Here is a 69,950-nt window from a genome sequence, read left to right as displayed (position 1 = left end):
CTATGGACTGATCTTCCAATGGGACACTCAACTTCGTGACCCTTTACTAATACTGGAATGGATCTTTACAAATAACCAACCCACAAAGACAATTACCACCTTCCAAGAAATTATGGCACATTTAAAAAAAAAGCTACAATTTGCCTCCGCTCCCCTGCAGGGTGTGAGTTCACATGCATATATTTGCCAGTGACCACTGGGGACGTGGAACATTTGCTCCAGACCAATGAAAATCTCCAGTATGCCTTAGACAGCTATACAGGCCAAATTTCAGTACATATCCCAAAACATAAGCTTTTTAATAGTGATGTAACATTTCATCTGACCCCAAAATTAATCCAAAGTAGAACACCTCTCAAAGCTCTAACCATCTTTACAGATGGCTCAGGGTCATCCCACAAGTCAGTAATGACATGGAAAGACCCTAAGACCCAAAACTGGGAATCTGACACGGAAATAGTGGAGCGATCTCCACAGATTGCAGAATTAGCAGCTGTTATCAGAGCCTTTGAGAAATTCAAAAACGAACCTTTTAATCTGGTCACAGATTCAGCTTATGTTGCTGGCATAGCTATGAGAGCAGAACATGCTCTTCTCAAAGAGGTTTCCAATCCAAAGTTATACCAATTGATTTCTACATTAACACGCTTAATTTCCCACAGAAAACAACCTTACCATATAATGCACATGAGGTCACACACTGACCTCCCAGGTTTCATTGCAGAAGGGAACAGGAAAGCAGACACCTTAGCCATGGCAATAGAGACTGCTAATGTCCCTAACATCTGTGCCCAGGCAAAGTTGTCACATGCGTTTTTTCATCAAAATGTGCCTGCCCTTATGAGAATGTTCAAGCATTCAAAAGATCAAGCAGGAGCTATTGTTGCCATGTGCCCGAACTGTAAAAACTACCAGATACCATCTATGGGGACGGGAGTCAATCCCAGAGGTTTAAACAGCTGCCAGCTGTGGCAGACAGATGTAACCCACTTTGCACCTTTTGGAAAGTCAAAATACTTGCATGTATCGGTCGATACATTTTCAGGAGCAGTACTTGGATCAACACAACCAGGAAAAACTGCGCAGCACACCATAAAACATTTTTTCCTGGCCTTTGCTACCCTGGGAGTACCAAAGGAGATCAAAACAGACAATGGACCTGCCTATACCTCTCACAAGTTGAAAGAGTTCTTCAGTGAGTGGGGAATAGAACATAAGACAAGTATACCTGCAAACCCCACAAGACAATCCATCATAGAAAGGACGCATCAAACCCTCAAAAGAGTCCTCAATCAGCAATAGAGAGAAACAAAAATCATTTCTCCAGTTGAAAGACTTTGCAAGGCTCTCTATGTCATCAGCTTCTTGAACTGTACAACATCAGAGCCTGATCCACCAATAACTGACCACTTTGCACATACCACCCCAGCAAAGCTCACTGAGAAACCACCTGTGCTCCTGAGTGGGAGGCAGAGCTGAGGGAGTGCCTTGGAGGGCACCAGTCACCCAGGTGCCCTCACTGCCACTCAGGCCTGAATGAGAAATTGAATCACTTTCCATTAAGGTCCTCCTAGATGGAAGAACCAAGACACAGGAGATGGAAGAACCAAGACACAGGAGACAGCAAGTCTCTGGAGGCAGCCAAATCTCTGCACAAGATGCTGAGTGATCTGGAGAGGTGCCATGGTGAGTGCATTTCCCTCATGCTTCCCCTGGGACTCAGCAGCTGGGGGCTTTGGCTGCACATCTGGACACGCCGTGCCCGGCACAGCGGGAAGGGATCCATGGCAGCCTCGCTGCCCCGCTGCTGCTTTCACGCCCTGCAGGGCTGTTTGCCAGCCTGGCCTGGCTGCAGCTTCTGCCCAGCCTCTGCAGGAAGGCATTTGGCATCTGCCACCAGGGAGCCCTAACTGCACCATGGGCTATGCCCACCCTGAGATCCCCTGCAATTTCCCAGTCTCCAGGCAGATCACGAGAGGTGGTGGTTTGGAGAAGGGAGGGGCCTGTCCAATCCCAAAAGCTCATCTGTGCAGCGGCTACGACTGGCCTCTGGGTCCCCGGCTGCTGTGGGCAGTGCCGCCGGCAGTACCGAAGCGGGAAGGGCACTCTCCCGCGGAAAGATTTCCTGGGGAGAGCGCTTAAGGCGAAAAGCCTTTAGGAGCGCGAGAATTCCCGGAGCTGTCTGCAGTGTAGTCAGTCTGCGTCTCGCAGGAGAAAGACAGGACCGCGCGGACAGGGAAAAGGGAGATGTTTATTGAAGAAGCGTCGGGCGCGGACAAAAAAGCTTGCTCGGCAAGGTCTTATAACCTTAGGTTTTGATTCTGTTCTATAATTGGTGTAAAAGATTTTTCGTAGCGGTCGCGGGAAGGGAAAAATTGAACACACAAATTTGCTGACGCGGAGCCGAGCAATTTAAATTCGGTGGGGTCAGATTTGGATATATTCAATTTGGACATTAGCCTCCTCCAGATTGGATTGGGATTGGGACTAGAGGGACTGAAAACTTTATTTTGGGAAAGGGGTTCAAGGAAGGAGTAAAGGGGCTCGGGAAACTCTTTTGAAGGAAGCGGGATCCCCACAAGGCAGGTCGACAAGGGGTCTGCTGCCGAGGTGGCGGAGAGACACAAATGATCTCTGCCGAGGGCGCCAGCGAGCATCTTCCAAATGTTTTGCTTGGGTTGAGGGACAATCCATGAGTTCGCGATGGCAAAAAAGTTCCAGAAAATGATCAGCTCGATGTGGGTTATGGGGACGGACATTCTCGGGCTTTCTGAAAAGAACAAGACAAAAAGTCATACAGGTAAAACATTAGGAATGGTTCTGCTCCGGGAGGTCTAAACCTCCTTCAGAAGGCCTCTTTTTTCTCCTCCAGCAGGCCTCTTCGACCTGTGCCACTTTCTTAGTTGGAACTTTACTGGAGGCGGTGTATGGCTTGACCCATTTTGAAGGGACCCATTTTGGACCCGAGGGAGTGGAAACGCAGGCGTATCCCCTCCCCCAGGTGACAAGGTCAAAAGGTCCCTCTGTCCTCCAGGTCTCGGGGTCCTTTACGAGAACTGGAGGCTTCTCTTTCGGCTGCAGTTGTTGGTGTTGCCTAAAGTGCCGAACAATGGGTGGATTTAGATTTTCGAAAGAGCAGTTTAAAAAATTGATTGTAAAAAGGGCCCTGGCAAGGCGGACCTGGGGGGACTCCATCTTCATTGCCTCACGTTGTTGTTGGAGGACCCTTTTGAGGCTCTGATGGGTCCGCTCCACTACAGCTTGACCTGTTGGGGAATAGGGGATGCCGGTCTTATGTTCTATTCCCCATTGCTGCAGGAAGTTGCGCAGTTCCCTGGATTTGTATGCTGGGCCGTTGTCAGTTTTTAATACTTTTGGAACGCCCAGCGTGGAGAAGGCTAGAAGTAGGTGTTTCTTTGTGTCATTTGCCTTCTCCCCTGTGTGGGCGGAGGCAAAAACCGCGCCGGAAAAGGTATCTACTGACACGTGAACGAACTTCAGTTTTCCAAACTCAGAGACGTGTGTAACATCGGACTGCCACACCTCGCAACTCGCCAATCCTCGAGGGTTAGCCCCCGTGTTAACAGTTGGAAGCTGGAAGGACTGACAGTGGGGGCATGTGGCCACAATGGCCTTGGCCTGGTCACGGCTAAGTTGGAACTGCCTGACCAGACCCGGCGCATTCTGATGGTAGAGCTGGTGGCTGATCTTAGCCTGGCGGAACACGTCTGGGAGCGGGGCCACCTGCACAGGGGCAGCGAGGGCGTCCGCCCTCCTGTTCCCCTCGGCAACGAACCCTGGCAGGTTAGTGTGGGACCGCACATGCATCACATAAAAAGGATGTTCTCGGTGAGAGACTAATCTTACTAATTTGGTGAGCAACTGATAGAGGGCTATGTTGGACACCTCCTGCAGAATCGCTTGTTCTGAACGGGCAACTACTCCTGCTACATAAGCGGAATCAGTGACTAGATTGAATGGTCCAGGGAACTTCTCGAAAGCTCTGACAACAGCATCTAACTCAGCTACTTGAGGTGATCCTTCCACCTCTTTGATGTCAGCTTCCCACTGCTGAGTCTGCGGATCCCTCCAAGTCAAGACTGACTTGTGGGATGCGCCGGATGCATCAGTGAAAACAGTCAGAGCCTTCAAAGGAGTCCTACTCTGAACCTGCTGAAGAGATAATTTAAACTGGACTTCCGAATTAAAAATTTTGTGAGCCGGCCGATGAATAGAAATCTGACCAGTGTAGCTGTCCAAAGCGAACTGCAGGGCCTCATTCTCTTGGAGAAGGTGTTCCAACATAGCTTTTGTAAAGTGGGCCGAATCTAATTTGAGTGGTATGTGAATACATGTGAAATCCACACCTGCCAACTCCCTGATCCGAAGGCGAGCCTTACGGATCAGTTCCGCCACCAGCTCCTGTGGCTTCGTCATTCTTTTGGACCTTTGGTGACTAAGGAACACCCACTCTATAATCAAGAGAGGGTCCCTAGCCCCTTGGTCTTTTTTGGTGTTCTTGATGTCCCCCCACTGGAAGATCATTCCATGGAGGTGTGGCAATTTCCCAAGAATAATGAATTTGAAGGGCAGACCCGGCTGATAACGATGGGCTTGCCTCTCCGAGATGGACTTTTGGATCTTTTCCAACGCAGCTCGCGCCTCTTGGGTGAGCGACCTGGGAGAACTAAGCTCCTCTCCCCCTTTCAATAAATTGAAAAGGGGGGCCAGGTCTTCGGTGGGAATGCCTAGCCAAGGCCTTACCCAATTCAGAGACCCACACAGCTGCTGGGCATCAGCAAGCGTTCGAATGGAATTTCGAATTGTAATTTTTTGTGGTGTGATAGTTGTTTTGCTAATTGTAAGACCTAAATATTTCCAGGGTGGCATTCTTTGAATTTTGTCCTGCTGCAACTCGAACCCTGCAGCAACCAATGCATTGATTGTTAGGTCAAGACTGTGAGCAAGTTCGTCATCAGTTGGAGCACATACGAGAATGTCATCCATGTAATGGAAAATTGTAGCGTTGGTTGCCTTTGCCCTGACTGATGAGAGCAAGGAAGAGACATACCACTGGCAAATTACTGGACTGTTTTTCATGCCTTGGGGCAAAACTGTCCAGTGGTAGCGCCTCCTAGGGGCCTCTCGGTTAATGGTAGGAACCGAGAAAGCAAAACGCGGCGCATCGTCCGGGTGTAGGGGAATTTGGAAAAAGCAGTCTTTGATGTCAATTACGGCTAAATTCCAATTTTGGGGGAGCATTGTTGGGGAGGGCATCCCTGGTTGGAGGGGACCCATGTCTTCAATGACGTTGTTAATTTGTCTAAGGTCGTGAAGGAGCCGCCACTTCTCTTTATTAGGTTTCTTTATGACAAACACTGGGGAGTTCCACGGAGACGTGGTCTCCACCAGGTGACCTCGCTGCAGCTGTTCCTCCACGAGCTCCTCGAGCGCCTTTAATTTCTGTTTAGAAAGCGGCCACTGTTCTACCCAGACAGGTGTGTCAGTCAGCCAATTCAGTTTCTGGGTAGGGCGCTCCTCAGTGACCGCTGCCCCAAAAACCTGGGGAGCCGCTGGTAAGTCAATACGGGCTCCCCACTGGGCGAGCAGGTCCCTCCCCCACAGGGGCTCCGTGTAATCTAAAACAAATGGACGTACAGATGCTAATTGTCCATCCGGCCCCATAATTTGCACAATGCTCTTAGATTGTTTCGCCAATTGGATCCCTCCTACACCTCGGATTCGTTCTACTGCGTCTTGCAACTCCCAATGCGACAGCCAATCCCGTGAGGGAATGACCGTAACATCTGCTCCAGTGTCCAGAAGCCCGTGAACGAGCTTCTGGTCTCCACCTTTCTGTAGGCTGCAGGTGATTCTTGGTTTTTCTTTGCCTAGGGCCTGAGCCCAAGCCACCGATGGGAGGTTTGAGGATGTGGATGTTTTGGGTGGCTTGGAGTCCCAGAGCTCCTCAGGGATAGGAATGGCTTGCGCCACAATTTGACCCCGAGGCAGAAAGGTGGGAGGGCTGGCACAATAAATGGCTACTTCGAATGTTTTCGGGTCTGATGATATGAGACCCGGGATGATGTGAATGTCTTGTGGTGTAAATTTGGAATCTCCAACTGTGACGAACCTACCCTTGGTCCGATGCCAGGTACCTGGGCACTCCGGGCTGACGGAGACGAGTTGGATATTTGAGTCAATAAGATGGAGCGGCTCCGTCAACTGCAACCGAAAGGGGGTCGTCCTGGAGGTAGTTGTTAGGACTGGCCGAGGTACCGCCTGAAAAAGATCAGAAATAGGTTCGTGAGAAGTTAAGTCTGGTAAAGTTTTAGAGTCTGTGGCAACCGGCAGGTCCTGCTGGAGGTCCCCCTCCCTTCCCTTTTCCCCGCGTGGTGGAATGGTGACACCTGCCCTATTTTTATCGTGGCGCGGGGAGGAGGCGCGCTTGCAATTTAGTTTTTTGGTTGGTGTTGTGGGGTCCCCTGGGGCCGATGTTTCTTTTTAAATTCGTAAAACTCCCGCCTCAGGGGACAGTCTGGCATCCAATGCCCGGATTGGTTGCACAGGTGACACGGTGCATCCGTCCGGGGTTGCAGCTTTGGTGTGTTGGGCTGTCGGGACGGGGCAGCAGCAGCAGCTGTGGTGACTTCCTCCAGGTCGGTGGCAGCTACCCTTCGAGCTGGAGCCCTGGGTTGCTGGTCGGGTTCCCCCGCGATGATAGCGAGTTTGCGGTCACAGACGTCTAGCATCTGATCCAGCGTGGGGGGAGGATCTAGCGGCAAGCTGAGGATAGCGGCCTTGCAAGCTGGATTTGCATTCGTCGCTGCCACCTCAGTGAGGATTCCCCTCTTAATCGACTCATCATGGACCTGCGTCTCGATCGCCCTGCGGAGGCGCTCAACAAAGCTTAAAAAGGGCTCGTTAGATTCTTGAATGATTTTCATATATGATGTTAAGGGGGCAACAAGAGACCGTAAGGTGAAGAAAGCCCGCTCGGCTGCTTTGGCTCCCTCTTTTAAAGCCTCCACTGGAACATACCACGCTTGAGCCTGCCCATCCTGCCATGCCCCTGTCCCACACAAGTGGTCGGTTGTTAACACACCCCCCTGCAGATCTGTGGCTGTCACTTGGTTCTCCCGCAGCGAGGGCAAGATTTTACCAATTTCTCTCTGCCAATGTTTTTCCCAAACCAGGAATTCTGTGGGGTTCAAAAGACAGGAGAACAGCCGCCTTAAATCTGCAGGGGTGACCACGGTGTCAGAGAGTGTGGCTCTCAGAATTCCCCGGAAGTATTCACTCTCCCGGGAGAAGTCTTTTTGGGCTTTGCACAGCTCCTTTATCGAGTGATGTGGGAACGGGCTCCACTGGGGCTGGTTCCCCCCCCCCATCCCGGGCTGGTAAGTGACCGGTGCCGCTGAAAGGACTGGCGGCTCTGGAATCTGGCCTTCAGCCCCCCCCGCCGCGGCTCCGGACGGAGCGTGGGAACCGGAGCTGAGAGGGGAAGAAGGAGGGGGAGAGATAAGAATGGGGGCGGAGACGGCTGACGACTTTGTCCCCGCCTGGGAGACGTGGTATGGGGGAGGGAGAGGAGCCGACGCCGGAGTGGGAGTGCCGCGGGGCGTGGAATCGGGAGGAGGGAGGGGAGGGGCGGGAGGGGATACCAGAAAAGGGAAAGAGTCGTAACGAGAAAGAAGTGTTTTTTGGGAAGAAGGAATGCCGGAGGGAGGCGCCACGCGGTGTCCGCCATTTCGGGCTCCCTGTGAGCTATCCTGTAAAAGTGGGGCAGATGGCGGGGAAGGAGGAGGAGAGGGGGGGGGAATATTAAAACGAACTGGACTTTCGCAGCTGCGAGTGTTCTTAACCGAGTCAGAATGAGGACGGGGAGGATTCCGAAAGAGGTCGGAGCAGTGACTTCGTTTCTGTGCGGTGCCATCGTAGGCTGCCGCTTTCAGGTTTCCGCGCTCGGGGGCAGCGGGGGAAGGAACAGAACAGAGGGAACAGGGTGAGCTGGGAACAAAACGCACGTCAGACGGCTTTCTGCTCAGTTTCCTCTGGGACTTCAGAACTTTCCTAATTTGGGAAGCCCAGAAAGCAGTCCGCGAAAGCGAAGAGCTCCCCGATTTAGCCAATTCTCCTAATTTAGTGCAAACTTGTCCCCAAAAACGCCAATCGTGAATTTGTTCAGGGGAAACTTCTGGGAACTGAGCAGACAGCCAAATGATTAGTTGTTTAATTTCCCTTTTTTCGAATTTTTCAAAACCCCCCTGAGAAAGGATAGCAGAAACAAAGTTAAAGTGTCTTTTTTGAGCTTTGGTAAAACGAGCACCCATAATGAGATGGTAAAAAGCTCAAACCACCAACCCTGGAAAATCGTGAGAGAAAGGACCTTTGGAGTACCCCCCACCGCCGGGCAGTGCCGGCAAAAGTTACGAGAAAGCCGTACGAAAACGGCGTGAGTTACGAAAAAGCCGTACGAAAACGGCGTGAGTTACGAAAAAGCCGTACGAAAACGGCGTAAGTTAAGAAAGTGGGGGGGGGAGAAAGAAAGGAAGGGAAAACTCACGTTCTAGGGAAGGCGGCTCCTGCGAATGGATCGACTCCGGAGTGCACGGAGCTACCGACCCAGTCCCCGGTGGAGCGATACCCATGAAAATGGGTCCGCTATCCCACGGGGTAGGTTAACGTCTCATGAGAAACTTTCCGGTGTTTCAACGAGCCGAGCCCGCTGGCTCCGGGATTTCTCTGTCGTAGGGTCCACGGTGGTGTCGGATAGCCCCACGTTGGGCGCCAACCTGCAGCGGCTACGACTGGCCTCTGGGTCCCCGGCTGCTGTGGGCAGTGCCGCCGGCAGTACCGAAGCGGGAAGGGCACTCTCCCGCGGAAAGATTTCCTGGGGAGAGCGCTTAAGGCGAAAAGCCTTTAGGAGCGCGAGAATTCCCGGAGCTGTCTGCAGTGTAGTCAGTCTGCGTCTCGCAGGAGAAAGACAGGACCGCGCGGACAGGGAAAAGGGAGATGTTTATTGAAGAAGCGTCGGGCGCGGACAAAAAAGCTTGCTCGGCAAGGTCTTATAACTAGAACACAGCGACCAATCTAAAATTTTGAGAGGAGGGAATAACGCATAACAAACAGCTCAGATGTCCAGTGTAAATAAATTAGGGGTTGAATCCTGACCTCTAAACCAATCATTCAATGTCCAGGCCAGAATGTTCTGGATGAGTGGGCAAGGACCCTGAATAACAGACAGGCAGTTAGGGAGGAATTTAGGAAAGATAAAGTGTAGCTGACGGGACAATTCAGAAGAGGGAGAGAGAGAAAGCCCGGGCAGAACCATAAACAGAATGGGGGGTACAGGAATAAACCAACTTAAAACTAATGCACCCCTACACATCTGATTTCCTCATCCTTGTCCATTACTTTCACCAGTGTTAGCTTCTGAAGACGACACCTCCCCATGGGGAACTGTCCCATCTGATCCATCTGTCCCTTTTCTTTCTCCAGCGATGACCCAAAAGCTGGCAGAGAAGGTGGCTGTTCCAGGATGAAGCAGCGGCTCAGTGGCAGCCTCTTCTGCAGGAGAACAGGCAGTTCCAGGCACTGGCACAGCAGGTGATTGCTCCAGTGTCTCCTGACAGGGCCTGAGCCTGTCCCCTGGGGCTGGGGGAGCTGTCATGGGGCAGGGAGGGCCAGGGGTGGCAGTGGCTGCTCAGGGATGGCTTTGGCCCGTGTCCCTGGCAGCAGCCACTGCCCAAGCAGCTGCGCTGCCCCCGGGCTCTCCTCCCGGCCTGCTGGGCTTTGTTGGCTGGCACAGCCTGTGCCAAGGGCCAGCAAGGTGCCTGCAGGCCCCAGCTCTGGGGGAAACAGAGAACGTCCTGCCCGTATCCACCGTGCTGCCAGCTCAGCAGTGCAGCACAGCACAGGCTCACACTCCCCATTGCTCCCACAGATGCAGCCGGCACCACAACACGTGTTCCCAATGCCCAGAAGGGCCTCGGAAGGTGTTGCTATTTTTGGAACCCTCTGTTTGCATGTGATAAGGGCAAGTTTGGCTATCTGTTTCTGCCAGGAAATTATTTGAAGAGCTCATCCCAGCCTTTACTCAGAGCTTCTCCATTGCAGTTCATGTTGTAATAAATAGGTGTGATTCCTGCTGATAAAATTGTAAAGTAATTAATATTGATATAATAATTAATATTTGGAAACAGTAGAACAGTTAGAAGGTGTAATGCCAAAGAAGAAAGGGAGAGGAGGGGCTCCCCCCCTTCTCCTGCAGATATTCAGAACAGAAAGAAGAAAGAGATAAGTATTACTGAATTTAGTTGGAAGAGAGGAAAGTTTGGTTGGACATCCAGGAAAATGTTAATTCTAGGAGATTTATTGCTTTGATGCTAGAACATAGTATTGGCTTGTATGATATTAGCTTTGACTTACATTATACCAGCTTGTTGCACATGTGTAATCCAAAAGGTGAATCAAAGGACATCGAGGAAGAGGAGAGGCCTTCATCAGAGATGACCCCAAAGAACAGTGCAACCACCTAAAAAACGGTGGAGCATGCGTGGTAAAAGTGATAATGAAGGTGGAGATACAAGTGTGACAAATTGAAAATGGGAGGAGATGGTGATGATGTACAGTGTAAAAAGGAGAATTTTAGGCTTGGCAATTTGTATGTGAGGGGACAGGGGTCAAGCCCTGCCCTCCGTACCCCCCGTGTACCCCGCACGGTTATTTTTCCTTATGCGCTATTATAAGAACCAAATTATCCCTTATCATAACCAAATTATATTGTCAATATTTTGACTGGATTCAATTTCATATACTTTTCAGCTACTTCATTAAAATTGCTGCAACATTTAATTTGCTTGGTTTTCTTTCATGATACAGTAATTGGAGAAATATAACAAAATTTTTGACTGTAATTCAGTCCTAGCAGTCAGTTTTATACCCCTCCCCTTATTTTCTATTGTTATAGCATATTTTATTAGCAATGGGTTGCTCCTTTCCCCCCTGTGATGTTGGTTTTGCCCCGCTTGTCCATCTCCCCAAAGACCTGCCCTTTTGTTCACTGTTCCTCCTCCCATTGCATGTCAGTCCCTCTCCAAGCCTGCCCCTTGCTCTAAAAACTTCCCTATCAATTTTGTATCCTTCGGAATCCCATTGGTTTGTTTAAGTTCTTCCCCTCCCCTGTAATCCCCAATTGGTTTAAACCTTGTATTCCCCGCCTGGTGTTCCACCCTCAGTTTCTCCCAATTGGCTAAAGATTGGATCCTGCCCTGGGACCCTGCCAAGTTTGTAAGTTGGTGTATGCCTTTAATGCAGTGTTGGTCTGCCCCTGATGGTCTGTAGAGTAATCACCTTAGGAAAACATAGAGCAGACCTCACCCTGTTCCTTGTCCCTACCCTCAGGGCAGTCCTACCCCCAAGGCAGTCCAGCTGTGCTGTAGAGCAGCTGTGCCCTGCAGCCACAGCCCAGATTCGACAGTTTTCTGGGGGCGGCCCAGTCCCACTGTGGGTGTGGGCAGCTAGTGGGGCTGAAGAAATGGGGCAGCACAGCACTTCCCAAATCAGCTCTTCTGTTGCAGTAGAGAGATGCAGCTGTGACCAGATTGTCCTGGTGGTAGCACCAGCAAAGCCCACCCGGCAGCAGCAGTGGCTGAGCTCCGTGCCCAGGGGCAGCCGTGGATGGCCACGGTGCGGGCAGGCAGGAGCCAGGCAGGGGCTGCTGTGCCCAGCGGCGGGGCCCCGAGGGGATGGGGGAGCCCATGCTGAGCATCCCTGGGCTGAGGGCACATTTCCTTCCGGGGGATCATCTGGGCCTGGACCTGAAGAGGCACAAAGGGATATTTTTGGGGTCCCTGATGAGGGTCCCAGGAGTCCCGCATGTTTTAAATAATTAGCTTTTTTTGATTAATAAGGAGAATTTATTTCATAATTAAAATACAGTCTTAGAATGTCTAGAAGCAAATATCAGATTGGCCCTGAAGCAGGCTGACAGCGTCAGGTGAGACAGGTGGGGCATTTCTCTCCCCTGTGCATCACGAAGGGACAGCTTTCACAAAGTTTTTTTGTACATTTCCAAGCTCCAAGGGTTGTTGGGGGCAGCCGTTTTTCTGCTTTCTTATGGTTGATCTTATCCTTTTTGCATTTTCATGTAGTTTTTCCTTTCTTGCTGCAGCTCTTGCTGAGAGTTTCCCAAAAACTGGTAAATAATTCACATTGTTAGAAGAAAATCTCCTGGAATATGCGTTCTAGGAGGCACACATTTATCTTATAGATGATGCATGTCGAATGCATATTGCTGAGATTTGGTCAGACAAATAATCTTCTGGAATCAGCATTTCTGGGGATGAATATTCAGGCTAGGATTTTGGTGCATATTGATTGCCCTGAACCCTCTTTTGTTATGCTAGGATTTTCATTAGGCGAGATTACTGTAGTCTCAGCATGAACTTGTACATACAATCTATCAGAATCCCTCCCTTTCTCTATTAATTTATTAATTTTGTACTTTTAGGATACACTTTGACAAAGCTTACTTATTTTCTAATTTTATGTTTAGTATTTATAAAACTTAACAACTACACTTTTATACTACTAGTCAGGGTATAAAATTAACAGCTCTTCTCATAAGGTAGATTATTCTAAATCTTTAATTTCTTTTCTTTGGATTGTCAATTATATTTTTTTATATCAATGCATGTGCTTATTGTACTTTAGATATATTTTGACTCCATAGTCGTTTAAGGCTGGTAATATTTGTAAAATAAATTTTTCATGTTTTCTTATGTTGCCTGCTAAAATGTGTCTTTATAACTGTTTCATGTTCTTGTTTTCTAATTCTTGAGCAATTTGCTTTATTCTACTCTCAGGATTTATTTCTTCTCTATCTCTTCCAGAACAAAAAGTTTTAATATATTGCTTACAAATTTTGCCATTTTATTCTTTTTGCTGTATTTCACATTTTCTTTATTGCAGTCTTTTACTACTTATAGTGCACCTTCTGAATTTGTTAAAATTATAGCGTACTACACTAACTTGGTAGTGTGCATATGGCTCATTCTTTTTGGGCTTGGATAACTAATACAGTGACAATAATCCTCTGCAGTTTTAACACTCTAGCTCTCTCAAAGCCCCTTTGGGTTGCAGCCAAAGGGCCAAGATGTGTATCTTCTTGGTAGCAGAGCTTACACCTTGGGATCTAGTCACTGGTGTCATTCGTCTCATTCTCAGTATTTACTTCATAAGATTTATAAGAGCCTTTTAAATTGTTTTTCAGGATTTAGGATAGCACCTGCTTATTTCTAATTGTTATAGTTTTGTTTCTTTGACATTTTAGCTCTAAAGTTGTAATTAGTCTGTACACTTCTCTTTCTTTCAGCTATACTTGGCTTTTTTCCTTTATTTTAATTTGATCCTTATTAAATATCTAACGGCTTTTGTTATATCCTATCTGATTTAATGTTACTTTTAGTGTTTCTTGTAACTTAAATCTGGTTTGTATCTTATATACTTAATTTTTTTCCGATTTTTCACGAATCATATTATTGTTCTAATATATTCTTTACAGTGTTTCATTAGCTTTTACTTCTATTTCTTTTGTCTGTTATAACAAAAGCACTAAAATATTTTATTTTTTGAAATAAATTTGCATATCACACCTTAAATATTCAGTTCACTTAAAACAACCTCATGAATAATACAGTTTAAAATAAAATATTTTACTTCTCATAACAATGGGTTTTACAGCTTACAAGCTTAGGTATTAACATGCATCAGTCTATTTTACTTCAAGAAGTAGTGGTGACTTTTTAGTGAGGTTTGGCTGGTGTTTCTGTTGGTGGATTTACAGGTCTTCTGTCCTGCCTTTCTTTGCAGCTGAACCTGCTGGTGAAGGTGGTGCAGCTTCCCAAGCCACGTCCAGGACTGAGGCTCTGGGAGATGCTGAGGGTAGGTCAAGGCCTTTCCCCTGGGAGAGCTGCCAGCTCAGAGGCCAAAGCTGGGCCAGTGAGGCAGCACTGCAGGTACCAGCACAGAACGATGCACGTGTGTGCCCTCGCCCTGTGTGATTCCCTCACCCCTCCTGCGGCTCAGTGGTGCCCGTGCAGATCAGCAGAGATGGCAGAAGCTTCTGTGGCTGTTGTGTTACAGGTGTGTCTGCAGGGAGGACTTCTCCAGCTCCTTTGCTGATTCCTACACAGAAGCCTGGCAACCATCGCAGAGGTGAGTAGTGTGTCCCTGCTGACCCCACAGGCTGAGCCCTGCTTTTGTGGGATCTGTTCCTGGGAAATGGAATTCTGTTGCTCTAAGGTCCTCCGAGGGGGAAGGACCAAGCCACAGGACACCAGAAACCCCATGATCGATCCGAAAACATGAGGCAAATGCTGAAGGAAATGCAGCAGGCAGGAGAACGTGGGTGCATTTCCCTCATGCTTCCCCTGGGTCTCAGCATCTGGGGGCTTTGGCTGCACATCTGGACACGCCGTGCCTGGCACAGTGGGAAGGGATCCATGGCAGCCTCGCTGCCCCGCTGCTGCTTTGACGTCTTGCAGGGCTGTTTCCCAGCCTGGCCTGGCTGCAGCTTCTGCCCAGCCCCTGCAGGAAGGCATTTAGCATCAGCTGACAGGCCGCCCAATTGCACCACAGGCCTGAGATCCCCTGAAATTTTCCAGTCGCCGGGTAGAACAGAAAGGGCAGCAGTTTGGGGAAGGGAGGGCCCTGGCCTTCCCAAAATGTTTATAGGGATTTCCTGATTCTTAGCCATGTCTTTGACAATCATTCCCTCCTGAAGGCCTCACCTCCCCAGTAGGGGAACAGCCCCACCTGATCCAGCTGTCCCTCTTCCTTTCTCCAGAAGTGGATGCAGAGGCTGGGCATAAGGCGGCATTTCCCAGAGGAAGCAGTGGTTCCATGCCAGCCTCTGCTGCAGGAAGAGAGGCGATGCCAGGCACAGGCACAGGAGGTAATTGCTGTGCCTCTGGGCCTGAGCCCTGCTGAGGCTTGAGCTGCCCTCTCTGCTGCCTGGCAGTGCAGGGACAGCTTGGACAAGTCAGGCACAGCCCAGAGGTATTATCGCAAGCAGGCTCAGGGCACTCAGGTACTGAGCAGTCCTGCTGGGGTCCCTGCATGGGAGACATGTCCTGAAACCTGACAGCGACTGCACGGGGTGCCCACGGTGGGGAAAGGATAGAGGGGGAGAGCAAGGCTCCAGTGTGTCCTGAGAGGGCCTGGCTGTTTGCCCTTGGGATCTGGGAGCTGTCCCAGCATAAGGAGGGCAGGAGGGACAGAGGGAGGGATGGATACCTACGTCACTGCCTGCTGCAGTTTTCCCCGGGGTTTTAGAGAGGATTTCCTCTGTGTCTGAGGAAGAGAAACCGGAGGCCCTGCGCTGCTCCAGACACCCCTCCCAGGGATGTTGCTGAGGGCAGGGAAAGAGTGTGGAGAGTGACCAGGAGCCAGCCCAGAGCTCCCCAGGCCCCTGGGCAGCTTTGGCCATGTCTATTCACATCTGGCTCCCACGGCCTTACCCGACTCCCTGGCAGTGCCCAGTTCCCTGTGGCAGAAAGAGATCCCAGCACACACTGGAAAATGTTCTCATCTGTGCTGCATTGTAGATGAGGGTGCTGGGAAGGCTTCTCCATCAGCTTGGATGAAGAAAGTTTTGAAGCCCTTGGAGCCTCCTGCAGGTATGTTCTCAGTGTGCCACCAAGGAAGAATTGTAGACAAGCGGGCAGGCACCAGGTGACAGAAGCTTCTGTGGCTGTTGTGTTACAGATGTGTCTACAGGGAAGACTTCTCCAGCTTCTCCAGCTGCTACCTTGGATGCTGCACTCAAGCCCAGCTCCCATCTCAGGGGTGAGTAGTGTGTCCCTGCTGACCCCACAGGCTGAACCCTGCTTTTCTGGGATCCATTCCTGGGAAATGGAAATATTTTTCTCTAAGGTACTCCAACAGGGAAAATCCAAGATACAACAGATAAGATATCCCTGGAACCATCCAAACAGATGAGGCAAGAGCTGAAGGAACCCCTGCAGACAAGAGAAGGTGGGTGCATTTCCCTCATGCTTCCCCTGGGAGTCAGCAGCCGGGGGCTTTGGCTGCACATCTGGACACGCCGTGCCTGGCACAGTGGGAAGGGATCCATGGCAGCCTCGCTGCACCGCTGCTGCTTTCACGCCCTGCAGGGCTGTTTGCCAGCCTGGCCTGGCTGCAGCTTGTGCCCAGCCTCTGCCAGAAGGCATTTGGCATCAGCTGACAGGCCATGCCCAAACTGTAACACACCCTGAGGTCCCCCACTATATCCAGCCCTGCAGATTAGGAAAAGGGTGGCTGTTTGGTGGTGGAAGTGCTCTCATCATGCCACTGTAACCTGGCCATTTTCCTGCTCCATAAATTTCACAAATATTACCTCTGATGCCACCGCCCAAGTGGGGAACAGCTCCATCTGATGCAGCTGTCTCCCTTCCTTTGTCAAGAGATGGACATAGTGCTTCAGTGGAAGGTGGTATTTCTTGAAGGAAGCACTCCATCTTCGGTGCGAGCCCCTGCTGCAGGAAGGAAGGCAAAGCCAGACACGGGCACAGGCACAGCAGGTAATTGCTGTGCCGGGCTAAGCCCTGGCGGGGGCTGTGTGGCAGCAGCTCTTCCCCCAGGGCCTGCCCTTGCCCGGCCCGGCAGCAGCCAAAGCTGGAGGCGCCTCGGCTTCCAGGCCTCTGGAGCTGGTTCAGAGCCCCGGGGAAACGGGACTGGTGCAGCAACGTCCCTGGCGCTGCAGCTGCTGCGGAGCTGGCCCTGAGTGCCCAGAGGCCCAAGGCACAGGAGCAGCCCCGAGCGGGAGCCCTGCCGCCAGCCCAGGGCCAGAGCCAGCCCTGGCACACAATGGAAACAGTTCTCATCTTGGTTTGCTTCCAGACTGGGATGCTGGGAAGGATTCTCCATTAGCCTGGCGCTCTGAAGTTGTGAAGCACTCTGAGCATTCTGCAGGTATGTTCTCACTGTCCCACCAAGGCGTAATGTTTGACTGACTGGTAAGAACCAGGTGACAGAAGCTTCTGTGGCTGTTGTGTTACAGGCGTGTCTGCAGGGACGACCTCACCAACTCCTACCTTGGATGCTGCACAAAAGGCCAGCTCCCATGGCAGGGGTGAGTAGTGTGTCCCTGCTGACCCCTCAGGCTGAGCCCTGCTTTTGTGGGGTCCATTCCTGGGAAATGGAACTACTTTCTCTTAAGGTCCTCTGACAGGAGAGACCAAAGACATGGCAGGCAGGAAATTCCAGGACCCATTAGAAATCATGTGGCAAATGCTGAAGGAATGTCTGCAGAGAAGACAAGGTGGGTGCATTTCCCTCATGCTGCTCCTGGGAGTCAGCAGCCGGGGGCTTTGGCTGCACATCTGGACACGTCGTGCCCGGCACAGCAGGAAGGGATCCATGGCAGCCTCGCTGCCCCGCTGCTGCTTTCACGCCCTGCAGGGCTGTTTGCCAGCCTGGCCTGGCTGCAGCTTCAGCCCAGCCTCTGCAGGAAGGCATTTGGCATCAGCTGGCAGACAGCCCCAATTGCACCACAGGCCATGCCCACCCTCAGATCCCCTGCAATTTCCTGGTGTCCAGGCAGTTCAGATGTTGGGGCTGTTTGGGGAAGGAAGCAGCCTTGGGTTGTCCCAAAATCCTGGGTGTTTTCTGATCCTTATGCATTCCTTTTACAAGTGATGCCTCCTGAAATTGTCCCCTTCCCCATTCCCAGTCAGGAATGTTTTCATCTGATCCAGCAGTCTCTTTTCCATTCTCCAGAAATGAAAGGAGAGCCTGCGGAGAAAGAAGCATTTCCCGGAGGAAGCAGTGGTTGCATGCCAGCCTCAGCTCCAGGAAGGGAGGCCATGCCAGGCACAGGCACAGGAGGTAATTGCTGTGCCTCTGGGCCTGAGCCCTGCTGAGGCTTGAGCTGCCCTCTCTGCTGTTTGGCAGTGCGGGCACAGCCTGGACTAGAGCAGCACAGCCCAGGGGAATTATCCCAAGCAGGCTCAGGGCACTGAGCAGTCCTGCTGGGGTCCCTCCATGGGAGACATGTCCTGAAACCTGGGAGTGACTGCACGGGGTGCCCACGGTGGGGAAAGGACAGAGGGGGAGAGCAAGGCTCCAGTGTGTCCTGAGAGGGCCTGGCTGTTTGCCCTTGGGATCTGGGGGGTTTCCCCACAGAAGGAGGGCAGGAGGGACAGAGGGAGGGCAGGATGGATAGCTGTGGCACTGCCTGCTGCAGTTTTCCCCCATGCTTTAGGGAGGATTTCTTCTGTGTGTGAGGGGGAGAGTCCCAGGTCCCTGCACTGCTGCAGCCACCCCTCCCAGGGATGTTGCTGAGGGCAGGGAAAGAGTGTGGAGAGTGACCAGGAGCCAGCCCAGAGCTCCCCAGGCCCCTGGGCAGCTTTGGCCATGTCTATTCACATCTGGCTCCCACGGCCTTACCCGACTCCCTGGCAGTGCCCAGTTCCCTGTGGCAGAAAGAGATCCCAGCACACACTGGAAAATGTTCTCATCTGTGCTGCATTGTAGATGAGGGTGCTGGGAAGGCTTCTCCATCAGCTTGGATGAAGAAAGTTTTGAAGCCCTTGGAGCCTCCTGCAGGTATGTTCTCAGTGTGCCACCAAGGAAGAATTGTAGACAAGCGGGCAGGCACCAGGTGACAGAAGCTTCTGTGGCTGTTGTGTTACAGATGTGTCTACAGGGAAGACTTCTCCAGCTTCTCCAGCTGCTACCTTGGATGCTGCACTCAAGCCCAGCTCCCATCTCAGGGGTGAGTAGTGTGTCCCTGCTGACCCCACAGGCTGAACCCTGCTTTTCTGGGATCCATTCCTGGGAAATGGAAATATTTTTCTCTAAGGTACTCCAACAGGGAAAATCCAAGATACAACAGATAAGATATCCCTGGAACCATCCAAACAGATGAGGCAAGAGCTGAAGGAACCCCTGCAGACAAGAGAAGGTGGGTGCATTTCCCTCATGCTTCCCCTGGGAGTCAGCAGCCGGGGGCTTTGGCTGTACATCTGGACACGCCGTGCCTGGCACAGTGGGAAGGGATCCATGGCAGCCTTGCTGCCCCGCTGCTGCTTTCACGCCCTGCAGGGCTGTTTGCCAGCCTGGCCTGGTTGCAGCTTCTGCCCAGCCTCTGTAGGAAGTTATTTGGCATCAGCTGACAGGCCATGCCCAAACTGTAAGACACCCTGAGATCCCCCACTATATCCAGCCCTGCAGATTAGGAATAGGGTGGCTGTTTGGAGGTGGAAGTGCTCTCATCATGCCACTGTAACCTGGCCATTTTCCTGCTCCATAAATTTCACAAATATTACCTCTGATGCCACCGCCCAAGTGGGGAACAGCTCCATCTGATGCAGCTGTCTCCCTTCCTTTGTCAAGAGATGGACATAGTGCTTCAGTGGAAGGTGGTATTTCTTGAAGGAAGCACTCCATCTTCGGTGCGAGCCCCTGCTGCAGGAAGGAAGGCAAAGCCAGACACGGGCACAGGCACAGCAGGTAATTGCTGTGCCGGGCTCAGCCCTGGCGGGGGCTGTGTGGCAGCAGCTCTTCCCCCAGGGCCTGACCTTGCCCGGCCCGGCAGCAGCCAAAGCTGGAGGCGCCTCGGCTTCCAGGCCTCTGGAGCTGGTTCAGAGCCCCGGGGAAACGGGACTGGTGCAGCAGCGTCCCTGGCGCTGCAGCTGCTGCGGAGCTGGCCCTGAGTGCCCAGAGGCCCAAGGCACAGGATCAGCCCCGAGCGGGAGCCCTGCCGCCAGCCCAGGGCCAGAGCCAGCCCTGGCACACAATGGAAACAGTTCTCATCTTGGTTTGCTTCCAGACTGGGATGCTGGGAAGGATTCTCCATTAGCCTGGCGCTCTGAAGTTGTGAAGCACTCTGAGCATTCTGCAGGTATGTTCTCACTGTCCCACCAAGGCGTAATGTTTGACTGTCTGGTAAGAGCCAGATGACAGAAGCTTCTGTGGCTGTTGTGTTACAGGCGTGTCTGCAGGGACGACCTCACCAACTCCTACCTTGGATGCTGCACAAAAGGCCAGCTCCCATGGCAGGGGTGAGTAGTGTGTCCCTGCTGACCCCTCAGGCTGAGCCCTGCTTTTGTGGGGTCCATTCCTGGGAAATGGAACTACTTTCTCTTAAGGTCCTCCACCAGAAGAGATCAAAGACATGGCAGGCAGGAAGTTCCAGAATCCATTAGAAATTACGTGGCAAATGCTGAAGGAAGTGCTGCAGGGAGGACAAGGTGGGTGCATTTCCCTCATGCTTCCCCTGGCACACAGGAGCCGGGGGCTTTGGCTGCACATCTGGACACGCCGTGCCCGGCACAGCGGGAAGGGATCCATGGCAGCCTCGCTGCCCCGCTGCTGCTTTCACGCCCTGCAGGGCTGTTTGCCAGCCTGGCCTGGCTGCAGCTTCAGCCCAGCCTCTGCAGGAAGGCATTTGGCATCAGCTGACAGGCAGCCCTTATTGCCCCACAGGCCATGCCCACCCTGAGATCCCCTGCGATTTTGCAGTCTCCAGGCTGATCACTTATGGCGGGTGTTTTGATGAAAGCGGGCCCTGTGGTACCCAGGATGTTTATGTCTTTGAGAAGAATTGCCTCTTGAAGATGCCACCTCTCCAGTGGGGATCAGTCGTACCTGATGAGCTGTTGTTTTTCCTTTCTCCACAAGTGGATGGAGAGGCTGCACGGAAGGCGGCGTTTCCCGAAGGAAGCAGCGGCTCCATGCCAGCCTCTGCCGCAGGAAGAGAGGCCATGCCAGGCTCAGGCCCAGGAGGTAATTGCTGTGCCTCTGGACCTGAGACATGCTGAGGCTTGAGCTGCCCTGTCTGCTGCCTGGCAGTGCGGGCACAGCCCAGACAAGACTGGCACAGCCCAGGGGAATTATCCCGAGCAGGCTCAGGACACTCGGGTACTGAGCAGTCCTGCTGGGGTCCCTGTGTGGGAGGCAGATCCTGAAACCTAGGAGCAACTGCATTCCCATGGTGGGGAAATGACAGAGCAGGACAGGAAGGCACCAGTGTGTCCAGAGAGGGCCTGGTTATGTCCTTTCCGTTCAGGGAGGAATTTCAGGGGGAAGAGGAATAGAGGGAGAGAAGAAATTAGGAAGGGAGGGAGAGAGGGCGGAGGGAGGGAGGGAGGGAGGGAGGGAGGGAGGGAGGGAGGGAGGGAGGGAGGGAGGGAGGGAGGGAGGGAGGGAGGGAGGGAGGGAGGGAGGGAGGGATGATTGTGGCAGTGCCTGCTGCATTTTTTCAATAGTGCTTTAGCAAGAGTTTTAGCTCTGGGAGTGGGAGAGCCCAAATGCACTCCGGGCTGCTCCAGCCACCTCGCCAGGGATGTTACACAGGGCCTGCAAAGAGGATGGGGATTGGCCAGGAGCCTGCCCAGAGCTCCCCAGGCCCCTGTGCAGCTTTGGCCACGTCCATTCACATCTGGCTCCCACAACCTTACCCAACCCACTTGCAGTGCCCTGTTATCTGAGGCAGAGGGGGCCACAACACACCAGGGAAATGGTTCTGATCTGTGCTCCCTTCTAGATCGGGATGGCAAATTGCACTATTTGGATGCCCTGCTGGATGATGGCTTAAGGCTCTTGAAGAATGCTGGAGGCAAGTTGTCCCTGTGTCTTTCTTAACAATATCCTGACAGTGCTGCAGGTGCCAGCACAGAACCATGCACGTGTGTGCTCTCGACCTGTGCGATCCCCTCACCGCTCCTGCGGCTCAGTGGTGCCCGTGCAGATCAGCAGAGATGGCAGAAGCTTCTGTGGCTGTTGTGTTACAGGTGTGCCTGCAGGGAGGACTTTCCCAGGTCCTTTGGTGGATGTTGCACGCAAGCCCAGCTCCCATCGCAAGGGTGAGTGGTGTGTCCCTGCTGACCCCACAGGCTGAGCCCTGCTTTTGTGAGATCTGTTCCTGGGAAATGGAACTCTGTTGCTCTAAGGTCCTCCGAGGGGAAAGAACAAAGCTACCGGTCACAAGAAACCCCATGAGCCACTCAAAATCACGGGACAAATGGTGAAAGAATTACTGCAAGCCGAACAAGGTGGGTGCATTTCCCTCATGCTTCCCCTGGGACTCAGCAGCTGGGGCCTTTGGCTGCACATCTGGACACACCGTGCCCGGCACAACGGGAAGGGATACATGGCAGCCTCGCTGCCCCACTGCTGCTTTCACGCCCTGCAGGGCTGTTTCCCTGCCTGGCCTGGCTGCAGCTTCAGCCCAGCCTCTGCAGGAAGGCATTTGGCATCAGCTGACAGGCAGCCCAAACTGCACCACGGGCCTGAGATTCTCTGCGATTTTCCAGTCACTGGGTAGAAGAGAAAGGGCACCTGTTTGGAGAAGGGAGGGCCCTGGCCTGCCCAAAAAGTTTATAGGAATTTTCCTGATTCTTAGTGATGTCTTTGACAAGCATTCCCTCCTAAAGATGCCACCTCCCCAGTGGGGAACAGCCCCACCTGATCCAGCCATCCCTCTTGCTTTCTCCAGAAGTGGATGCAGAGGCTGGGCAGAAGGCGGCGTTTCCCGAAGGAAGCAGTGGTTCCGTGCCAGCCTCTGCTGTAGGATTGGAGGCGATGCCAGGCACAGGCACAGGAGGTAATTGCTGTGCCTCTGGGCCTGGGCCCTGCTGAGATTTGAGCTGCTGTCTCTGCTGCCTGGAAGTGTGGGCACAACCCAGGGGAATTGTCCCGAGCAGGCTCAGGGCACTCGGGTACTGAGCAGTCCTGCTGGGGTCCCTCCATGGGAGACATGTCCTGAAACCTGGGAGTGACTGCACGGGGTGCCCATGGTGGGGAAAGGACAGAGGGGCAGAGCAAGGCTCCAGTGTGTCCTGAGAGGGCTTACCTCTGTGCCCTTGGGCTGTGGGAGCTGTCCCAGCAGATCGAGGAAGGGCGGCTGGGAGGACAGGCAGGAGGGAGTTTGTGAGGGATACTTGCAGCACTGCCTGCTGCAGTTCTCCCCAGGGATTCCAGGAGCATTTTCCTTGTGCGACTGAGAGAACTGCCACGGGCCCTGGGCTGCTCCAGCCACCTCTCCAGGGATGTTGCACAGGGCCTGCAAAGAGGATAGGGATTGACCATGAGCCTGCCCAGAGCTCCCCAGGCCCCTGAGCAGCTTTGGCCTTGTCCATTCACATCTGGCTCCCATGGCCTTACCCGACCTACATGCAGTGCCCAGTTCCCTGAGGCAGAAGGGGATCCCAGCACATCATGGAAATGGTTCTGATCTTTGCAAACTTCTAGGTTGGGATCAAGACATGGATTATCTGGAAAACCTGCTGGATTATGGCTTGAGACTCATGGGAAATCCTGGAGGCAAGTGCTCAATGTACCTTTCCGGAGAGAATACACAGTGAGCAGGTGGCAAATGCTCATACATTTGCCCTTTCACTTAAGATAATCTGAAGGTTGATGGAATATGGAAAATTTGCCCTGCTCCCTTCTGGAGCCCTGAGGGATCCCACAGGATCACTGTCAGTGGGAGGAAGGAGCATTTAGCTGTCCATCTTCCTCCCGTGTACAATGCCAGTGTGTCCTTCCATGTGCTCTGTGCAGACAAAGAGAAGAGCACAGAGGGAAGGGGCCGGGCCCAGGGCTGTGCCCCGGGGCTGAGCCTTGTGGGCAGCCTGAGGATCTCCTGCAGTGCCACAGGAGCTCTTCTGTCCTGCCTTTCTTTGCAGCTGAACCTGCTGGTGAAGGTGGTGCAGCTTCTGAACCCACATCCAGGACGGAGCCTCTGGGAGATGCTGAGGGTAGGTCAAGGCCTTTCCCCTGGGAGAGCTGCCAGCTCAGAGCCCAAAGCTGGGCCAGGGGGGCATTGCTGCAGGTGCCAGCACAGAACCATGCACGTGTGTGCCCTCGCCCTGCGCGATCCCCTCACTGCTCCTGTGGCTCAGGCATGGCAGCTGTTTGGAAACAGGAGAGCCCTGACACTGCCATGAAAGCCTAGACATTTTCTGAAACCTGCCGTTGTCGAGGTGGTCACGACACAAAGCAGGGACCACAAGCAGTTTCAGATGGCAACAGTTTATTATTGAACATGGCTGACCTTTTATACACTCTTTAATTGTTTATGTTTCTTCTACCCAAACTATTGGATACAATAAATCAACATAACATCATTGGTGAAATGTTACAGTGACTTAACTAACTTTCTAAATATACTTCATGCAGCTGTGAAGTTCTTATCTTTCTTCAGTCTCTCAATTCTCTTGGTCTCCTTGGTTACAGCCTTGGAGAGAGGTCCTTATCAGCTTCTTCTTTCTTCTCAGCTTCTTCTTACTCCTTTAGCTAAGAGGCCCGCTGTTAGCCCCTTCCACAGAAACCTATCCCCATTTTAACGCGCATGACATCCTGAAGATGCCGGCACCCAAATCAGGAACTCTTCCATCTAATCCAACTGTCCTTTTTCCTGTCAGAAGTGATGGACCAAACATCTGTGCAGAAGGAGGCACATCCTGGAGGAAGCATTTTCCCATGGGGAGCCCCTGCTGCAGGGAGGAAGGCGATGCCAGACACGGGCACAGGCACAGCAGGTAATTGCAGAGAGCCCTGCCACCAGCCCAGGGCCAGAGCCAGCCCTGGCTCCCGACTGGGCAGGGGCTGCGCTGGGTCCTGACAGGGCCTGAGCCTGTCCCCTGGGGCTGGGGGAGCTGTCACGGGGCAGGGAGGGCCAGGGGTGGCAGTGGCTGCTCAGGGATGGCTTTGGCCCGTGTCCCTGGCAGCAGCCACTGCCCAAGCAGCTGCGCTGCCCCCGGGCTCTCCTCCCGGCCTGCTGGGCTTTGTTGGCTGGCACAGCCTGTGCCAAGGGCCGGCAAGGTGCCTGCAGGCCCCAGCTCTGGGGGAAACAGAGAACGTCCTGCCCGTATCCAGCGTGCTGCCAGCTCAGCAGTGCAGCACAGCACGGGCTCACACTCTCCATTGCTCCCACAGATGCAGCCGGCACCACAACACGTCTTCCCCATGCCCAGAAGGGCCTCGTAAGGGGCTTCTATATGGGAACAGGCTGCTGGGCAGGGGTAATGGCAGGCCTGCTACTGTTGGACCTTATTCTCATATTGTGCTGTGTCAGAATCTGGTGTTACTGGAAGAAGAAATGGTGAGTGGTCATCTTTCCCTGAAAGAGCTTCTTTTGAAAGTCTAATGTAGATAGGAAGCATTCCCACTGAGGTTGCAGTGGAGTTGTGGCCAGTCCATGGTTCTCCAAATAAGTCTGCTGAGGGTTCTGCTGCTGCCCAGTGCTTCCATTGGCCTCTCAATTGCTGGGCCTTGTCCTGGGGCCCCGCTGGGGCTGCAGCCAGAGCTGGCTCCCACTGAGGCTGCCTGGCCAAGAGCAGCCCCAGGGGCACAGGGCAGAGGCAGAGGGAGGTGGGGAGGAGAAAGAGCAGGGCCGAGGTTGCCCTTGAAAGGCAGAGGCGCTCTGGGTCCCGCTCCTGGCCAGGGAGCCTGCCCAGAGCCGTGCCCTGCTGGCCGGGGCCTTGAGGGGCAGCTGTCCAGCTGGGCCCAGCTGTGCCAGCAGCTCCAGCCGTGCTGGGGAGCCTTGCCAGCTCTGGGCCCTGCTGTGCACGAGGGTCCCTGTGTGCCACTGGCAGCTGGGGCCTCAGCCACCTCCTCTCTGCACAGGAGCACCTCTGGCACTTCACAAGACCGGCCAAAGGCCTCAGTGCGGGAGAACTTGGCCTGTCATCATGCATCTGCGTGCCAGTGTCCATTGTCCCTTCCTGAGGTGCATTACCACCTTATTACTGCAAATACGCCGCAACCACTGCCTAGAACAGAACCACCTCTCCCTGAAGGGACTGTCGTCGCTCTCCATCCAGGACAGGAGGTGCAGCCTTCTAGCCACTTCACGGATTGTTGAAAAAGTTATCATTACTTCTAAAATTTTTAAATGTTTATTAAAAACCTTATTAGAAATATAAGAGGACACTGAATAAAGACAATTTTACGGCGCCGGGAGTAGAGGATTTTTCCCACCATGTGCTCATCCACACATTGGAGGTTTCACCTTTTAACTGTTTTGCTCTTATTAATGTTCTGTCCATCGACTCCTTCTTTGATGTCCAGTGGTGGAGTTTACTTCCTTACATCTCGATTGGAGGTCAGGTGCTGCCGTCGTAGCAAGGTGACCCTCTTATATGTCCCAAACTCAGGTAACTCCATGATAACACAACAGGGGGTAAAACATATCTATAAATATATAAAACTTCTCTTAACATATATGCATGATATTTATCCTTTAATTGTGAGAGTCAACTGTCACTTTACTCATCTATCACAGGCTTGAGTCCAGCTTCAGCTCAGGTGTCTGTGTGCTACCACCTGCACTGGCGGAGCTGCTCGTCTGGGCACAGCCAGGCATGGGCAGGCAGCAGCTGGGCATGGGGCTCATCAGACCAACAGCACCCTCATGTTATCTTTGTCTTTCATTTTGAAACATTTAGATATGTTTATCCTTTGTAGCATTGAGAAACGTTTTTCATAGAATACAGACACCAGATATTTGTTCCCCTTTCCTCCAACACTTCTGTATTTGTCCAAGTAGTTTTACAGGCAGGGAAACCTAGAATCTTCTGACACATTGGCAATAAAAAGTAAAATTGCCTTTAATTTTTAATGTTTAGTCTTACACAGCCTGGACAAGACCGGCATAGCTCAGGGGAAATATCCCAAACAGTCTCAGGGCACTCGGTTCTGAGCAGTCCTGCTGGGGTCCCTCCGTGGGAGACACATCCCGAAACCTGGCAGTGACTGCATGGGGTGCCCATGGTGAGGAAAGCACAGAGAGGGAGAGCAACGCTCCAGTGTGTCCTTAGTGGGCCTGAGCCTGTCCCCTGGGGCCGGGGGAGCTGTCACGGGGCAGGGAGGGCCAGGGGTGGCAGTGGCTGCTCAGGGATGGCTTTGGCCCGTGTCCCTGGCAGCAGCCACTGCCCAAGCAGCTGCGCTGCCCCCGGGCTCTCCTCCCGGCCTGCTGGGCTTTGTTGGCTGGCACAGCCTGCGCCAAGGGCCGGCAAGGTGCCTGCAGGCCCCAGCTCTGGGGGAAACAGAGAACGTCCTGCCCATATCCAGCGTGCTGTCAGCTCAGCAGTGCAGCACAGCACGGGCTCACGCTCCCCATCGCTCCCACAGATGCAGCCGGCACCACAACACGTCTTCCCCATTCTTGGAAGTGTCTTCTGTAAGACTGGCCATAGAGTTCCATCAGGGAGACCTGTACCTGTACCTGTACCTGTCATCAGCCATCCCCAAGCCATGTCCAACATCCCTGCCCCAGCTGCATTATCAGCTTGTTGCTAGGGACATGCTGCCACCACCCAGAACAGGAGTCTCTGTCCCCAAAGGTGCTGGCCCTGGTGTCCGGCCAGGACTGAAGATGGGGCCCCTCTGCCAGGGAAGGGCTTGAGCAACACCTTTGGGCTTCACCTCTGCTCTCTGGCTGGTAGCCGCAGCACTGGCTGAGCTGATTGTCTCGCCACAGCTAGGAGTCCGCAGGCAGCAGCCGGGCATGGGGCTCCTGAGGCACCATGTTTTGTCTTCATTTTCCTTTTTTAGAAGTTAGAAATTTTTAAAAATATTCAGACTTTTTTCTTTTTGTAGAAAGAAACCCCCAAATATTTCCCCCCTTTTCCCTTAGCAGTTTAGGGTTTTTCAAAGTAGTTTTAGAATAGGAAAAAATGTAGAACATTTTTACCATTCTAGAATAAACACCAGAATTTAATAGCCAATCTTTACTCCAGGAAGAACTAAGACATCTCAAGACACCTTGTCTACTGGAGAAGCCATTTGCCCTCTGGAGATTTTTACTTAGTCACAACAACCAATGAAAAACCTTTTCCCTGATATTTTTCAGAATATCTGACAAGCTTAGCTCTTAGTCTTCAGCAGCAAACTTTGAGTACAATGCTAATCTGCTGCTGTGCAGGTAGGTCTCTGTTTTGATCTTGGTTTAGGGCACATTTGGGAGATAACCTCCAAAGGCATTCTCTAGGAAACACATTCAAGAGGCCCCTCCCCCAACTAGATTGGGAAAAAGATTTTTTTTTTGTGAAAATGAAAAAAAACCCTCTTTATTTAATAGGCAAGGAATTCACCATCAGAAAAAATGATGAACAATGTTAAACAATAAAACCTCTCGCCACTTAGAAGAGATGACATGCTCAGAAAGTCACCTTCGTGGCCTATAGCTCTGCTAACTCATTCTCTGGTCAGTCCCTCTGGCACTGGAAATGCTGCAAGCCTGGCCCAGCCCGGTGGGCCACAGCAGTGAGCTGCTGGTGCTCTTCTGGGTTTTCAGTCCAGAGGAGGTTTAAACAGTTCCACGAAAAAAGAAAAACCACAGTCCAGAGAAATTCTCTGCCTTAGCTAGCTAAAACTAACTAAAAATCAAAGTAGAGCTCTATCCTGCTGTCTGTCCTTGCCGCAGACAACACAGTGCAGGAGAAGGATGCAGAGGTGCAAGTGCAGTTTCTGATAACAAACTCCACGATTCTTCTTGTCCCCCCTTCACTCTTGGAACCAGACCTAAAGGTGCAAAACTTATTTCTGGGCTCAACCCACAAATGGGGATACAAGCATCATAAAGTCTTCCCAGGACAGTGTCCCAGCTGCAACTGGGGCTGCAGCTACCTCCTCTCTCAACAGCTGCCCCTCTGCAAGTTCACAAGAACAGCCAAACACCTCTGTCTGGGACACACCTGGCACACACTTCCCATCTCCATGTCCATGCCCAATGTCCCATCACAGCTGCATTACCAGCCTGCTGCCGTGCAGATGCTGCCTCCACCCAAACAAGACCCTGTGTCCCTGCAGGTTTTGCTGAGCAATGGCCCTTGGATGAAGCAAAGCAATTACAATCAGTGTAATAGCCTTAATGGGGGATGGGGGACTCCAGGCAGCTCTTCATAATGCACTTTCTTACATCCAAGACATTACAGCAGTCCAGGGTCGTGCGTGACAGAGCCTGTGCCTGCAGCTGTCAGCTCCAGCTGCACACAAGCCTGAAGACCCTTTAGTTTTGCTGACAATGCATTATGTACTTTTCTTCGCTGAGCATCTTAAGAGAGAAGAACCAATCGGTACCTTAACATTTATCTATAACCTGTCATAACTACTGTAATTACCACATTCATGTTACTGTTCTCCAATCACTAAAAGTTAGTACATTACAGTTTAAACTAGAAGTTGTTGAAAATTCTGAGAGCTTCTTTCTACTTGCAACATCAGCCGTCTTGTTTCCTGTGCTATCTTCATGCTTGGTGAAAGCATCTTCTTCTTTCAGGTGGGTTTATCCTTTGCTCCAGATCATAAAGCCCCCTTCAAACTAACACACCATTTGCCTTCTTAGTTATCCACTAAGAGTGGCTCGGCAATTCTTTTATTCTATATCAACACTTGCTTCCATCTCTATTTCTTCTTCAGATTCCACATTCAAAAATCTCTCTGCCAAGCACACATAGCTGTGAGACTTTCTTGTCAAACTTTCATCCTTCCCAACAAATCAGGGCAGTCCATTGGTACAGATGGGGGCACACTCTGGGGGTACAGCTGAGGCCATGAGGTCACAGCAGGGCTCTGGGGTCACAGCAGGCTGAGCTCTCAGCAGACCCTGAGGTCACAGAGGTGCCAGAGGTGCCAGAGCCCCGTGGTTGCACAGCAGCACAAGGAGCCAGCAGTCAGTCCCTGAGCACAACTGTTGCGGCAGCAGCGGTGGTGGCAGCAGCGGTGCTGACGTTGGGACAGCGGTGTCGGGACAGCGGTGGCAGCAAGAGCTGCAGGACTGGCAGAGGGCAAGGCAGCATGGCCCTTGCTCTGCGCCTCCTACTCCTGCTGCTCCTGGCCGTGGCCCTGCCTGCCAGGGCTGCCCAGGCTGCTCCGCTGCAAGCGCGGCGAGCAGGTGAGCCAGCAGCCTGGCTGCCCTTTCCCGGGACAGCGCTCCCTGCTCCCTGGGAAGCACTGGGCATGGTTTTGCCCCGGGCTTTAGGGAGGGTTTCCTGTGTGGGAGGGAGAGTGTCCCAAGGGGCCCTGGGTAGCCCCATTTCCCATTCCTCTCCCAGAATGTTACACAGGGCAGGGAAAGTGGGTGGAGAGAGGCCAGGAGCCAGCCCAGAGCTCCCCAGGCCCCTGTGCACCTTTGGTCACGTCCATTCACATCTGGCTCCCACGGCCTTACCCGATGCCCTTGCAGTGCCCAGTTCCCTGTGGCAGAAGGGGATCCCAGCACACACAGAAATGGTTCTGGTCTTTGCTCCCTTCTAGAATTGGATCATGACTTACATGACTTGGAAGTCCTGGTGAATGACATTTTGAATGTCTTAGAGAATGCTGGAGGCAAGTTCTGCATTTCCGTTTTGACTGGCAGAATAATCCGTGTCCATGTGGCAAAAGGTCACTCCTGGGCCATTTGTTAAGTCAGGGTTGAAAGATTCTGAAAACCTTGCCCTGCTCCCTTCTGGAGCCCTGAGGGATCCCACAGGATCACTGTCATTGGGAGGAAGCAGCATTTAGCTGTCCATTTTCCTCCTGTGTGCAATGCCAGTGTGTCCTTCCATGTGCTCTGTGCAGACAAAGAGAAGAGCACAGAGGGAAGGGGCTGGGCCCAGGGCTGTGCCCCGAGGCTGAGCCTTGTGGGCAGCCTGAGGATCTCCTGCAGTGCCACAGGAGCTCTTCTGTCCTGCCTTTCTTTGCAGCTGAACCTGCTGGTGAAGGTGGTGCAGCTTCTGAACCCACATCCAGGACTGAGGCTCTGGGAGATGCTGAGGGTAGGTCAAGGCCTTTCCCCTGGGAGAGCTGCCAGCTCAGAGCCCAAAGCTGGGCCAGGGAGGCAGCGCTGCAGGTGCCAGCACAGAACCATGCACGTGTGTGCCCTCGCCCTGCACGATCCCCTCACCGCTGCTGCAGCTCAGTGGTGCCCGTGCAGATCAGCAGAGATGGCAGAAGCTTCTGTGGCTGTTGAGTTACAGGTGTGTCTGCAGGGAGGACTTTCCCAGGTCCCGTGGTGGATGTTGCACGCAAGCCCAGCTCCCGTCGCAGGGGTGAGTAGCGTCTGCCTGATGACCCCACAGGCTGAGCCCTGCTTTTGTTGGATCCGTTCCTGGGAAATGGAACTAATGTTGTTCTAAGGTCCTCTGAGGGGAAAGAACAAAGCTACAGAACACCAGAAACCCCATGAGCCATCTGAAAACATGAGGCAAATGCTGAAGGAAATGCAGCAGGCAGGAGGACAAGGTGGGTGCATTTCCCTCATGCTTCGCCTGGGACTCAGCAGCCGGGGCCTTTGGCTGCACATCTGGACACGCCGTGCCCGGCACAGCGGGAAGGGATCCATGGCAGCCTCGCTGCCCCGCTGCTGCTTTCACGCCCTGCAGGGCTGTTTCCCAGCCTGGCCTGGCCGCAGCTTCTGCCCAGCCTCTGCAGGAAGGCATTTGGCATCAGCTGACAGGCACCCCAAACTGCACCATGGGCCTGAGATCCCCTGCAATTTTCCAGTCGCCGGGTAGAAGAGAAAGGGCACCTGCTTGTGGGAGGGAGGGCCCTGGCCTGCCCAAAAAGTTTATAGGAATTTTCCTGATTCTTACTGATGTCTTTGACAAGCATTCCCTCCTACAGTTGCCACCTCCCCAGTGGGGAACAGCCCCACCTGATCCAACTGTCCCTCTTCCTTTCTCTAGAACTGGATGGAGAGGCTGGGCAGAAGGCGGCGTTTCCTGGAGGAAGCAGTGGTTCTGTGCCAGCCTCTGTTGCAGGAAGGGAGGCCATGCCAGGCACAGGCACAGGAGGTAATTGCTGTGTATCTGAGCCTGAGCCCTGCTGAGACTTGAGCTGCCCTCTCTGCTGCTTGGCAGTGCGGGCCCAGCCTGGACTAAAGCGGCACAGCCCAGGGGAATTATCCCGAGCAGGCTCAGGGCACTCGGGTACTGAGCAGTCCTGCTGGGGTCTCTCCATGGGAGACATGTCCTGAAACCTGGCAGTGACTGCACGAGGTGCCCACGGTGGGGAAAGGACAGAGGGGGAGAGCAAGGCTCCAGTGTGTCCTGAGAGGGCCTGGATATGTGCCCTTGGGATCTGGGAGCTGTTCCCAGGGGAAAAGAGGCATGGAGAGACAGAAGAAGGTAGAACGGGAGGGAGAAAAGGGCAGGAGGGATGGAGGGATAGAGGGATAGTTGTGGCACTGCCTGCTGCAGTTTTCCCCAGTGCTTTAGCAAGAGTTTCAGCTGTGGGAGTGAGAGAGAGTCCGAGGGCCCTGGGCTGCTCCAGCAGCCCCTCCAGGGATGTTGCAAAGGGCATGGAAAGAGGCACCAGGAGCCAGCCCAGAGTTCCTAAGGCCCCTGTGCAGCTTTGGCCACATCCATTCACATCCGGCTCCCACGGCCTTACCCGACCCCCTTGCAGTGCCCAGTTCCCTGTGGCAGAGGGGGATCGCAGCACACCCTGAAAAATGTTCTCACCTGTGCTTCAATCTAGCTGAGGTTGCTTGGAAGGCTTCTCCATTAGCTTGGCTGCATAAAGTTTTGAAGCCCTTGGAGTCTCCTGCAGGTATGTTCTCAGTGTGCCACCAAGGAAGAATTGTTGACAGCCTGTCAGGAACCAGGTGACAGAAGATTCTGTGGCTCTTGTCTTACAGATGGGTCTGCAGGGAGGACTTTTCCTGTTCCTTTGCTGATTCCTGCACAGAAGCCTGGCTCCCATGGCAGGGGTAAGTCGTGCTTCCCTGCTGACCCAACAGGCTGAGCCCTGCTTTTGTGGGGACCCATTCCTGGGAAACGGAACTACTTTCTCTTAAGGTCCCCTGAGAGGGAAGAACAAAGGCAAAGGACAGAAGAAACCCCACGAGCCAAACAACACCCTGAAACAAATCGGTACAGAACTGCACAAAGGGCATGGTGAGAGCATTTCCCTCTGCCTTACCCTGGGACTCAGCAGCCAGGGCCTTTGGCTGCACATCTGGACACGCCGTGCCCGGCACAGCGGGAAGGGATCCATGGCAGCCTTGCTGCCCCGCTGCTGCTTTCATGCCCTGCAGGGCTGTTTCCCAGCTTGGCCTGGCTGCAGCTTCTGCCCAGCCCCTGCAGCAAGGCATTTGGCATCAGCTGGCAGACAGCCCAAACTGCACCACTGGCCTGAATTCCTCTCCAATTTCCCAGTCCCCAGGCCCATCCGGAGTGGTGGCTGCTTGGAGGAGGGAGGGCCATAGCCAGTCCCAAGGCACTGGAGGGATCAGGATTTTCCTGATCCTTATCCATGACTGGGACATGTGTTGCCTCCTGAAGAGGCCACCTCCCCAGTGCGTAATGATTCCATCTGATATAGCTGTGCCTCTTCCCTTCTCAAGGGATGGACAGAGAGGCTCTGTGGAAGGTGGCATTTCCTGAAGGAAGGGAGGAGATGCCAGGCACAGGCACAGGAGGTAATTGCTGTGCCTCTGGGCCTGAGCCCTGCTGAGGCTTGAGCTGCCCTCTCTGCTGCTTGGCAGTGCGGGCACAGCCCGGAGAAGACAGGCACAGCCCAGGGGAATTATCCCGAGCAGGCTCAGGGCACTCGGGTACTGAGCAGTCCTGCTGGGGTCCCTCCATGGGAGACATGTCCTGAAAACTGGGAGTGCCTGCACGGAGTGCCCAGTGTGAGGAAAGGACAGAGGGGGAGAGCAAGGATCCAGTGTGTCCTGAGAGGGCCTGGCTGTTTGCCCTTGGGCTGTGGGAGCTGTTCCGTGGGCAGGTGGGCAAGCAGGAGGGAGGGACAGAGGTTGGGAGGGATAGTTGTGGCACTGCCTGCTGCAGTTTTCTCCAAGCATTTAGTGAGGGGTTCCTGTGTGGGAATGAGGGAGGCCCAGGGCCCTGGGCTGCTCCAGCAGCCCCTCCAGGGATGTTCCCAAGGGCATGGAAAGAGTGTTGAGAGAGACCAGGAGTCACAGGCTGCCACAGCCTTATCCAACCCCCTTGCAGTGCCCAGATCCTTAAGGCAGAAAGGTATCCCAGCACACCATGGAAATGGTTATGATCGCTGCTCCCTTTTAGATTGGGATCATGGTTTAGATTACTTGGAAACACTGGTGAATGGTGGTTTGAAGACCTTGCCAGATGTTGGAGGCAAGTTCTCAATGTACATTTCCTGACAGAATAATCAGTGTCAATGTGGCAAGAGCTCAGTCAAGTGGCATTTCCCTTAAGTTCCTCTGAAGGTTAATCAGTTCAGGAAGTCTTGCCCTGCTCCATTCTTGTGCTGTGAAGGATCCCACAGGATTGCTGTCAGTGGGAACATTTATCTGTCCATCTTCCTCCCGTGTGCAATGCCAGGGTGTCCTTCCATGTGCTCTGTTGCAGCCACCGAGAAGAGCAGAGAGGGAAGGGGCCGGGCCCAGGGCTGTGCCCCGTGGCTGAGCCTTTGGCAGCTCCTCTGCCGGCCCCAGGGAGCCTGAGCTGCTCCTGCTGCCACTGCCAAGCCCTGGCCCTGCCCAGGGCTGGCTTTAGAGCTGCTGGCAGCTCCAGGGAGTTCTTTCTGCCCCGCAAGGGGCTCCTTCCATCCCAGTGTGGGGCCACTGCAGGCACGAGGTCCCCCTGCCCCTGCTTCAGAGTGGAAGGCAGAGCTGAGGGAGTGCCTTGGAGGGCACCAATCACCCAGGTGCTCTTACTGCCACTCGGGCCTAAAGGAGAATGTTCAGCAGGGTCACAGGAGCTGTTCAGTCCTGCCTTTCTTTGCAGCTAACGCAGCTGGTGAAAATGATCTGGCTTCCGAACCCACATTCAGGATTGAGCCTCTGGGAGATGCTGAGGGTAGGTCAAGGCCTTTCCCTTGGGAGAGCTGCTGGCTCAAGAGCCCAAAGCTCAGCCAGGGAGGCAGCGCTGCAGGTGCCAGCACAGAACCATGCACGTGTGTGCCCTCGCCCTGCACAAAACCTTCATGATTTCTGCTCAGCACTGACAGCTGTCTGGGGAAGGGAGGGCCATGGCGCAGCCACAAAAGCCCAGATATTTTGTGAATCCTTTCCCTATTTTTGATAAGCATGCTGCCATGATGATGCCAGCAAAGGAATGGGGAAATTTTCCATCTCATCCAGCTGTCCCTTTTTGTTTCTCAAGTGATGGACCAAAAGGCAGGACAGAAGGAGGTGTTTCCCCAAGGAAGCAGTGGCTCATTGGCAGCCCCTGCTGCAGGAAGGAAGGCGATGGCAGACACGGGCACAGGCACAGCAGGTAATTGCTATGCTGGGCTCAGTCCTGGCCGGGGCTGTGTGGCAGCAGCTCTTCCCCCAGGGCCTGCCCTTGCCCGGCCCGGCAGCAGCCAAAGCTGGAGGCGCCTCGGCTTCCAGGCCTCTGGAGCTGGTTCAGAGCCCCGGGGAAACGGGACTGGTGCAGCAACGTCCCTGGTGCTGCAGCTGCTGCGGAGCTGGCCCTGAGTGCCCAGAGGCTCAAGGCACAGGAGCAGCCCCGAGCGGGAGCCCTGCCGCCAGCCCAGGGCCAGAGCCAGCCCTGGCTCCCGACTGGGCAGGGGCTGCACTGGCTCCTGACAGGGCCTGAGCCTGTCCCCTGGGGCTGGGGGAGCTGTCACGGGGCAGGGAGGGCCAGGGGTGGCAGTGGCTGCTGAGGGATGGCTTTGGCCCGTGTCCCTGGCAGCAGCCACTGCCCAAGCAGCTGCGCTGCCCCCGGGCTCTCCTCCCGGCCTGCTGGGCTTTGTTGGCTGGCACAGCCTGTGCCAAGGGCCGGCAAGGTGCCTGCAGGCCCCAGCTCTGGGGGAAACAGAGAACGTCCTGCCCGTATCCAGCGTGCTGCCAGCTCAGCAGTGCAGCACAGCACGGGCTCACGCTTCCCATTGCTTCCACAGATGCAGCCGGCACCACAACATGTGTTCCCGATGCCCACAAGGGCCTTGGAAGCGACTTCTGTAAGGGAGCAGCCTGCTGGGCAGGGTTAATGGCTGGCCTGCTTTGTTTGGAGCTTGTTCTCATGTTGTGCTGTGTCAGATTGTGGTGTTACTGGAAGAAGAAACGGTGAGTGGACATCTTTCCCTGAAAGAGCTTCTTTTGAAAATCTAATACAGACAGGAAGCATTCCCAGCGAGGTCGCAGTGGAGTTGTGGCCAGTCCATGATTGTCCAAATAACTCTGCTGAGGGTTCTGCTGCTGCCCAGTGCTTCCATTGGCCTCTCAATTGCTGGGCCTTGTCCTGGGGGCCCCGCTGGGGCTGCAGCCAGTGCTGGCTCCCACTGAGGCTGCCTGGCCAAGAGCAGCACCAGGGGCACGGGGCAGAGGCAGAGAGGGGCGGGGAGGAGAAAGAGCAGGGCCGAGATTGCCCTTGAAAGGCAGAGGTGCTCTGGGGCCCGCTCCTGGCCAGGGAGCCTGCCCAGAGCCGTGCCCTGCTGGCCGGGGCCTTGAGGGGCAGCTGTCCAGCTGGGCCCAGCTGTGCCAGCAGCTCCAGCCGTGCTGGGGAGCCTTGCCAGCTCTGGGCCCTGCTGTGCAGGAGGCTCCCTGTGTGCCACTGGCAGCTGGGGCCTCAGCCTCCTCCTCTCTTCACAGGTGCTTCTGTGCATCTTCAGCAGATGGCCCTAACAACACAGGCAATGAGAACGTGGCCGTTTATCCCAGCTCTCCGCTTCTGCCCCTATCTACCCTGCCGTGGCTGCAGCAGCGTCATGAGGCCTTCCCAAAACCCGTCCCTCCACGAGACCCTCTGCCCCCGAGCCCCCTGGTCCTCTTCCCTGGCCAGAACTGAAGTTCGGCATCCCCTGTCTGACAGGGCAGGGCTTGGCCCATATTTCATATTTAAATAAAAGAATAGAGTTTTCACAACTATGTCCGGGTGGTAGCAGCAGCAAAGCCCACACGGCACGAGCACTGACTGAGCTCCATGCCCAGGAGCAGCCGTGGATGCCCACGGTGTGGGCAGGCAGGAGCCAGGCAGGGGCTGCTGTGACCAGTGGCGGGGGCCCGAGGGGATGGGGGAGCCCATGCTGAGCGTCCCTGGGCTGAGGGCACATTTCCTTCTTTGGCACCAGCTGGGCCTGGACCTCACGAGGCACACAGGGATATTTTGGGGTCCCTGCTGAGGGGTGCAGGGATCCCTCATGAGGCACAAAGGAGTATTGATGGCCTCTCCTAAGGTGTGCAGGGATCCCTCATGTGTTGGGCAGCAGGGTTAAATTTGATGGGGTTTTTACTCTTCTCAGCACAGCACAGGGACACTTGGCCGAGGTTTTGCCAAGCTGGGAGAAAGCCTCTTGCAAAGGCTTGGGCCCAGCCTGTGGGCACAGCGGGCAGGCGCAGCCCATCCCCTGGGCCAGTCCGGGCTGCTCAGGCCGGGCCGGGCCGGGCCAGGCTCGGGCCCCGGCAGGGAAGGGCCGCGGCCCTGGGCTCTGCTGAGGCTGCTGAGCTCCGGCCTGCCCTGTGCTGCAGCCCAACACATTGACAGCCATGGCCATGCCCTGGGCCACCGCAGGCACCCGGGGCTACAGCTGAGGCCGCGCCTTCTCCCACTGAAGGGAGGCTGGCTCTGTTCCCTCGCAGGGCACAGCTTAGCTCCCAGCACCTTTGGGAACCTGCCTGCCGGGGAAGTGCTGAGGGGCAGAGTGTTCCAACCCTTCTCACTGGGAAGTGTGTCTGGTGGTGTGGGGATTTTAAAATTTTTTTCCCTCTGAATTTGTGTCCTGCCAGAGGGTTAAGTTTGCTTGCTCTCAGTAGGGTGCTTTTCTTCTTGGCAGTCAGTGGGGCTTCAATGCAGCCAGGGTTGAAGGAGGATCTCTGGCCGCTTGGGCTGTGGTTGTGGGACACCTTGGCTTCATCCTTCCTTTGGCTGTGATTTGCACTGGTGCTTGTGCAGGCATTTTATGGCAAGTGGCTTCAGTTTGTTCCTCTTGGTACCAAAAACCGAGAATAAACCTCTTTAACACCACTGTAGTATTAAGAGGCAGGCCTTACTTTCTTGACTTGCTGGATGCACAGGCCAATGGCATCACAGGGCCTTCTTGGTGGGGTCTTCAGATACCCTGGTGGTCACTGAAGAAGGAAGCTGATTTTTCTGGGAAAAAGACAGTTTCCCATGTGTGGAAAAGAATAACCTCTTACTTCCCCATCCTTTTCTATACAAAGTTATACAGGCAAGTGCATCCATATATCTCTATTTTCCTTGTCAATCAATCTATCTATCTATCTATCTATCTATCTATCTATCTATCTATCTCTCTATCTATCTATCATCTATCATATTAATCTATTGTGGTGTTGCATTTCATTCAAATGGTATGCTCTATCTTGAAAATGTACCCCTCAAAAATGTATGATTTATTCCAACCTGTGTTCCTCCCCTGAAGTCCCATGAATCTGCAATCCCATTGGCCCAAATCTTATTTCGTGCCCACTTTGAATTTCCCTCTTAAGCTGTGCGAGGAAGACCAGATTCTCTCATGGCCCATCTCTCCCCTAGGCTCGCCCTCTCTCCCCCTTCCTTTTGCCTTTCCCCCTTCTCCCTCTGAAACCATGTTACTCCCGGGGCTGGGACCCCCAATAAACCCTCATCTAATCAGCACCCTCAGAAGCCGTGTGGAGTCTCCTTGCGTGCCTGCTGCTGCCAGCGAACTCACAGCCCAGGGGGCCCTCCGGGGACTCCCCGGGGAACCCCCCCCCCCCCCCCCAAACAAACTGCTACAATCTATGAAATGTTTCTGTGATTTCCTTCTTGCTAGACATATGCAGGCTTGTTTAGATTGACTGTGAACCAAAATCCTGCAAAGCTGGAAAATGACTGGTGGCCATCACTCTGATTTCCTTAAAAGCCATTTTTCATTCTAATTTTTTCATCTATGGTGGCTGGTAAATACCTGTCTTCCTTAAGCTATGTGCTGGCAATACTGGAGGTAGAAAATAACATAATGCTGCATAGTTTAGATACTTGATAGTTTCCTTGTGAAATTTTATGGCAGGATCTCCTGCCCCAAAACTAAAGCAGCAGGTCAGCTACTGAGCACAACTTACTGCATAGCTGCAGCTCATGTTTCTACAGTGGAAGTGGCTTTTTGTTTTTCTGCATGGGTATGAAACACTACCAATTGAAAGGCCGTTTACAGAGCAAAGAGCCTTGTTAACTGTTGCCTGGACTTTGGGAAGGTGGTAGCTGTTAGATCAATACCCAGTAAACTGCCGAAATTAATTTTTGTGACTACTCTCTTGTGATTTTGGCCTGGCTTCTTTAGGAGGTTCAATTTTCATTAGAAATGGCACAGTGGAGCCAGTGCTGCCTCAGGACAGGTGGAGCTGGGACAAATGGCTCACTGATTTTGATCTCAACAAAAAGCCACCTGAGCTCCTCATGACAGCAACCCCACGGACAGGAAATGGATCCATTAAAACTAACTCATCATAGAGCTTTTAACTCGAAGCTCTGACACATGGAGCTTGCTCAGTTCTGCCATGGAGGAAGGGAGTTTGAAGACAAAGAGGTTTAGCAAGGAGATCCATGTACAACAAAAGTGCTTCTATTTTAGCAAATGAAGTATCTTAGATGTGAAACTTCATCCGTACTCCAGTCTTATCCTTCCATTTACCCAAATTCTCTGTCTTAAATCCTTTGTCAGTAGGAAAATATGACAGGGAAGTGAGGATCCTCCTTTCCTTCTTGAGCTGGGCAGCTTGTAACCTTGTCTTCTCCGACAAACAGGAGCAGACAAATGGGAATTTTGTCATGAAACCATACTTGGGAAAGTTTGCCCTGTGTTTGTTTTTGTCCCAAAGTAACTGAGATTCATCGGAGTATTTACAAGCCCTAAAGGATGGATTTATTTTGCTTGCTAGAATTTTGATTTTTTTAGACCTTTTCTGCTGCAGAAGAGCCTGGCACTTGCAGAACTCTTACCCCATGCACTTCTCCAGTGCTTCTTGCAGAGAATCATGTGTTGTGAATGAAACTTTCACTGTTGACTTCTGCCTCCTTTCCTGCCACTGTTTTGTTCTTTTCCCATTTATAAGGACACAAGTGAACTAGAAATGTTGTGGTCAGGTGTGCTCTGTGGCTGCTCTGTGCTCAGAGGAGCTCTCCTGGATGTACAGCTTAGCATCTCCCTCTTTAAAGGGCTGCCCGGCTTCCTCCTGTCCCATCTCGTGGGTCCATCTTTTCATTCCCTTTTAATTTAAAATACTTCCACAATTTAATATTAAATGCTAGGTAAAAAAAATCCAGTGGCACTCCCAGATAGAAAAAAATATGTTGTGTGTAACCCAGAGGAGGAATTCTGCTGGCAAAGTGATGGCTTTCCACTGAAGTGGATCAAACAGGTGCTCAGTTGGATGCTGGTGCTGAAGTACTTTTCTTGTGGCTTGAGTGTCTCATGGCAACAGCCTGAGATTTTAATAGCAGAAAGAAGGGATTTCCTGCTAATTTTCCTCTGAGAACTGTCACCTGTACAATCTTTTCCAGCCTCATGTAGTCTGACCTGTAACTGCTCCAAAGCCTGGTTAATTTTTTTAATGCTTTTGAAATTTTTGGTCCCATTTGCAGAGAACAGGAGGGTGCTGGCTATTTTTTTTCAGGTGCAGTGTATTTTTACTGGGGGCGGGACTGGGTTTAGTTTTACCTTCCCAGCATCAGCTGCACTGATGCTGGGAAGTTACTCTCTCTTATTCCAGTTACTCTCCAGGCTGGTACGTGCAACCCCAGTGGCAGCAGTGGTAGATTGAACTGTGCCTGGGCTGGGTTGGGAGGGGAATAATCCTACTGCATCCATGATTTTCCCTCCTGGGCACCTGCAGCAGGCAGAGCTGTGCCCTCCCACTGAGGCTGCCTCAGCCAGGAATGCTTGCAAAATCCCCGTGCTCCTTTTGCACAGTTCTGTTTTTTCCCTGGCAGAAGCAGGGCTGGTATCTCCAGACCAGGGGACATGGTGACACTGGGTGTTGCCATGGAACGTGGTGACGCTGGGTGTTGCCATGGGACAGGTGAGTCCTTGAAGGCACACACTTGTCCCACTGAGCTTGGGGCCCCTATTTGGAGATCAGCTGCAGACGACTGGAAACAAGAATGTGGCATCTCCCAGTTCAAACAAACAAACCAGAAAACTTTATTTTGAGGGATGAGGGGGCCAAACAACAGGGGTGGGTGCTCGTCTGGTCCTGCCCTGGTTTTCCGGCTGACTGTAGGGCTTTTTATCTCGCAGCTGCCGCCGCAAGACGTGCCTCACACGAATTGGCCCGGATTGGGAGCGGGGCAAGATCCAGGGGGGTATGTATGGGGCTGTTTGTTTCCTGGATGACTGAGATTCCTGGGACAGCCTCAATGCCACCTGGCTGGTGGTACCAGCACTCTGGGCTGGACCATCCTCCAACCTGCGGCGCTTTGCCAGTGGGCTCTTGGGTGCCTGAGGATCCGTGTCTCCCCGTGGGTGGCCTCGCTTCAGGCCCTGCTTTCGGCAGGGCAAGCTGCTGCTGGTGACCAGCCCCACGGCCTGGGACCACCCTGACACCTCCTGAGGGGCTGGACCATCCTCCAACCTGCGGCGCTTTGCCAGTGGGCTCTTGGGTGCCTGAGGCTCCGTGTCTCCCCGTGGGTGGCCTCGCTTCAGGCCCTGCTTTCGGCAGGGCAAGCTGCTGCTGGTGACCAGCCCCACGGCCTGGGACTGCCCTGACACCGCCTGAGGGGCGGTGCTGGGGCTGCTGGTCTCAGCACGCAGCAGTGGCACGCGGTTGAGCCGGATGCGTTTTCCTTTCTGGCTGCCCGAGTCTTGTGCTTGCTGTCTCCATGAACGGCGACGAGCTTGGTCCGGCCTGGCATGTCCGGAGAGGCAGCTGCCGCTCTCTGCGTCTGCCTCTGCCCGGTGACACGGTGTGCATTGGGGAGAGAGAGAGAGGGCAGGGGGAGTGAGCACCTTGTAGAGCTCAGGAAATGTCCCTGCAGCATTGTCCCCAAGGCCCTGCTGGCTGGGTAAAGGGCAGGGGAAGTGCCGGTGCCCACAGCCCAGCCTGGCTCCTCTGGCCCATGAGAGGAGGGCCTCTACTCTGGGGTGATTCTGTGGATCTCCTGTTTCCCCTTTCTGCTGCTCTTGGCCGCTCCCCCTCTGCCATCTGTGGGGAGGGAGACTTGGCTCTCACCTCGCTCCTTGCCAGGGGGACGCTTCTTAGCAGCGTTCTGCTGCACCATTGTGGGTACGGAGGAATGCCTGGACGGTCTGTGCCACAGCACTGCCGGCCTTTCTCCTCCTGACAAAGCCTTCCAATCCTTCCTTGAGTGAAGAGAGATGTCTCAGAGACACCAAAACTCGCTCAGCAGCCTTGGGCAAGCTCCCTCTCGGGATCCTGTCCTCAGCTCTGAGTGCAATGTTGATGTACAGCAATGGTTATACCTCAGGCCTCCCTGGAGATGTGCCCGTGACCTCACAATCGGTGAGTTCTGCGTGCCCCACTCCCCTCACTTGGGGACGGTGTCCTTGTGGGTGCTGGCTGGGACTTTGTCCATGTCAGGCATGGCTGTGGTGGGAAGAGGAGAAATGGGAACAGGTCCATCAACAGGTTTATGGGCTTGAGTAGGCTCAGGTCTTACTACAGGTCATCAGTGATGATTGTTCCCCCCACCACAGCACCCAGGGGACCTTGTAAAATCTGAAGACTTTGCTTATTTTTAGGCCTCTCATGTTAAAAGAATTCCATGCTGGGCCTGTGTTACATAATTTTCTCAAAAAAATTGTCCAGTTAGACCAAGCTGAAAAGTAGTTCTTTTACTGTGGTAGGTTTAGGAAGGAACACAGATGTCGACTAAAAATCAGTCATTCCTAAGAAAGCGGAACTGTCATTATCAAAGAATTGTGGATGTTGAATAGCTTAAATGTACAAAATAATATGAAACTAAAGTTGAAGCAGGTTATTACTTACAGTCTAATTCAGAGCCCCTTGAAGTATGTCAAAAAGAAGCTTTGACTTCAGTGCTCTTTGCATCTGACTTAATTCCACAAATTGGAAACAATGTTTTGGTCAAGCTTTTTTTAATTTTTTTTAACAATTTAATATGTGTCAAAAACTCCTAAGGTTCACTACATTTGCCTATGGAGTATTTTTGATTTCCAGTGTTTTCTTATTCCCATGTTGGGTTGTTGTTGCTGGGTTTTTTGCCTTTTTTTAAATTTTATTTTCCAGTCTAAAATAAAAATCTGCTGTATTTAAGTTTTTGATCCTGTATGATAATGAAGACTAAACTATCCCATTTCAGTTACTTTTCAAAATAAATATGTGGATGAAAGTAGGTAAAATCTACTTAACAATATGATTATATTCACATGAGGGTCTGAAAAAAATAAGTACTTTTTTCTTATCTGTTAGCTCACATAATTAGTTGTTAGAGCACTCTTGGAAAAAGAGCTATGGGAGTAAAAGCAGTGGAGCTAAAAAAGTGCAGCTAATGTAAGGCAATGGTTGTAGTGCAAAGATGCCAGAGAATATAATAAAAAATATCTGTTGTGATCTAAATTTAGCATTATTAGAGTCTGGGGAAAACTATGGCTGAGAAGTCATTAGGGCAAGAACAAAGGTTAGTGCTGCAGAGAAGAGAGCTGATGCCAAGCTGAAGACACTGTTATTTACAGATGATTCAGATCTGCCTATCAGTTCAGAAAATTGCCCTCTAAAAATGGAAACCATCATCATATTAAACTTCACATGGAAACAAGAACCACAGCATGTGGACTGGCCTTTCTCCTCGTGTTGTCTATGTATAAATATCTATTTAGCAGTGGGCAACTGGGCTGCCTCTGTGTGGTGGGGATGATGGGGTAGTAGTTTGTGGAAGGTAGCTGGGACAAACTTTAGGAGAGGTAAAGGACAAGTACCCACAGCCAAAGAATATGGTCAATGAAACACTTGTGGTTTTGTCATGAAGAGTAAATTTTAAGGAATTAAACACTTGTGGTTTTACCATGAAGAGTAAATTTTCTTAGTGTAAAGTCATCTTTTTATCATAGACTGTTGAATTTTAAGCAGTGTATGTGGCTGTAATGCAGCTCTCAACGTCAAAATTTTGGAAAATTTCAGAGTATGGTATGTCTTTAGGTCCATGGTTTTCATGTGCCTTCACTTGCTATGAGGGATTTATCCAAACCCCAGGTTCAGATAGTATCCAGCTTGTTCCAGATGTCCTGCACTTTTGTTTCATGGGCACATAGATAATAAAAAAGTTATCAGTTTCTTTATGCCTTTTAACTGTTGTTGTTAGCCAAGGACATGGTGTACATTTTTGTGAAAGCATTTTAAAACCAGATGAAATTGTTTTTAATTCAGAGGTTTTTCAGAAATATTTTCAATGATACACATTATAGCATACAATCAGTGCACTGGAATTTGGATTAACTTAAATAAGATCAAGTGAATATATCAGCAATCTTCCACAAAATAATTAAGAAGTAACTGTGTACTGCATATGACTTTTAAATATCTTTAAATATCTGATGACTATTGCAATTGTGTTGTGGTGCAGGGTTCATTTGGTTTCTTCCGTTTCCCCCTAAAGTTATAACGGTTCGGTCCTAGGGTTCCCCCCCCCCCACCCCCCCTGGCAACCCCTCCTTTTGAGAGTGTCAGTTTTTTGTCTCCACCCCTGTTCCCCTGGTTACCCTCTGTCAATCCCTCCCTGAGTTCCTGTCCATCAGCCACTGTCCCCTTCCCTATTTCCAGAAAGTTCTCCCCTCCTCGGTGGGTGACTGGATCGGGAACAAGGGTCCCTCCCTGTCGCATTCCCTATTGGCGAGCCGGCATATTTGTCACGAGTTTGTTCCCTCCCAAGTTCTCTCTCATTGGTTGAAATGTTCTATGTTCCGTCCCTTTCTAATCGGCTGTACCCCTGCCTCGTGGTCCCGACTCGGCTGGCGTTCCCTGGAGACATTAAAGCACTCTGGACTTTGCCCTGATTCGGGTCCCTCTTTTCTACTTCGCCTTCTTGCTGATCACTGCTGCCTCCTGCTGAGGCGCTGCCCGGACGCCCCCGGTGCATCTGGGCAGTGCCCCCCCGGCTGTCAGTTGCTGTGCCACAGCTCGGCTGGTGCAGCCTCCTCCCCCGCCCGGGGGAGTAGAGAAAAAACCTCGGACAGCAACTCGGCACAATTGTACTTCAACTCGGATGAAACTTTGACAGATTTCAGTGCATGTTTTGCTTTTTTTTTTGATCTGGGCCAGAACTGTAGAGAAATGGAAGTCTGACCATGTGTGCACTTTGTGTGGAATGTATTGAGTGGTTGCAAACTTGTTTGAAGTCGTTGTTTTGGGGAACTAAATATATTTTTTTCCGTGTGTGTGAAAGTTACAGAAGAGTTACTGTCTAACACATAAAAATTCAAAGCTAGCCCTATAAATGGGTAAGAAATCACATGTCTCTCACAGCTTTCAAGAAGTGAACCTTTCTTTGGAAAAAGAGAACCAACAATAAGCTGTGCTTTTTATTAAAATTTCTTTTTATTTAATATCTCTCTCCATGTTTGTATACAATGTGTATAATTTAGTGGATTTTGTAGTCAAAACAATTGATATTGCCCCTATTTTCCTGCAGGTTTCTCTAAATATATATCCTCTTCAATGATTTTTTCCCTTTTAATAATCTTTATTTATGGTTCACATGAAAAACCAGCCACTGGGGAGTTGGGAACATGGTTTTTATTGTCTGGATGTTGTCAGTGATGGTGCACGGAAGCATAAAGGATCTTGAATTTTGTAAACCAAGGTAATTGTGCAGGAATCTTGATAACAAATTCTTGTTTTGACTAGTAAAGGATAGGTTATTAAATTCATCGTTGTAGTATCTAAAGCTTGCTCCAAAATGGGGTAATTTTTCATCTAAGGACCACTTTGAAGTACACTCTGCATGTTTTTTTTGAAGCATCCCTTAACAACAGAAAGTTACAGCTGGGATGATGTTTCACTGCTTTTTAAATAGATCCTCTATGCAAAACCTGAGGGCTGTAGTTGAGCTGAGCCCTGTTTTGCTTGGAACTTTTTTGCCCCCACAATTTCCCACAAAGTGAAGGTGGAGAAATTACTAACTTTTACTAAGAAAGATCATAGGTCTAATGGGCTCTTGTATATTATGGATTGATCAGTATACTCAAGCTGTAAAATTTTTGTATGAAAAATTAACAAGCACAGAACCTGTAGTCTGGACTCTGGAGGATACCGAACGGTTCCAAGACTTAAAGGCTCGATTGACGAAAACCCCAGTTTTGAGTCTGCCTAATTGAAGAAAACCATTTAATCTGTTTGTTAATGTTAATGAATGGATAGCATATGGAGTGATAACCCAAGGCTGGGGGGGAAGCAGGAAGCTGGTGGCTTATCTGTCAAAATTATTGAATGTGGTTGCAAGAGGGTGGCCAGCCTGTATTCAAGCTGTGGCAGCCACAGCTACCTTATTAGAAGACACTCCAAATCCTACATTAAATGGAAGGATTTCAGTACACACATCCCATTATTTGAGGACAGTGTTAAGCCAAAAACTCCTCAGTGGCTAACACACAGCTGAATCCTGAGGTATGAAATAACCCTGATGAATGTCAAGAATCTAGAGACTGTCACCTCAAAAGGTTGAAACCCTGCTCAATTCTTAACCGGGGAACCAAAAATGGAAAATTTAGATCATAATTGTATAGAGCTAATTGAGATGCAAACAAATGTAAGAGAAGAGCTAGAAGAAGACCCCTTGCCATATGGAAGGATCCAGTATATAGATGGATCCTCCCAAACAGTAATGGGAAAATGGGCATCAGGATACGCCATTATTGAAGCAGAGGAAAACAAAGAAAGAGGGAAATTACCCTCAAATTGCTCTGCACAAACTGCGAGGTATATGCCCTAAAGAGAGGTTTTGATTTATTAGATGATATAGGGACAATCTCCATGGATTCTCAATATGCCTTTGGGATAGCTCATACCTTTGGAAAAATCTGGCCAGAGAGGGCATACCTTAACTCAAAGGGGAAAAATCTGGCACATGAAAGTCTGATAGGGAAGCACTTGAATCCCTCAGAGGACCAAAAGAAATTGCCACAGTCCATATTAAAGGCTACTAAAAAGGGGATACCCCTGAAATCCAAGGAAACAAATTAGCAGACCGGGCAGCCAAAAAAGCAGCCTTTGAAATGCTGGACTCAGTCATAGTCCTAAGGGTAAAAAAAGACCAGGGGAAAATAAAGGAAGAGGGGGTTCCAGTTTTCAAGGACAAGGAGCTAAAAGAAATAGAGCAAATGGGAGCAGTAAAAACAGGGGATGGAAAGTGCTGGACCCCAGATGGATGATAAATATTCAACTGAATAATAACCAGGAAAGTGATGGAAGAGATATACCAATTAACTCACTGGGGAACACAATGAATATATGATCATTTCCTGAAATATTGCATGGGGACAGGAATATATGAAATGGCCAGATCCATCACAGGAGAATGTCTAACCTGCCAAAAAGTCAACAAAAAGGTAATGTGAAAAACAACTCCAGGAGGGAGGAAATTAGCCATAAGACCTTTCCAGAATATTCAGGTTGATTTTACTGAATTAACTCCAGCCCCAGGGTATAAACACCTATTGGTCATACTTAACCACCTAACCCACTGGGTTGAAGTGTTCCCCACAAGAAACTCAAACTGTGACAAAAGTTCTCTTGGAAGAAATTCTTCTGAGATATGGGCTAGTAAATCTTATTGATTTGGACTGTGGCCCCCACTTTACATCCAGTGTTCTGCAACAAGTCATCAGGGCCCTGGGAATAAAGTGGGAGTTACACACCCCTTGGCACTCTCAGAGTTCTGGGAAGGGCGAGAGGGTGAATCAAACCTTAAAGCATATCTTAACAAAATTGGTCTTAGAAACCCAATAGAACTGGGTCAAATGTTTACATCTAGCCCTATTACAAATAAGAACAAGAGCCAGAACAGATCTAGGGGTCTCTCCTTATGAAATGCTGCTTGGGCTGCCTTTCTTGCTTACCCTGTACAGTCCCAGGGAACATCTAGAAGGGGGCATGACAATGCAAAAATACTTAGAAACAGTAACAGCAACCCTGGAAGAACTAAGGGAAAAGGGACACCTTCCCCAAACTTCCCCACTGAACTGTAAAATACGTAGTATTAACCCAGGAGACCGGGTATTGATTAAATCATGGAAAACCTCTCCACTCACTGCTCGCTTTGAGGGCCCCTTCCAGGTGCTGCTTACAACAAACACCGCAGGAAGAACAAAGGAGTGGGGGTGGACACATGCAAGTCCAGTGAAGGGTCCAGTACAACCCCCAAATGAGGCAAGCAAATGGACTATAGGCAGCAGAGACAATAAAGACTTGAAATTGGTCCTGAGGAAAACAGCAAAAGAAGCGCAACCCTGAACACAACCCCCCACGGGAAGCATCTACATTGTTATCCTTAAATCCTTAAAGCTTGTTAATGTTTGTTATAGTACAAGGTGTGGCAGAGAGAATAGGGACAGGCGGTCGGAAGATTTCGGGCTGTCACGGAAACCTGATAGGGCCTCCCTCACCTGACTCCCAGAGATAAGGATAGCCGCAGGACAAGAGGCCAAGAATGTTGTAATCCCCCCAAGAATGTTGTAACCCTACCTAACACGGCCTCCACCCAGTCCCCTTACTAACCATATAAGGTAAAAGTCAGACCCCAAAGGTAGGGGAAGGACCAAGGGTATATATACCGAGGAGAAAACCAATAAAGGGCCTTTGGACCGTCTATCACATTGATGTCTGCGTGTCCTTAGCCCGAGCGGCCAAGAGCATTGGGCCGTCGTGCTGCGTTTCCTTAGAACCAGGTCGCTACAACAAGTGGTGCCGAAACCCGGGAACACAAAAGAAACAGAACCCGGGATCGGGAGTCTCCTGGACAAGGCCAGCGGCTGCGGGGGGTCCTGGACTCCACCACAGCGAGGAGGGACGCCTCCGGAAACCGCCACAGCCTCATACAAGCTGTGGCCTGAGTTTGAATTGGAACCGCCATAGCCCCATACAAGCTGTGGCCTGAGTTTTACGAGGACCGCCGCAACCTTGCAGAAGTTGTGACCAGAGTCGTGTAGGACCGCCAGTCTCGTGGAAGTCGTGGCCCGAGTCGCGTGGGGACCGCCTCAGCCTCATGGAAGCTGTAGCCCGAGTCGTGAGTTATTTTAATTTACAATGGGGTATTAGATGTGACTTCAAGCATTTTCAGCTTGCTATTAATAAGCTCCAAGAGCTAAGGACGATAACTCGTCCCATAGACATATTAAATTCAGAGGTGTGGGAGAGATGTACACTCGCTTTAGCCGAGGATTTAAAGGTTACAGGCAGTGGGAAATGTCTTAAGGCGTGGGCTAAAGCAGAGGAAGCTTTAAAAAAGGCCTCAGAACAGCAGGAGGCATGGGAAGCAGCGAAGACCATGCTGTTAGCAACCCCAAAAATCGGGAGCGTGGCTGCGACCCAAACGGCCCCGGGAAACAGTCCGGAGGGGGGGGGCAACACGCGGGAGGCGGGCGTTCCCCGCCCGAACCCGCGCGCGGACGCGAGCCCGGGTCGCGACCACCCGGCGCCCCGCGGGGACCCCCCGACCCCTCCGCAGTGCCCGCGGGACTCCCCGACCCCACAGCCCACCTTGCGGGACCCCTTGAACCCCCCGCGGAGCGCGCCCGGCCCCGGCCCGCCCGAGGAGCCCGCCGGGGTCGCGGAGCCGCTGCCCCCTCCCCTCCCCCCACCGCGAACCGCCGATTCGGGGACGCTGACGGCGGAACAGGACTCGCGTTCGTTCTGGGAAGGTTTAATGGCAGACGCGCGCCGCGCGGAGAGTATCGCGGCCGCGGAGTCCGGCAGCGCCGTGCTGGCGGCGGCCGGCGGACCCGGCGCCAGAGCCGCACCGCCGCCATACGGGTTTGAAAATGGCGCGGGCCACGCGGGAGAGGGGCGGGGCCAGCCGCCCAGCGGCGAGAACGGCACGGAGCCGAGAAGGAGCACTACCGCGCATGCGCGGGGCAGTGCGGGGGGGCGGACACCCGAACGGGAGCCGCGCCCAGCGGCGCCACCATATAAAGGGGAGACCCCGCCCCGCAGGGGGCAGGAAACTCACGGGGGGCGAGAGCGGCGCCCCCCCCGAGAGGCGGAGCGACACCGCCCACGCGGGGAGGAGCGGGGCCGCTCCAGAGGGGAGGAACGAGAGCGACACCGCTCGCGAGGGGAGGCGCGACTCCACCCCCGAGGGGAGGAGCGGGGGCGGAGCCGCGAGAAAACGCGGAGCAGACCGGAAGCGTACTGGCATTCAACTTCCGGCTCGGAGACAAGTGAGAGCTCCTCAGTCAGCTCAACCGAGCTTACCGAGTCAGACTGTGACTCGGAAGCCGAGAGGGCAGAATTAACGCGGTTTCAAGCGAAACCGAATAAAGCTTTCAATAAAACCGGGAAGCAAACACAACATAAGCTTACAGACTGGGGCAAAATAAAGATAGCATGTGCAGATTGGGTGGATATGACCAGCGTTCATGCTTACCCAGTCAGAGTTACAGGGGCCCAGGGAAATCAGCAGCGAACGTATACACCAATAAATGTAAAAGAGGTTCAGACAATAGCAAAAGCAATTTCAGAAAAAGGAATCAACTCAGCAGTGGTTACTACTTTAATAGATGGGCTTTTTAGCAATGACGATTTACTTCCCTTCGATATTAGACAAATCGCTCGTATGATCTTTGACGCGGCGGGTATGATTGTATTTAAACAAGAATGGACAGACAATTGCACAACAGCTTTAGCCCAGGCATCGGGCGAGGGGCAACAACTTCATGGCTCGAGTTTAGCCAGGTTGCTGGGGAGGCATGACGACGTAGCTACACCACAGCAGCAAGCAGCACAGCTACGGGCTGAGGAGGTCAGAGCAACAACTAGGGCAGCCAGACAGGCTATAAAGGCAGCCTCTGGGGTGGTAACCAGACCAGCACCTTGGTCTACCATCCAACAGGGAGAGAGTGAAAGCTTCACACATTTCGTAGACCGGCTAAAAACAGCCCTGGATTCCTCCACAATACCCGTAGCAGCCATAGAATCAGTGGTGACCGACTGCCTTCGCCAGCAGTGTAACTCAGTCACCAAAGAGATCCTGCGTTCCCTGCCAGCCGGAACCAACCTAGCTGGAATGATAAAACACGTGGTAAGGGAGGAACAGCTGACACCTATTCAGGCAGCCGTCAATACCCTAACCAGTGTCATGGCTTGCTTTAAATGTGGCCAGGCAGGCCATGTTGCAGCAAGCTGTCCTCACCCGACACAACCTCCTCTAGCAGCACCATCGCTCCAGACGCGCACAGGGGAGATTTGCTGGAGCTGTGGAAGGAAGGGTCACATGGCCAGGGATTGCAGGTCTAGGCCCCGGGGAAACGGGAGAGGGAGGAGCCACACGGGCCATATTCGGCCTCCTCCCGCAATGAATATGAGACGGCCCACCTATGCCAATCCTCGGGGGGGCAGGGGACCCTCTTACCCTATGCCATCACAGGAAGCAGTCGATACCACACCCCTGCCAGCAATACAATGGCAGAGCTGCCCAGCACCACCAGCGGTACTTTCACATCCGCCACAGCCACAAACCACGCCGATGCCGCAGGGCCAGCAGGGAGTGCCCCAGAGCGGGGCCCCTGGGTGGCCTTGGCCATGAAAATAGGGAAGGAGCCTTCAAAGGTGTGGGCGGCATGTCGCCTTTATAACAGCCTAGACCCCCACGTCATAGGGCTTCAGTTTTGGGCGGACACGGGGTCAGACTGCACGGTTTTTCCCCTAGCAAGTTGGCCCAGACATTGGCAATTCAAAGAAGTCCCACCAGTGAACGGAGTGGGGGGACAATCCCGAGCGTGGAAGAGCACCCAGCTGGTAGCTATAACGCTTCACACAAAAGGGGGACCAGAAAAAACAGTAGCAGTCTATCCATACATCCTGCAGAATTCTCCACCCCTGTTGGGAAGGGACGTCCTTGCTATGTTAGGAGTCAGGATCACAAATTTATAATGAGGGCCACTGCCATACACCCAGCGCTGCCAATCAAAATAACTTGGAAGTCATCAAACCCCATATGGGTCGAGCAGTGGCCCCTATCTGAGCCTCGAGTGGCAGCCTTATTAGAATTGGTCGATCGCGAGTTACAAAAAGGTCACATAGAACCGACCACTAGCCCATGGAATACCCCTGTATTCGTGATCCCCAAAAGGTCAGGGGAAGGGTACCGCCTCATCCACGACCTAAGAGAAGTGAACAAGACAATTCGACCCAAGGGTCCAGTTCAGACCCTGATACCTGCAAACTCAGCCATACCCGAGAGACAGCCATGCGCAGTGCTGGACATCAAAGACTGTTTCTTTTCCATACCCTTGCACCCTGAGGACAAAGAACGATTCGCCTTTTCCGTTGTGTTTCCGAACGGTAAGCGGCCAAATCTGCGCTTCCAGTGGAGAGTGCTACCACAAGGTTTGGTGGACAGTCCGACTATATGCCAGATCTCCGTGGACAAAGCGCTGACGCCAGTTCGACACTCCTATCCCACCGCAACCATCATCCAATACATGGACGACATCCTGATCGCAGCTCCATCAACGAGCCAGGTGGATCACCTGGTGTCCACAGTCACAGAAACCCTGCGAGCCAACGGTTTCGAGATCGCGACCGCAAAGATCAAGAAAGGACCTTGCGTGACATTCCTGGGAGTAGGGATCACAAGCTCCTACGTGACCCCTCCAAGGGTGAGAGTAAACCGAGACGTCAAGACGCTACACGACGTCCAGCGCCTGGTAGGATCACTGCAGTGGCTTCGCAACATCATCCTGGTTCCTCCGGAGGTCATGGACCCTTTGCACGACCTCCTGAAAGGGAAGCAGCCCTGGGAACCAAAGGAGCTGACACCGCAAGCAAAGAGCTCCCTCGACTTCATCGAACACCAGATGTCCACTGGCACGCTTGCCAGGTGGAACCCAGCTATGCCCCTGGACTTGTACGTCCACTTCACGCCGAAAGGAGGAGTGGGAGCATTGGCCCAAGGACCTACCGAGAAGTCCCGACCGATCCAATGGGTGGTCCTCGGAAGACCAGCTCGAGCGTTCTCCCCAGGGACGGAATGCATCGCGAACCTCATCATAAAAGGCAGAAAACTCGCCCTGAAACACCTAGGAACAGAGCCAACAAGGATCCACCTTCCGCTTCGCAAGCAACCGGCAACAGAATCGACAGCAATATCGGAGCACCTAGCCCTTGCACTCACCGGCTTCGGAGGAGAAATCTCCTACTCCGCCAAGCCACCTTGGACTCAGCTGCTGACCATCGTCGACATAGACATGCCACCGAAGGTCAGAGACAGACCGCAGCCAGGACCAACAGTCTTCACGGACGCTTCCTCCACGACCTCGACCGCAACGGCAGTGTGGCAGGCAGGAGAGCAATGGCATTGCATCAAAGCGTGTGACCCAACACTGTCAGTGCAGCAACTGGAGGCAGCGGCAGTAGCCTTGGCGTGCGGACTCTTCCGAGAGGAACACCTCAACATCGTGACAGACTCCATATTCGTGGCAAAACTCTGCCTAGCCATGGCAGAACCGGGGGTGTCAACATCAGCAGCAGCCCAGATGCTGGAAGAAGTGCTCTCCTCACGACGGGGCACCATATCCGTCATACACATCAACAGCCACAACCCAGTCAAAGGTTACTTCCAGATCGGCAACGACAAAGCGGACGCCGCAGCGAAGGGAGTTTGGACGTTGCAGGAAGCGCGTCAGCTGCACGAATCGCTTCACATCGGGGCAAAAGCACTGGCAAAGAGATGCGGAATCTCGACAGCAGACGCGAAACACGTAGTGGCGACCTGTCCTCATTGCCAGAAGTCACCACTGTGGACCAGCGGAGTCAATCCAAGAGGCCTCAAGCCCTCAGAAATCTGGCAATCAGACTTCACCGTGTGCCAACTGATGAAGCCAAGAGCGTGGCTAGCAGTGACAGTAGACACCTTCAGCGGAACGATAGTAGCCACGCAGCACCTCAAAACGGACTCAAAAGCCACGATTCAGCACTGGCTGACAGCCATGGCATGGCTCGGTGTCCCCAGACAAATCAAAACAGATAACGGGTCGAATTTCACTTCCAAGCAGGCGCAAGAATTCGCCAAAAAATGGGGTATCACCCTGGTACAAGGTATCCCTTACAACAGTACCGGGCAAGCAATAGTAGAGCGGGCAAATCAGACCCTAAAAACCAGAATAGAGGTGTTGGCAAAAGCAGACGGCTTTGCCAACTCCATTCCCCCAGGGGAGCAGGCACGCATACTGGCAACAGCTTTGTTAGCGCTCAATCAATTTCCCAGGGGGGACGAGACAAACAGTCCTGTCCAAAAACATTGGACCACTCGAATGCAAGAGGAGGGTCCACGAGTAATAATAAGGAACGAGCTAGGCGAATGGGAACAGGGTTGGAGGTTAATGCTCACGGGACGAGGGTACGCAGCAGTCAAAAAAGACGGAGAAATCAGGTGGTGTCCACTTAAATCGATCAAACCAGATCTCCAAAAGGAGCAGGGTGACGCTAATGAGAATGGCGAGTCTCTGTTTACAGGACATGATCGAGAGACGTCCGCGAAACGTGCACACTCGCGTTCTGGAGGAGAGAGACAGACCACCGAGCCGCCAGACAGCACCCGAAGGACTGGCACGGGCAAGATCCAGTCATCAAGGGTATCTCTGGGTAATGTTGCTGCTAGGGCTAGTTGCCAGGGGGCAAGCCAGCTCACAGTACTATCCCCATCAGCCATTCAGGTGGGTCATACGGCACCTCACCAATGACAAGGTGCTCAGACACGTCATTACACCAGACGCCCCATCCTTCATACTTCGCATTACAGACCTGTTCCCGGGACGACCAAAGCCAGACCCTCATTCCCCATATGCCAAAAACACATACCTATCCTATTGGTGCCCAGCCTCAAACCCCGGAAAAAGTTACTGTAATCGCCCGGGGTGGGGATATTGCGGACACTACGGTTGTGAAACAATAGTCACAGACACCAGACCGACAGGGCCGGGGTGGGACCCACAGGAACCCGACAGGTTCTTACAGTTCACTTGGGCGCCAAAAGGCTGCAAAACACCACTCTTCCATTACGAAAGCACCTATCGAAACAGCCACAAACTCCCAAAAATCCAGAAATGTATTAGGTACAACATGACAGTCTTGCAGCCCAGAGACCCCAGTTGGGCCTTCGGAAAAATGTGGACAGTAGTCCTTCACGGGACAAACGACTGGGTAAACGTGCAGATTATCAGGCTCATACCGTCGGTACCCCGAGCGGTCGGACCAAACAAAGCAATCAAAAGCGTGCAGAAAGGGAAAAACACGACCTACCCCAAAACCTTACCTACAAGGGTCGCGAATACCCAGACAAGCCTAGCGAGAACCATTCAGACACATCGCTTAGCTAAGTCGGATTCAGACCCAATCCTTCGCATGTTAGAAGCTACCTTCCTATCCCTAAACGAATCCAACCCTAACCTAACCAATTCCTGTTGGCTATGTTACGATGTCAAACCACCCTTTTACGAAGGAGTCGCCTTAGATACCCCTTTCACATATTCCTCAGCAGACGCCCCTCACCAATGCAGATGGGACACTCCCCGCAAAGGAATCACCCTGAGTCAAGTCACGGGGAGGGGGAGATGCTTTGGAAATGCAGCCCTAGCTAGGCGGGAAGGCAACGTGTGCACCAAAGTAGTCAAACCCGACAGGAGAAAAAAGTGGGTAGTCCCATCCACATCAGGCATGTGGGTTTGCCAAAGATCCGGAGTGAGTCCCTGTGTGTTCCTAGACAAATTCAATGACTCAACAGACTTCTGTGTCCAAGTCTTAATCGTTCCCAGGATCCTGTATCACTCAGACGAGGAGGTGTACCAACTCCTCGGAGAACCCAGCCGACTCCACAAGAGAGAAATAATAACAGGCATAACAATCGCAATGTTGCTCGGCCTAGGAGCGGCAGGAACAGCAACGGGAGTCGCGGCCTTGGCGACCCATCACCAAGGTTTGTCCCAGCTGCAGAGGACCGTCGACGAGGATCTGCAGAGAATAGAGAAATCCATATCCTTTCTAGAGAAATCAGTTTCCTCACTTTCAGAGGTGGTCCTGCAGAACAGGCGAGGACTGGACCTCCTACTCATGCAACAAGGAGGCCTGTGTGCCGCCTTAAAGGAGGAATACTGTTTCTACGCAGACCACACAGGAGTCGTCAGAGACTCCATGGCAGAACTCCGAAACAGACTGGCTCAGAGACAGAGAGACAGAGACGACCAACAAAGCTGGTTCGAATCCTGGTTCAATCAATCACCATGGCTAACCACTCTAATTTCTTCCCTAATAGGTCCGTTAGCAATCCTGCTTCTAGCCGTCACGTTCGGACCATGCCTACTGAACAAGCTAGTCTCATTCGTCCGGACCCGCTTGGAACGGACCAACATCCTGCTCTTAGGCAGACATCCGATGCTGTGAATTCAACAAGAAGTTCAACAGGGAACGCTGCCGGACGCAAGAACCCGAGAAAGAACTTGCCAGGCAGAAAAACTAACTCAGGAACCCCAAATCCCCTTTCCTTGTCAAGTGACAACCTTAGATACCTCATATCAGCATGTAGACAACTACCTCATCCATTTGTGGGAGAAGGGGGGGGAGATGTGGCAGAGAGAATAGGGACAGGCGGTCGGAAGATTTCGGGCTGTCACGGAAACCTGATAGGGCCTCCCTCACCTGACTCCCAGAGATAAGGATAGCCGCAGGACAAGAGGCCAAGAATGTTGTAATCCCCCCAAGAATGTTGTAACCCTACCTAACACGGCCTCCACCCAGTCCCCTTACTAACCATATAAGGTAAAAGTCAGACCCCAAAGGTAGGGGAAGGACCAAGGGTATATATACCGAGGAGAAAACCAATAAAGGGCCTTTGGACCGTCTATCACATTGATGTCTGCGTGTCCTTAGCCCGAGCGGCCAAGAGCATTGGGCCGTCGTGCTGCGTTTCCTTAGAACCAGGTCGCTACAACAACAAGGTCAAGTTTTGTTCAGCTAAGAATGACAATCAAAATAAGATCTCAGTTTCTGGTACTGTTCCATAGAGCACTCTCCTTGCAACCCTAATTGGGACCAAATTGAAGAAAGGGAGTCGGTACAATAAAGGTCATGGCAGAATGTCTCCAGAAGAAGGGAAAACCAGAAGCGGGAGGCAAGACTGGATTGGGAATTACCTCCAGGAAATACTCTCTGGGCACCGAGAAAACCCCTGTGGTTCGAGAGGTGAGGAGGCCAGCCCGTACCAGACTCCCACTCGTAGCAATGCTACTACTCACCCACTTTGGAGGAAGTGGAGGAAACACTTGTGAGAAGTGTTACTGTCCCTTGTATAGAGGAGATACAGTACGTGTACTCATCAGAGTACACACAGACATGAATCCCAAATGCATCGATCACTCCCAGTTAACAACCTGTAAAGAAGAAAATAAACTATATGGGCTGGCTAAAAATATTGCAAACCCAAGCCAGAGGATGTCAGGAGAGTGCCCTGTGAAAGAAAGATGGGTATGCTTTGAACAAGGAAGTGAAACCAACTCAGAGGATACATTCAAAGAGAAAGAAGTGCAATTGAAAAGACAAAGGGATAGAGAGGGACAAATATACAGAAAGAATCTTTTTTATCAATATGGTACAAAAGAATTTAATTTGACTCATTGTTGAGTGTGCAGGGGGACACACTTAAGTGAAATTTGGCCATGGGACAGTATCAGTTTAGGTCCCCTAGACATTTTTAAATGGATTACATCAAGAAAAAGCACAGTGGTACCCAAAGGAAGGGAAGGTGAGTGGAAGCTTAAATCAACAACAACAGAGGAAGAGTTCAATAACATTAAAAAGTGTGTGCTGGATTGGCACGGCTAACAAATCAGCCATGGCATTGCCTTCTGCTAAAAAATCTGGAAGAGAAGAATGTGAGCGAATGTGCATTACAAAGTAAAGTTCTTGTTGAATGGAAAGAAGTAGGATTAACTTTTTAAGCAAACCGTATAACTGATCATCAGAAACTTCTTTCAGCAGAGATCCTTCTGCTCTTTCCACCACACCTGCAACCACCACCACCACACCTGTAAATTGAATCCGTTACTAAATTAAAAGGAAATGTGAATTTTGAAAAGACCCGTACAACTGCTGCTAACTCTGTAATCTGTGCAGAACCATCTACTTCCTCGGTATCTGATTCCCATTTTTTTGTCTCTGAATTTTGCCAAGCAATCACAGACCTTTTAGACTTCCCAGAACCGTCTGTAAAAAATGTGATTGCCTCGAGGGGTGCATTATTTCTTAAAGGCTTATGAATTAATTTTAAAGATGAACTTAATAGCTCATGTTTGGGACAATTGACTGAAATTTTTCCTGCAAAATTTTCCAAAGCAAATTGCATGACTTCTGAATTTTGAATTAACCATTCTAAATAGATGGATGTGACAGGCAGAAAGATTTCTGCAAAATCTTTTCCTGCAAGTGAAAGCATTCGAGATCTAGCCTTGATAATCAATTGTGAAATAATTTCAGGGCAAGTTGTTATAGTTTTACCCAATTGACGAGACAGGAAAACCCACTCTAAGATTATCAGATGGTCCTTCTTCTCTAGATCCCACTGGAATATCAAACCATGAAGCTGTGGACTCTCTCCTAAAACTGCAAACAAAAAAGACAGGTTAGGATTATACCGATGAGCCTGACGTGACTGGATGGCTCTCATCACTTTGTCCAAAGCATTTTGAGTTTCTTTGTTGAATTCTCACAGTGAGTTTAAGGCTGTGTCTCCTCTCAACAAGTCTGCCAGAGGAGCCAAGTCCTGATTTGAAAGGCCTAGTAGTGGACGAAGCCAGTTCAGAGTCCCCACGAGCTGCTGCACTTCATTCAATGTCTTTGGATTTGTCCTTAGCTGGAGTGGCTGCGGGGTTACCGTTTGTTCTGTCATCCTGTATCCTAAATATTTCCAGGGAGGAAGTGTCTGTATTTTTTCCTTTGCTACAGCGAGTCCTGCTTTCTCCACTGCTGAGATGACCTGATCTGTTGTCTCCTGCATTGATGCTTGGTCCTTGGCTGCTACTAAAATATCTTCCATGTAATGTAATATGAGAGAATTTGGATATTGTGCACGAACTGAGGAAAGTATTTTTGCAACATACCACTGGCATATACTCGGGGAATTTCTCATTCCTTCTGGTAGAGAAAGCCAATGATATCTTTTCAAGGGTGCTTGCTGATTTATGGATGGGATGGAAAATGCAAATCTTGGTGCATCATCTGGATGCAAAGGAATATTGAAAAAACAGTCTTTTAAATCAATAACAGACAACTTCCAATCTTTTGGAATCATAACAGGAGAGGGTAAACCTGGTTGTAAAGAACCCATTTCTTGAATCACTTCATTAACTTTTCTGAGATCCTGCAACAACCTCCACTTCCCACTGTTTGGCTTTTTGATTACAAAACCTGGGGTGTTCCAGGGACTAGTAGTTGGAGTTAAGTGACCTTTGTTTAACTGTTCCTGTACCAACTGCTCTAAAGCAGCAAGTTTCTCTTCGGGTAAGGGCCACTGGCTGACCCAGATGGATGTATTAGATGTCCATGTCAGTTTTAAAGTGTTATGTCCATCAACAGCTTTTGTTAAAATCCAGTTTCTAACCTCACACCCCATTGCGACAAAATGTCCCGGCCCTAAAGAACAATATCAGCTCCTACAATGAATGGTCTTGTGGTGGCAACACGACCTTCAGGCCCCTCAAATGTGCCTGAGTGGGAGCTTCGAGAGCTCTCACAGTGACCACCAATAGCTGCCAGCTGATGCAGCGCAGGCACCGTGGCCCAGTCCTGTGGCCATTCCGGTGTCAGATGCCGTCTGCTCCGGGATCTGTCAGGCCACTGAGGGTGATGGCTGCCCGAGGGGCTGCAGCACACAGGTGAGCTGAGGCCGCCCGCGGCTGATGAGCCTGGTCCAGGCCATGGCAGCTGTGCTGTTCTGGGACTCTGGTAGGAGGAAAGCTTGTGCTGTGGTCAGTCCTTTGGGTAAAAAGCATGGAGGGTCTGGACACAAAGCTAACGCTGTAATTTCCTGTGAACAGGTGACAGAGAGCACAGCTGGAATGACATAAAAACCTTCTGCATGGGATCTGCTCACTCCCACGATGAGGAACTGACGTGGTTGTGGTTCAGGTCCCAGCTGTCCTGTAGACACTGTGTGAGCAATGGCATTGGTCAGCACCACTGGCTGGGCTGGGGACAGCTCCAGTCTGGCACCTGGGGACATTGTGGTCGGCAGTCCTGCACAGACGTGCTGCAGCTCTGACCCTGGTGGCCTGTGGTGCTCTCTGCCCCTGGTGCAGGGTTCCTGTGTCATGGCAGCCACTGCCCCGTGCCGGGCTGCACGTTTCCCGGCAGATGGCACGGACAGCCCTGTGCTGGGTGACAGCTGTTAGCACGTGACAGAAACCTCTGCATCCACTGTTTCTGGGCAGTGGCCTTCTGCGGGCCCCAGGACATCCCCTTTGAAATGACCTCTCTGGCCACACGAATGGCACGTGTCCCTTGGAGTCTGCTGGTTTTCAATTGCACCTCTGAATGCTCTTAGAGCCTCTGCTAGGGCTTGTGTTTGCATTTCTGCTGCTTTTTCCTGCTGCTTTGGGGTGTTTTCCTGAGCTGCTGTGATGGCACTGGCCAGCACCTCTGCCTGCATGGCTGCTGCAGGCTCAGGGGTGCCCAGGCGGTTCAAGCATCCACGAGCTGGGTCAGGCTGGGCTCAGGATCCTGTGGCAATGTACGTAATGCCTTTTTGCAGCTCGGGTTTGCATTAGAAATTGCGAGCCATTTTAATAACTCTTGTCTGGCTCCGTCTATTGGAATCTGCTTTTCCAATGCTATTTTCAAACGGTCCAAAAACTTAATATAAGGCTCATCTATTCTGTGTTTTATTTCTGTGAAATCTAGTTCTGGTTTGTTGCCATCAGGAACCTGTAACAAAGCTGTTTTTGCTGCTTCTTTGATATCCTGTAATACTTGTTTATTGAGAGTTCGGGCTTGTGTTTGAGGATCTGTATGAGCTCCTCCACCTGAGCTGATCTATAGTCAAATTTGCAGTGGCTGGAGTTCCTGCATAACCTCCTAAAAGGTCATTTAACAAACGTTTCCATGCCAGTTCCCACAGAGAAAATTCCATTGGGGACAGCAGGGATGTGCAAAGCTGCTTTAAATTGTGTGGAGTAAATACATTTGCTGTAAAGGTGGCTTGTAAAAGACTTCTGAAATATGCAAAATCGCTACCATACAAACGAGAGGCTCTGCAAATCTCTTTTAACTCAGCAAAACTGATCTGCTGCCAGCTCCCTCTCGGTGCAGGACCTGCTGTGCACCTCACAGGAAAAACTTTTAACTTCGATGCAATTCCCCACTCTCCTTCCTGAACTGCATCCTTTCTTATCCTCTGCCAGGTATCTGTGACTCCTTGTGTGTTAAACTCTTCCTTAGATTATTTGGAATTACATTGTGGAGCATAGGAATAATTTGGTTTTTGTTCCGGCAAGGTGTCGGATATGGGCGCCGCCATCTTGGACAGGGTGACTTCCGGGGCATCACATCCGGTTCCCACGCTCGGCAGGGAGGGGGCGTGCCCTCCCGGGCTGTGGGCGGGGAGCAGGGGCGGGGACACTGCCCGGGCTCCGCCCACAAAAGGGGCGTGTCCCTGCTCTGATGGGCAGGAGCTCAGGGAGGAGCCACCCAGGGACTGCTGGGAGCCCGGGGAGGAGGGCGAGCCACGCCCACGAAGGGCGGGGCTGGGCCGGGGCCATCATGGCGTCTGCCATGAGCTCCTCTGTTCTCAGAGTGGACACAATCGGCTCGGCTTTTTTCCATTGTACTGCCAAAATTCACCGATTTCGAGCGCCAAAGGGAGCTTTTCAGAGGGAATGCAGAGGACTTAGGTATGGCAGGGATTGTGAAAGATGTGGTTTGCAGAGGAGCCTGGCCAGGGCTGGTCTGCTCCCCTCTCTCCCAGGACAGGGGTGGGGAAGGGGGAGGGCGGCTGGCCTGGCCACCTCCCAGCCACTCCTCTGGGGTTTCTGGTTCTCGACTGGGATAAGGGAAGTCTTCTGGGTCCCCTCAGAACTCCTCTTTCTCCTCTCCTTCTGGTCCTGCTGTTGCTGCCTGCATTCTGCCCTGTCCCTGATCTTTGCTTGCTTGTGTGCATTCTTTGCTTGCTTTGCACTTTCCATTGTTACAAATTTTAAGACCGTCCTGAATATTGGATGCAGCTTTAAGTTGGACTTCTTATTCTTTTCCATGTTATGTAATTTCAGTCCGACCGAATCCCAGAAGTCTGGATCGAGTTTCTGAGACATGTCTGAGTTTGGGAACTCTGTTAAGACCCATTTTACAAGCTTTTTAAGCTGTTTGTTGTCAAACTGAATATATTGAATTTCTAACTTATAAATGAAATATGAAAAAAAAATCCTGCTCAGCTAAAGACAACCGATTTCCCATGGTGGCACTCACCAGAGTTTTCCAGTTGTCCTTCTTGGTATGAAATTCTTCCCCGGTCCTGGGTCACAACAGTGACAAATCAGCTGAGCTGAGCGACAGAGTCCTCTGAGGCTGCGGTGCTGCTCCAGTCCCGTCTCCGATTACAGCCTCCTCTTCACCAGTATGAGGCTTTGATTCGAGATTCCCTCTCAATCTCAAATGCCTTCTTCTGGGTTTTCTATTTTAAAGGGACAAAAAACTCAGGTGCAGGCCTGCTCCCTCAAAAACACAAATACCAAGGAAAAATGTCCTATTTTGATTGAGGTAATCAAAAAATCCCTAGACCATCTTCCTCAATATGAGAAATACTGTCCGGGCGCCACGTGCTGGGTTCTTTTTTCTCGGGCCAGGTGTTATAAACCTTCAAAAAGGGAACCCAGCACACCCAAGGATAGCTCAGCTATTACCTTTGGAGGCAAATAATGAGCAGGATGGCTTCTGCTGCAGTGTTAGAAACAAAAAGGTTTAATAAAAGGCAAAATAACAAACAGAAAAATCCGATGCAGGTACAGCAGTCTGCCACTGGTATAAACACCTTCACCAAAGCCCTTTGGTTCTTTTGTCCTCCCCTTTTCTACCTGATGGGTCTGGCGGGACTTTTTGGCTTCTATCCAGTTAGGTGACCCAGAGTTTTTACTGAAGCCTCTGGGGTCCTTTGAGGTGGCTTGTCACCTGATCGTTGGGAGAAACTTCTGGGCTTCTTTCCTTTTTTGGGGGATAAAGGTTAGCTTTGCCACTCTGTAATTAGAGGGGCACTCTCCTACATTCCTACATCCAGGGATGTTTCACAGGGCCTGAAAAGAGTCTGGAGTGTGACCAGGAGCCAGCCCAGAGCTCCCCAGGCTGCTGTGCGGCTTTGGCTTTATCCATTCACATCCAACTCCCACAAACTTACCTGAGCCCCTTGCAGTGCCCAGTTCCCTGAGGCAGAAGGGGACTCCAGCACACCATGGAAATGGGTCTGATCTCTGCTCCCTTCTAGATGAGGTGTCTGGGAAGGCTTCTCCATTAGCTTGGCTGCATAAAGTGTTGGTCCTATCTGAGCCACCGTCAGGTATGTTCTCAGTGTGCCACCAAGGAATAATTGTTGTGAACCTGGCAGGAATCAGGTGACAGAAGCTTCTGTGGCTGTTGTGTTCCAGGTGTTTCTGCAGGGAGGACTTCTCCAGCTGCTTTGCTGATTCCTACACAAAAGCCCAGCTCCCATGGCAGAGGTGAGTAGTGTGTCCCTGCTGACCCCACAGGCTGAGCCCTGCTTTTGTGGGATCCATTCCTGGGAAATGGAACTCTGTTGCTCTAAGGTCCTCCGAGGGGAAAGAACAAAGCTACAGGACACCAGAAACACCATGAGCCATCCAAAAACATGAGGCAAATGCTGAAAGAATTGCTGCAGGGAGGACAAGGTGGGTGCATTTCCCTCATGCTTCCCCTGGGACTCAGCAGCCAGGGGCTTTGGCTGCACATCTGGACACGCCGTGCCCGGCACAGCGGGAAGGGATCCATGGCAGCCTCGCTGCCCCGCTGCTGCTTTCACGCCCTGCAGGGCTGTTTCCCAGGCTGACCTGGCTGCAGCTTGTGCCCAGCCCCTGCAGGAAGGCATTTGGCATCAGCTGACACGCAGCCCAAACTGCACCACTGGTCTGAGATCCCCTGAAATTTCATAGTCTCCAGGATGATCACTAAGGGCGGGTGTTATCATGAAAGTGGACCCTGGCCTACCCAGAAAATTGTGTGGATTCCTGATCCTTAACCATGACTTTCACAAGTACTGGCTGCTGAAGATGCCACCTCCCCAATGGGGAACAGCCCCACCTGATCCAGCCATCCCTCTTCCCTTCTGCAGAAGTGGATGGAGAGGCTGGGCAGAAGGCGGTGTTTCCTGAAGGAAGCAGTGGTTCCATGCCAGCCTCTGCTGTAGGACTGGAGGCGATGCCAGGCACAGTCACAGGAGGTAATTGCTGTGCCTCTGGGCCTGAGCCCTGCTGAGGCTTGAGCTGCCCTCTCTGCTGTTTGGCAGTGCGGGCACAGCCTGGACTAGAGCGGCACAGCCCAGGGGAATTATCCCGAGCAGGCTCAGGGCACTGAGCAGTCCTGCTGGGGTCCCTCCATGGGAGACATGTCCTGAAACCTGACAGCGACTGCACGGGGTGCCCACGGTGGGGAAAGGACAGAGGGGGAGAGCAAGGCTGCAGTGTGTCCTGAGAGGGCCTGGCTGTTTGCCCTTGGGATCTGGGGGGTTTCCCCACAGAAGGAGGGCAGGAGGGACAGAGGGAGGGCAGGATGGATAGCTGTGGCACTGCCTGCTGCAGTTTTCCCCCATGCTTTAGGGAGGATTTCTTCTGTGTGTGAGGGGGAGAGTTCCAGGTCCCTGCAGTGCTGCAGCCACCCCTCCCAGGGATGTTGCTGAGGGCAGGGAAAGAGTGTGGAGAGTGACCAGGAGCCAGCCCAGAGCTCCCCAGGCCCCTGGGCAGCTTTGGCCATGTCTATTCACATCTGGCTCCCATGGCCTTACCCGACTCCCTGGCAGTGCCCAGTTCCCTGTGGCAGAAAGAGATCCCAGCACACACTGGAAAATGTTCTCATCTGTGCTGCATTGTAGATGAGGGTGCTGGGAAGGCTTCTCCATCAGCTTGGATGAATAAAGTTTTGAAGCCCTTGGAGCCTCCTGCAGGTATGTTGTCAGTGTGCCACCAAGGAAGAATTGTAGACAAGCGGGCAGGCACCAGGTGACAGAAGCTTCTGTGGCTGTTGTGTTACAGATGTGTCTACAGGGAAGACTTCTCCAGCTTCTCCAGCTGCTACCTTGGATGCTGCACTCAAGCCCAGCTCCCATCTCAGGGGTGAGTAGTGTGTCCCTGCTGATCCCACAGGCTGAGCCCTGCTTTTCTGGGATCCATTCCTGGCAAATGGAAATATTTTTCTCTAAGGTACTCCAACAGGGAAAATCCAAGATACAACAGATAAGATATCCCTGGAACCATCCAAACAGATGAGGCAAGAGCTGAAGGAACCCCTGCAGACAAGAGAAGGTGGGTGCATTTCCCTCATGCTTCCCCTGGGACTCTGCAGCCGGGGGCTTTGGCTGCACATCTGGACACGCCATGCCCGGCACAGCGGGAAGGGATCCATGGCAGCCTCGCTGCCCCGCTGCTGCTTTCACACCCTGCAGGGCTGTTTGCCAGCCTGGCCTGGCTGCAGCTTCTGCCCAGCCTCTGCAGGAAGGCATTTGGCATCAGCTGACAGGCCATGCCCAAACTGTAACACACCCTGAGATCCCCCACTATATCCAGCCCTGCAGATTAGGAAAAGGGTGGCTGTTTGGAGGTGGAAGTGCTCTCATCATGCCACTGTAACCTGGCCATTTTCCTGCTCCATAAATTTCACAAATATTACCTTTGATGCCACCACCCAAGTGGGAAACAGCTCCATCTGATGCAGCTGTCTCCCTTCCTTTGTCAAGAGATGGACATAGAGGTTCAGTGGAAGGTGGTATTTCTTGAAGGAAGCACTCCATCTTCGGTGCGAGCCCCTGCTGCAGGAAGGAAGGCAAAGCCAGACACGGGCACAGGCACAGCAGGTAATTGCTGTGCCGGGCTCAGCCCTGGCTAGGGCTGTGTGGCAGCAGCTCTTCCCCCAGGGCCTGCCCTTGCCCCGCCTGGCAGCAGCTAAAGCTGGAGGCGCCTGGGCTTCCAGGCCTCTGGAGCTGGTTCAGAGCCCCGGGGAAACGGGACTGGTGCAGCAACGTCCCTGGCGCTGCAGCTGCTGCGGAGCTGGCCCTGAGTGCCCAGAGGCCCAAGGCACAGGAGCAGCCCCGAGCGGGAGCCCTGCCGCCAGCCCGGGGCCAGAGCCAGCCCTGGCACACAATGGAAACAGTTCTCATCTTGGTTTGCTTCCAGACTGGGATGCTGGGAAGGATTCTCCATTAGCCTGGCGCTCTGAAGTTGTGAAGCCGTCTGAGCATTCTGCAGGTATGTTCTCACTGTCCCACCAAGGCGTAATGTTTGACTGACTGGTAAGAACCAGGTGACAGAAGCTTCTGTGCCTGTTGTGTTACAGGCGCGTCTGCAGGGACGACCTCACCAACTCCTACCTTGGATGCTGCACAAAAGGCCAGCTCCCATGGCAGGGGTGAGTAGTGTGTCCCTGCTGACCCCTCAGGCTGAGCCCTGCTTTTGTGGGGTCCATTCCTGGGGAATGGAACTACTTTCTCTTAAGGTCCTCTGACAGGAAAGACCAAAGACATGGCAGGCAGGAAATTCCAGGACCCATTAGAAATCATGTGGCAAATGCTGAAGGAATGTCTGCAGAGAAGACAAGGTGGGTGCATTTCCCTCATGCTGCTCCTGGGACTCAGCAGCCGGGGGCTTTGGCTGCACATCTGGACACGTCGTGCCCGGCACAGCAGGAAGGGATCCATGGCAGCCTTGCTGCCCCGCTGCTGCTTTCACGCCCTGCAGGGCTGTTTCCCAGCCTGGCCTGGCTGCAGCTTCTGCCCAGCCTCTGCAGGAAGGCATTTGGCATCAGCTGACAGACAGCCCCAATTGCACCAGCTGACAGACAGTCCATGCCCACCCTCAGATCCCCTGCAATTTCCTGATGTCCAGGCAGATCAGATGTTGGGGCTGTTTGGGGAAGGAAGCAGCCTTGGGTTGTCCCAAAATCCTGGGTGTTTTCTGATCCTTATCCATTCCTTTCACAAGTGATGCCTCACCTTCCCCATTCCCAGTCAGGAATGTTTCCATCTGATCCAGCTGTCTCTTTTTCATTCTCCAGAAGTGAAAGGAGAGTCTGTGCAGATGGAAGCACTCTCCAGAGGAAGCAGTGGTTCCGTGCCAGCCTCTGCTGCAGGAAGGGAGGCCATGCCAGGCACAGGCACAGGAGGTAATTGCTGTGCCTCTGGGCCTGAGCCCTGCTGAGGCTTGAGCTGCCCTCTCTGCTGCTTGGCAGCGCGGGCACAGCCTGGACTAGAGCGGCACAGCCCAGGGGAATTATCCCGAGCAGGCTCAGGGCACTGAGCAGTCCTGCTGGGGTCCCTCCATGGGAGACATGTCCTGAAACCTGGAAGTGACTGCATGGGGTGCCCATGGTGGGGAAAGGACAGAGGGGGAGAGCAAGACTCCAGTGTGTCCTGAGAGGGCCTGGCTGTTTGCTCTTGGGATCTTGGAGCTGTCTCAGCAGAAGGAGGGCAGGAGGGAGTGTAGGAGCGAGGGATGGATAGCTGTGGCACTGCCTGCTGCAGTTTTCCCCCATGCTTTAGGGAGGATTTTCTGTGAGTTTGAGGGAGAGAACCCCGGGGCCCTGGGCTACTCCAGCCACCCCTCCCAGGGATGTTGCTGAGGACAGGGAAAGAGTGTGGAGAGTGATGAGGAGCCAGCCCAGAGCTCCCCAGGCCCCTGGGCAGCTTTGGCCATGTCCATTCCCATCTGGGTCCCATAGCCTTACCCGACCCCCTTGCAGTGCCCTTTTGCCTGTAGCATTAGGGGTTCCCAGCATGCCACAGATATGGTTGTGATCTCTGCTCCCTTTTAGACTGGAGTCGTGACATGGGTTTTCAGGAAGTCCTGATGAAGGATGGTTTGAAGTTCCTGGAGGATGCTGGAAGCAAGTTTTCATTCTGCCTTTCCTGATTGAATAATCAGGATCAATGCAAAAAAAGCTCATTTATAAACCATTTCCCTTAACATTATGTAAGGGCTGAAGGATTCTGAGAATCTTTCCCTGCTCCCTTCTGCATCCCTGAGGGATCCCACAGGATCGCTGTCAGTGGGAGGAAGGAGCATTGATCTTTCAGTCCTCCTCCCGTGTACTGTGCCAGTGTGTCCTTCCGTGTGCTCTGTGCAGTCAAAGAGAAGAGCAGAGAGGGAAGGGCCCGGCCCAGGGCTGTGCCCCGGGGCTGAGCCTTGTGGGCAGCCTGAGGATCTCCTGCAGTGCCACAGGAGCTCTTCTGTCCTGCCTTTCTTTGCAGCTGAACCTGCCGGTGAAGGCCCCACATCCAGGACTGAGGCTCTGGGAGATGCTGAGGGTAGGTCAAGGCCTTTCCCCCTGGGAGAGCTGCCAGCTCAGAGCCCAAAGCTCAGCCAGGGAGGTATTGCTGCAGGTGCCAGCAGAGAACCATGCACGTGTGTGCCCGCACCCTGCACGATCCCCTCACCGCTGCTGCGGCTCAGTGGTGCCCGTGCAGATCAGCAGAGATGGCAGAAGCTTCTGTGGCTGTTGAGTTACAGGTGTGTCTGCAGGGAGGACTTCTCAAGCTCTAGGGCTGGATGCTTGGCCCCAACCCAGCTCCCATGGCAGGGGTGAGTAGTGTGTCCCTGCTGACCCCACAGGCTGAGCCCCGCTTTTGTGGGATCCATTCCTGGGAAATGGAACTACTTTCTCTTAGGGTCCTCCAAAAGTAAAGACCCAAGATACTGCAGCCAAAACGTCTGATGAGGCAGATGAATTCCTGAGACAAACACAGAAGGAAGCACCCCGAGGACAAGGTGGGTGCGTTTCCCTCATGCTTCCCCTGGGACTCAGCAGCCGGGGGCTTTGGCTGCACATTTGGACACGCCGTGCCCGGCACAGCGGGAAGGGATCCATGGCAGCCTCGCTGCCCCGCTGCTGCTTTCACGCCCTGCAGGGCTGTTTCCCAGCCTGGCCTTGCTGCAATTCCTCCCCAGCCTCTGCAGGATGGAATTTGGCATTAGCTGATAGGGTGCCCCAACTGTACCGTGGGCCTGAGATCCCCTGCCATTTCCCAGTCTCTGAGAAGATCATGCGGTGTAGCTGTTTGCTCATGGGAGTGCACTGGCCGAGCCCCAATTACCTGGGCTTTTTCCTGATCTTTACCTGTGACTTAGACAAGCATTGCCTCATGAAGGTGCCACCTCCCCAGTGGGGAGTGTTTCCATTTGATCCAGTTGACCCTTTTTCCCTTGTTCAAGTGATGGACCAAAAGGCTGTGCAGAAGGAGGAGCACCCAGGGAGAAGCAGTGGCTCATTGGCAGCTCGAGCTGCAGGAAGGAAGGCAATGCCAGACATGGGCACAGGCACAGCAGGTAATTGCTGTGCCGGGCTCAGCCCTGGCCGGGGCTGTGTGGCAACAGCTCTTCCCCCAGGGCCTGCCCTTGCCCGGCCCGGCAGCAGCCAAAGCTGGAGGCGCCTCGGCTTCCAGGCCTCTGGAGCTGGTTCAGAGCCCCGGGGAAACGGGACTGGTGCAGCATCGTCCCTGGCGCTGCAGCTGCTGCGGAGCTGGCCCTGAGTGCCCAGAGGCCCAAGGCACAGGAGCAGCCCCGAGCGGGAGCCCTGCCGCCAGCCCAGGGCCAGAACCAGCCCTTGCTCCCGACAGGCTCCTGACAGGGCCTGAGCCTGTCCCCTGGGGCTGGGGGAGCTGTCA

The 69,950-nt window shown here is 52.4% G+C and overlaps 1 protein-coding gene and 2 long non-coding RNA genes across 3 annotated transcripts; all 3 read left to right on the top strand.

Moving 5' to 3' along the window:
• Positions 1-31,035: 31,035 nt before the first annotated feature.
• LOC135307147 (uncharacterized) lies at positions 31,036-36,790 on the top strand. The gene is made up of 9 exons (XM_064431785.1): positions 31,036-31,242; positions 31,686-31,793; positions 32,479-32,550; positions 32,639-32,710; positions 32,799-32,897; positions 34,713-34,784; positions 35,091-35,204; positions 35,833-35,998; positions 36,524-36,790. Exons 1-9 carry the CDS (start codon positions 31,200-31,202, stop codon positions 36,717-36,719), a joined length of 942 nt encoding a protein of 313 aa, XP_064287855.1. The 5' UTR covers positions 31,036-31,199; the 3' UTR covers positions 36,720-36,790.
• A 25,049-nt stretch (positions 36,791-61,839) lies between these two features.
• On the top strand, positions 61,840-63,975 carry LOC135307653 (uncharacterized). The gene is made up of 3 exons (XR_010368344.1): positions 61,840-61,974; positions 63,715-63,786; positions 63,874-63,975. It is a non-coding gene; the product is annotated as an uncharacterized LOC135307653 (long non-coding RNA).
• Positions 63,976-65,162: 1,187 nt separating this feature from the next.
• On the top strand, positions 65,163-65,601 carry LOC135308379 (uncharacterized). Its single transcript, XR_010368817.1, has 3 exons — positions 65,163-65,243; positions 65,332-65,412; positions 65,500-65,601. It is a non-coding gene; the product is annotated as an uncharacterized LOC135308379 (long non-coding RNA).
• Positions 65,602-69,950: the final 4,349 nt, after the last annotated feature.

Source organism: Passer domesticus, chromosome 9, assembly GCF_036417665.1.
Source record: "Passer domesticus isolate bPasDom1 chromosome 9, bPasDom1.hap1, whole genome shotgun sequence".
Classification (NCBI taxonomy): Eukaryota; Metazoa; Chordata; class Aves; order Passeriformes; family Passeridae; genus Passer; species Passer domesticus.
This window is presented reverse-complemented; position numbering and strand designations above follow the sequence as displayed.

Excerpts from the sequence above, each read along its gene's own strand:
- LOC135307147 (XM_064431785.1), top strand. The coding sequence starts at position 31,200 with ATGAGGCAAATGCTGAAGGAAATGCAGCAGGCAGGAGGACAAG. Across the intron at positions 31,794-32,478 it reads GCCAGGCACAGGCACAGGAG|CTGAGGTTGCTTGGAAGGCT; the intron begins GTAATTGCTGTG and ends GCTTCAATCTAG. Across the intron at positions 35,205-35,832 it reads CACGGGCACAGGCACAGCAG|ATGCAGCCGGCACCACAACA; the intron begins GTAATTGCTATG and ends TTGCTTCCACAG.